We start from the raw sequence: 72,089 nt of genomic DNA, 5'->3' as shown, positions 1-72,089 counted from the left end.
ATGATAATGGACTGAACCTCTGAACCTGTAAGCCAGCCCCAATTAAATGTTGTTTTTTATAAGACTTGCCTTCGTCATGGAGTCTGTTCACAGTAGTAAAACCCTAACTAAGACAGAATTTGGTACTGGGAGTGGGGGATAGGCCTGACCACGCTTTTATTTGAAAGGATGTGGACTTTGGATTTGGAAAGCAGTGGAATGCTTTAAATGGTATTTAATGGGTCATCCTAGTAGGAATATGGAAGACTTTGTTGCTGGGAGTGATTTGAACTGTGTTGACCTGGCCCAAGAGATTTCAAAGGAGAAGAATTTCAGAATGTGGCATAAAGACTGGTTTTGTGGTATTTTGGTGAAGAATGTGGCTACTTTTTGCCCCTGTCTGAAAAGTTTGCCTGAGGCTAAGGTGAAGAGACTTGGATTAGTTGCATTGACAAAAGAAGTTTCAAAAAAGCCCAGCAGAGACTTTGTTCTGTGGTTAAGTCTTATGAAGAGAAGTTTGAATAAGCATAGCAAGCTTAGAAAGGAAAAATATAAAATACATGGTTCAACTATTAAAGGGGTACCAGGAAGTGAAATGGAGCAAAATCTTGTGTTCTAGGAGATAAAAGATTAAGGGAGTACGACCTTGGGGCAGAATCCTACCCAGCTAAATTTAGATCCTGGTATGGTGATATGCACCTTTAATCCCAGGAGACAGGCATGCTGATCTCCGAGTTCAAGGCCAATCTGCAAAGAAAGATCCAGGAGAGCTAAGCTTAGGCAGTGAAGGAGTTGGAAAACAGAAAGGAAGTGACAATGTAATAGTACAAGGGGGTCACGCAAGCAGCAGAACTCAGCTGCTTCAGCCATGTGGTTCTGGAGTTAAGAATGGAAGGAACTACTGGGAAAATTAATGCTGGTTAGGTAGATCTAAGGAATTAGCAGTGATTAAGAAAAGACCATCATCACTGAGGTGAAATCTTCTGGAAATTGTTTTCTGGGAGCACAAAGAAGCTGTGTTCCAGAGATATCCAAGGTTGTACCTCATGCTATGGCTGTACTTGGTAATGTGTAAGAGTCACTCAAGTGGTACTGCTTGTGAAGGAATGAAGGGATCATGGAGAGAAGCTGAGGCTTAGCACTGTGAGAGGCCAGGGAAGGCCATTGGAGAAGGTGAAGCCTCAGCTGTAGTTGATGGCCCAGGACTGAAGGGGTCATGCAAAGGACTTGAGGCCTGAAACCCTGAAGAGAGCCTATGAGAGGCTATTGGTGAAGCCTAGTTGGAGTGGAACACCCCAGTGTATTGGAGATGTCAGTACCATGGGATGATCACCAAGAACTGCAGTCGTAGTGGAGTGGATCAACCTGAGCTTAGAGTGCTACAGAGGACAGAACTGAAAAAGTGATGACAGCCCTTAGGAGGAGTCTAAAAGATCAAGAGGAATCCCAGACACTGAAACAAGAAGCTGTAACATTGAAATTGCCTTGGAGACTCAAAGATGTTAAAGATGCCAGAGCCATGGTATACATGCTGAGGAAAGCTGCTAAAAGGGAGTGGAACCAGCCCAGGAGAAAGCAGTTTGTTGCAGCCAACAAAGATGAAAAAGGAGTGGAGATCTGAAGACCACTTTGAGATCAGCCATGGAGATGCAGAGTTTGAGTTTGCCCAGTTGGTTTCCTGCCTTGCTTTGGGGGTTACAGTTAATTAACTTGAATAAATCTCAAAAGAGACCTTGAACTTTGGACTTTTTTTTTTCTTTCTTTCTTTCATTTTTTATTACGTATTTTCCTCAATTACATTTCCAATGCTATCCCAAAAGTCACGCATTACCCCCCCCCCACTTCCCTACCCACCCATTCCCATTCTTTTGGCCCTGGCATTCCCCTGTATTGGGGCATATAAAGTTTGCAAGTCCAATGGGCCTCTCTTTCCAATGATAGCCGACTAGGCCATCTTTCAATATATATGCACCTAGAGACAAGAGCTCTGGGGTACTGGTTAGACCATCATGTTGTTCCCCCTATAGGGTTGCAGATCCCTTTAACTCCTTGGGTATTTTCTCTAGCTTCTCCATTGGGAGCCCTGTGATCCATCCACTAGCTGACTGTGAGCATCCACTTCTGGGTTTGCTAGGCCCCAGCATAGTCTCACATGAGACAGCTATATCGGGGTCCTTTCAGCAAAATCTTGCTAGTGTATGCAATGGTGTCAGCGTTTGGAAGCTGATTATGGGATGGATCCCTGGATATGGCAGTCTCTAGATCGTCCATCCTTTTATCACAGCTCCAAACTTTGTCTCTGTAACTCCGTCGATGGGTGTTTTGTTCCCAATTCTAAGAAGGGGCATAGTGTCCACACTTTGGTCTTCATTCTTCTTGAGTTTCATGTGTTTAGCAAATTGTATCTTATCTCTTGGGTATCCTAAGTTTTGGGCTAATATCCACTTATCAGTGAATACATATTGTGTGAGTTCCTTTGTGATTGTGTAACCTCACTCAAGATGATGCCCTCCAGGTCCACCCATTTGGCTAGGAATTTCATAAATTCATTCTTTTTAAAGGCTGAGTAGTACTCCATTGTGTAAATGTACCATAATTTCTGTATCCATTCCTCTGTTGAGGGGCATCTGGGTTCTTTCCAGCGTCTGGCTATTATAAATAAGGCTGCTATGAACATAGTGGAGCATGTGTCCTTCTTACCTGTTGGGACATCATCTGGATATATGCCCAGGAGAGGTATTGCTGGATCCTCCAGTAGTACTATGTTCAATTTTCTGAGGAACTGCCAGACTGATTTCCAGAGTGGTTGTACAAGCTTGCAATCCCACCAACAATGGAGGAGTGTTCCTCTTTCTCCACATCCTCGCCAGCATCTGCTGTCACCTGAATTTTTGATCTTAGCCATTCTGACTGGTGTGAGGTAGAATCTCAGGGTTGTTTTGATTTGCATTTCCCTGATGATTAAGGATGTTGAACATTTTTTCAGGTGCTTCTCTGCCATTCGATATTCATCAGGTGAGAATTCTTTATTTAGTACTGAGCCCCATTTTTTAATGGGGTTATTTGATTTTCTGGAGTCCACCTTCTTGAGTTCTTTATATATATTGGATATTAGTCCCTTATCTGATTTAGGATAGGTAAAGATCCTTTCCCAAACTGTTGGGGTTTTTTTTTTTGTCTTATTGATGGTTTCTTTTGCCTTGCAGAAGCTTTGCAGTTTCATGAGGTCCCACATGTCAATTCTCGATCTTACAGCACAAGTCATTGCTGTTGTATACAAGAATTTTTCCCCTGTGCCCATATCTTCAAGGCTTTTCCCCACTTTCTCCTCTATAAGTTTCAGTGTCTCTGGTTTTATGTGAAGTTTCTTGATCCATTTAGACTTGACCTTAGTACAAGGAGATAGGAATGGATCGATTCGCATTCTTCTACATGATAACAACCAGTTGTGCCAGCACCATTTGTTGAAAATGCTGTCTTTCTTCCACTGGATGGTTTTAGTTCCCTTGTCGAAGATCAAGTGACCATAGGTGTGTGGGTTCATTTCTGGGTCTTCAATTCTATTCCATTGGTATACTTGTCTGTCACTATACCAGTACCACGCAGTTTTTATCACAATTGCTCTGTAATAAAGCTTTAGGTCCAGCATGTTGATTCCAACAGAGGTTCTTTTATCCTTGAGAAGAGTATTTGCTATCCTAGGTTTTTTGTTATTCCAGATGAATTTGCAGATTGCACTTTCTAATTCGTTGAAGAATGGAGTTGGAATTTTGATGGGGATTGCATTGAATCTGTAGATTGCTTTTGGCAAGATAGCCATCTTTACAATGTTGATCCTGCCAATCCATGAGCATGGGATATCTTTCCATCTTCCGAGATCTTATTTAATTTCTTTCTTCAGAGACTTGAAGTTCTTATCATACAGATCTTTCACTTCCTTTGTTAGAGTCACGCCAAGGTATTTTATATTATTTGTGACTATTGAGAAGGGTGTTGTTTCCCTAATTTCTTTCTCAGCCTGTTTATTCTTTGTGTAGAGAAAGGCCATTGATTTGTTTGAGTTAATATTATATCCAGCTACTTCATTGAAGCTGTTTATCAGGTTTAGGAGTTCTCTGGTGGAATTTTTAGGGTCACTTACATATACTGTCATATCATCTGCAAAAAGTGATATTTTGACTTCATCTTTTCCAATTTGTATCCCTTTGATCTCCTTTTGTTGTCGAATTGCTCTGGCTAGAACTTCAAGTACTATGTTGAATAGGTATGGAGTAAATGGACAGCCTTGTCTAGTCCCTGATTTTAGAGGGATTGCTTCAAGCTTCTCACCATTTACTTTGATGTTGGCTACTGGTTTGCTGTAGATTGCTTTTATCATGTTTAGGTATGGGCCTTGAATTCCTGATCTTTCCAAGACTTTTATCATGAATGGGTGTTGGATCTTGTCAAATGCTTTTTCCGCATCTAACGAGATGACCATGTGCTTTTTGTCTTTGAGTTTGTTTATATACTGGATTACGTTGATGGATTTCCGTATATTGAACCATCCCTGCATCCCTGGGATGAAACCTACTTGGTCAGGATGGATGATTGTTTTGATGTGTTCTTGGATTCGGTTAGCAAGAACTTTATTGAGGATTTTTGCATCAATATTCATAAGGGATATTGGTCTGAAGTTTTCTATCTTTGTTGGGTCTTTTTGTGGTTTAGGTATCAGAGTAATTGTGGCTTCATAGAATGAGTTGGATAGAGTACCTTCTGTTTCTATTTTGTGGAATAGTTTGTGAAGAACTGTGATTAGATCTTCTTTGAAGGTCTGATAGAACTCTGCACTAAACCCATCTGGTCCTGGGCTTTTTTTAGTTGGGAGACTATTAATGACTGCTTCTATTTCTTTGGGGGATATAGGGCTGTTTAGATCATTAACCTGATCTTGATTCAACTTTGGTACCTGGTATCTGTCTAGGAACTTCTCCATTTCATCCAGGTTCTCCAGTTTTGTTGAGTATAGCCTTTGGTAGAAGGATCTAATGGTGTTTTGGATGTCTTCAGGATCTGTTGTTATGTCTCCTTATTCATTTCTGATTTTGTTAATTAGGGTGCTTTCCCTGTGCCTTCTAGTGAGTCTGGCTAAGGGTTTATCTATCTTGTTTATTTTCTCAAAGAACCAGCTCCTTGGTTGGTTGATTCTTTGAATAGTTCTTCTTGTTTCCACTTGGTTGATTTCACCCCTGAGTTTGATTATTTCCTGCTGTCTACTCCTCTTGGGTGAATTTGCTTCCTTTTGTTCTAGTGCTTTTAGGTATGTTGTCAAGCTGCTAATGTGTGCTTTCTCTAGTTTCCTTTTGGAGGCACTCAGAGCTATGAGTTTTCCTCTTAGAAATGCTTTCATTGCATCCAATAAGTTTGGGTATTTTGTGGCTTCATTTTCATTGAACTCCTTAATTTCTTTCTTTATTCCTTCCTTGACCAAGGTATCATTGAGAAGAGTGTTGTTCATTTTCAACGTGAATGGTGGCTTTCTATTAGTTATTTTGTTATTGAAGATCAGCCTTAGTCCATGGTGATCTGATAGGATGCATGGGACAATTTCAATATTTTTGTATCTGTTGAGGCCTGTTTTGTGACCAATTATGTGGTCAATTTTGGAGAAGGTACCATGAGGTGCTGAGAAGAAGGTATATCCTTTTGTTTTAGGATAGAATGTTCTGTAGATATCTGCCAGATCCATTTGATTCAGAATTTCTGTTAGTTTCACTGTGTCCCTCCTTAGTTTATGTTTCCATGATCTGTCCATTGGTGAAAGTGGTGTGTTGAAGTCTCCTACTATTATTGTATGAGGTGCAATGTGTGCTTTGAGATTTACTAAGGTTTCTTTAATGAATGTGGCTGCCTTTGTATTTGGAGCATAGTTATTCAGGATTGATAGTTCCTCTTGGAGTATTTTACCTTTGATGAGTATGAAGTGTCCCTCCCTGTCTTTTTTAATGACTTTGGGTTGGAAGTCAATCTTATCAGATATTAGAATGGCTACTCCAGCTTGTTTCTTCATACCATTTGCTTGGAAAATTGTTTTCCAGCCTTTCATTCTGAGGTAGTGTCTATCTTTTTCTCTGAGATGAGTTTCCTGTAAGCAGCAAAATGTTGGGTCTTGTTTGTGTAGCCAGTTTGTTAGTCTATGTCTTTTTATCAGGGAGTTGAGTCCATTGATATTAAGAGATATTAAGGAAAAGTAATTGTTGTTTCCTGTTGTTTTTGTTGTTAAAGTTGGCATTCTGTTCTTGTGGCTGTCTTCTTTTAGGTTTGTTGAGGGATTACCTTCGTGTTGTTTCTAGGGTGTGGTTCCCGTCCTTGTATTGGTTTTTTTCTGTTATTATCCTTTGAAGGGCTGGATTCGTGGAGAGATAATGTGTGAATTTGGTTTTGTCGTGGAATACTTTGGTTTCTCCATCTATGGTAATTGAGAGTTTGGCTGGGTATAGTAACCTGGGCTGGAGTTTGTGTTCTTTTAGTGTCTGTATAACATCCGTCCAGGATCTTCTGGCTTTCATAGTCTCTGGTGAAAAATCTGGTGTAATTCTGATAGGCTTGCCTTTATATGTTACTTGGCCTTTTTCTCTTACTGCTTTTAGTATTCTATCTTTATTTAGAGCATTTGTTGTTCTGATTATTATGTGTCGGGAGGTATTTCTTTTCTGGTCCAGTCTATTTGGAGTTCTGTAGGCTTCTTGTATGTTCATGGGCATCTCTTTCTTTAGATTTGGGAAGTTTTCTTCTATAATTTTGTTGAAGATGTTTGCTGGTCCTTTGAGTTGAAAATCTTCATTCTCATCCACTCCTATTATCCGTAGGTTTGGTCTTCTCATTCTGTCCTGTATTTCTTGGATGTTTTGAGTTAGGATCTTTTTGCAATTTACATTTTCCTTGATTGTTGTGCCGATGTTCTCTATGGAATCTTCTGCACCTGAGATTCTCTCTTCCATCTCTTGTATTCTGTTGCTGATGCTGGTATCTATGGTTCCAGATTTCTTTCCTAAGGTTTCTATCTCCAGTGTTGCCTCATTTTGGGTTTTCTTTATTGTGTCTACTTCCCATTTTAGGTCTAGTATGGTTTTGTTCATTTCCATCATCTGTTTGGATGTGTTTTCCTGTTTTTCTGTAAGGACTTCTACCTCTTTGATTATGTTATCCTGTTTTTCTTTAAGGATTTGTAACTCTTTAGCAGTGTTCTCCTGCAATTCTTTAAGAGATTTTTATGCTTCCTCTTTATGGTCTTCTACCTGTTTACCAGTGTTCCTTTGTATTTCTTTAAGTGTGTTATTAAAGTCCTTCTTGAAGTCCTCTACCATCTTCATGAGATATGCTTTTAGATCCGTGTCTAGCTTTTCCGGTGTGTTGGGGTGCCCTGGACTGGGCGAAGTGGGAGTGCTGGGTTCTGATGATGGTGAGTGGTCTTGGTTTCTGTTTGTAAGATTATTACGTTTTCCTTTCAACATCTGGTAATCTCTGGGGTTAGTTGTTGTCGTCACTGTTTAAAGATTGGAGCAGAAGCTGTGTTCCACTCACCAGCAGTCTCAAAATCCTGTGGCGGGGGTCATGGGTAGCTGGTGGTACCCTGCTGCTGGTCCGGCCGGAAGAGGCCTGTGGTCCTACTCAGGCTGGTTTTCTGCTTCCCTAACTAATGCAGTCTCAGGTCCTGCGCACAATTGGATTGGAGCAGAAGTTGTGTTCCACTCACCAGAAGTCTTAAGATCCTGTGGTGGGTGTTGTGGGTAGCTGGCGAGTGTCAGCCGACCCTGCGCCCTAGATACCCCGGTGCTTTTCTGACCGGAAGAGGCTTGTGGCCCTACTCAGGCCGGATTTCTGCCTCCCCAACCAAAGCAGTCTCAGGTCCCCCATGATTGGACTGGAGCAGAACCTGTGTTCCACTCACCAGCAGTCTCAAAATCCTGTGGCGGGGGTCGTGGGTAGCTGGCGGTGTCAGCCACCATGTGCTCTAGCTACCCCGTGCTGGTCCCGCGGGAAGAGCATGGCTTCATTTTCATTGAACTCTAAAAAGTCCTTAATTTCTTTCTTTATTCCTTCCTTGACCAAGGTATCATTGAGAAGAGTGTTGTTCAGTTTCCATGTGAATGTTGGCTTTCTATTATTTATTTTGTTATTGAAGATCAGCCTTAGTCCATGGTGATCTGATAGGATGTATGGGACAATTTCAATATTTTTGTATACGTGGAGGCCTGTTTTGTGACCAATTATGTGGTCAATTTTGGAGAAGGTACCATGAGGTACTGAGAAGAAGGTATATCCTTTTGTTTTAGGATAGAATGTTCGGTAGATATTTGCCAGATCCATTTGATTCATAACTTCTGTTAGTTTCACTGTGTCCCTGTTTAGTTTCTGTTTCCATGATCTGTCCATTGGTGAAAGTGGTGTGTTGAAGTCTCCCACTATTATTGTGTGAGGTGCAATGTGTGCTTTGAGCTTTACTAATGTTTCTTTAATGAATGTGGCTGCCTTTGTATTTGGAGCATAGATATTCAGAAATGATAATTCCTCTTGGAGGATTTTACCTTTGATGAGAATAAAGTGCCCTTCTTTGTCTTTTTTGATGACTTTGGGTTGGAAGTCAATCTTATCAGATATTAGAATGGCTACTCCAGCTTGTTTCTTCATACCATTTGCTTGGAAAATTGTTTTCCAGCCTTTCATTCTGAGGTAGTGTCTATCTTTTTCTCTGAGATGAGTTTCCTGTAAGCAGCAAAATGTTGGGTCTTGTTTGTGTAGCCAGTTTGTTAGTCTATGTCTTTTTATTGGTGAGTTGAGTCCATTGATATTAAGAGATATTAAGGAAAAGTGATTGTTGCTTCCTGTTATTTTTGTTGTTAAAATTGGCATTCTGTTCTTGTGCTGTCTTCTTTTAGGTTTATTGAGGGATTACCTTCTTGTTTTTTCTAGGGCGTGGTTCCCATCCTTGTATTGATTTTTTTCTGTTATTATCCTTTGAAGGGCTGGATTCGTGGAAAGATAATGTGTGAATTTGGTTTTGTTGTGGAATACTTTGGTTTCTCCATCTATGGTAATTGAGAGTTTGGCTGGGTTTAGTAGCTTGGGCTGGAATTTGTGTTCTTTTAGTGTCTTTATAACATCTGTCCAGGATCTTCTGGCTTTCATAGTCTCTGGTGAAAAATCTGGTGTAATTCTGATAGGCTTGCCTTTATATGTTACTTGGCCTTTTTCTCTTACTGCTTTTAGTATTCTATCTTTATTTAGTGCATTTGTTGTTCTGATTATTATGTGTTGGGAGGTATTTCTTTTCTGGTCCAGTCTATTTGGAGTTCTGTAGGCTTCTTGTATGTTCATGGGCATCTCTTTCTTTAGATTTGGGAAGTTTTCTTCTATAATTTTGTTGAAGATGTTTGCTGGTCCTTTGAGTTGAAAATCTTCACTCTCTTCCACTCCTATTATCCGTAGGTTTGGTCTTCTCATTGTGTCCTGGATTTCCTGGATGTTTTGAGTTAGGATCTTTTTGCACTTTCCATTTTTTTTGATTGTTGTGCCGATGTTCTCTATGGAATCTTCTGCACCTGAGATTCTCTCTTCCATCTCTTGTATTCTGTTGCTGATACTCGCATCTATCGTTCCAGATTTCTTTCCTAGGGTTTCTATCTCCAGTGTTGCCTTATTTTGGGTTTTCTTTATTTTGTCTACTTCCCTTTTTAGGTCTAGTATGGTTTTGTTCATTTCCATCATCTGTTTGGATGTGTTTTCCTGTTTTTCTTTAAGGACTTCTACCTGTTTGGTGGTCTTTTCCTGTTTTTCTTTAAGGACTTCTACCTGTTTCATTGTGTTATCCTGTTTTTCTTTAAGGACTTGTAACTCTTTAGCAATGTTCTCCTGTAATTCTTTAAGTGAGTTATTAAATTCCTTCTTGATGTCCTCTATCATCATGAGATATGCTTTTAAATCCAGGTCTAGCTTTTCGGGTGTGTTGGGGTGCCCTGGACTGGGCGAAGTGGGAGTGCTGGGTTCTGATGATGGTGAGTGGTCTTGGTTTCTGTTAGTAAGATTCTTACGTTTACCTTTCGCCATCTGGTAATCTCTTGAGTTAGTTGTTATAGTTGTCTCTGTTTAGAGATTGTTCTTCTGGTGATTCTGATTATTGTCTATCAGCAGACCTGGGTGACAGTCTCTCTCCTCTGAGTTTCAGTGGTTAGAGCACTCTCTGCTGGCAAGCTCTCCTCTTACAAGGAAGGTGCACAGATATCTGGTGTTTGGACCTCCTCCTGGCCGAAGAAGAAGGCCCAAAACAGGACCTTTCCCAGATGCTGTGTTTCTTTGGCAGGTCACAGAAGCTGTCAGCTTCTGTGGTGCACACTCTCAACTGTGCAGACTAAGTTCCTAAGTTCGGTGGAGTCCTGGAACCAAGATGGCGCTCCCTGCTCCTGAGGCAGAGGGCTCCCGTGCAGGGCGGACCACTGACCTCCGGCTGGGAGGGTGCCGGATGTCTGCAGCCCCAAAAGGGTGCTGCCTCAGTGGCTCTGTGGCTCCCGCCTGTCCCAGAAGATGTCCGCCTCTGTGGTGCACATTCTCACCTGTGCAGACTAAGTTCCTAAGTTCGGCGGAGTCCTGGAACCAAGATGGCGCTCCCTGCTCCTGAGGCCAAACTTTGGACTTTTAACATTGTTTCGACTGCTATAGACTATGAGGACTTTGAAAGTTGGACTAAATGCATTTTGCATTATGCTATGTTTAAGTATGGCCCCCATAGATCCATGTTTTTGAGCAAGTCTATGGGGACCAGAGAGTGGAATGTGATGGTTTGTATATCCTTGGACCAGGGAGTGGCACCATCTGGAGGTGTGGCCTTGTTGAAATAGGTGTGACCTGGTTGGAATGGGTGTGTCACTGTGGGTGTGGGCATAAGATCCTCACCCTAGTTGCCTGGAAGTCAGTCTTCCACTAGCAGCCTTTGGATGAAGACATAGAACTCTCAGCTGCTCCTGCACCATGCCTGCCTGGATACTGCCATGCTTCCACCTTGATGATAATAGACTGAATCTCTGAACCTGTAAGCCAGCCCCAATTAAATGTTGTTTTTATAAGACTTGCCTTGGTCATGGTGTCTGTTCACAGCAGTAAAACCCTGACTAAGACAGTCACTAAATAAGACAATTAAGTAAAAGTAGTATGTGATCCTTATGAGATACAAAGTTTACCATAGGTGAGTGAGTGTGTGTGTGTGTGTGTGTGTGTGTGTGTGTGTGTGTGTGTGTGTTAGTATGATGTTCCTAAGGGATCATTACAGTAGAGCCACAGGTTTCATAGATTTCAAAATCTATGAAAAATAAAAATAGTTAAAACACACCCCCAGCAATGAGCATTGAGACACCTTGTTGTTGGTTGTGTCCTTATTTGTGTCCGTGGCAGAGCAGATGACAGTCCTTTGTTCATCCTAGTGTGATGACGAGCTAGATGGATAAGCTGTCTTATGTCTAGGATTCATAAAAATCAAATCAAAATAAATTCATCAAATCAAATCTAGGTAGCACATCACAGGAGGAGGAAAATAGAAAGAGACCTGTGGACAACCTTGTTACCCACAGACCTGCCCTCAATCACACGGCACAGGTAGGCCAGAGACTCTCACTTGCCACTTTGCTGCACAGAATAAATGGAGGATGTTGCCCAGGGATCCATTAGCCATGTGGCCAGCAGGCAGCAGGATATTGTGGTCAGATGGAAGAGAAAGAGAAGATGAGTAGCTTGAGCATTGTGAAGAAAGATGGAAAAAGAACTTGAGGGTGGAGAGGAGTGGCTTGCTATGAGTGACCAGGCCCACCCTTTGGGGCTAAGGTGAGGTCCCAGACTGTGTTGTCACTGTGTCAGTTCCTGGCTATGCAGCAGCAGGGAGGTCAGTGTCAATGTCCATGGCCCACATTACCACTAGAGAATATGGGGATGTCCTTGTTTGGGGAAGCCACCAGGGATCATGGGAATGTCCAGGGGCTGAGAATAACTGAACTTGCCCCTCACTGTATGCTGCAGCCTTGAGGAGAGTGGGTATTGCACCTCACCTGGGCAATACAGAGGAGCTGGTCCTGATGGTGAAGGCAGGAGTGAGCCAGTCCTGAGTGTATTACATGGAGATACCTGGCCTAAACCCTCACAGGCTGTGGCACTGCAGAGAATAGGCCCCAAACTTTGACTGGCAAACACAGGGACACCAGCTCTGGAGGCTTGAGGGCAGGTAAGCTGGATGTGAGGGCATGAGAGCAAGAGAGCATACCCTGCCTCCTACCAATGGCAGCATTGGGTGGCCTAGGTGGTGCAGTGCTGGAGAACTTACCCTGGAAGTGCAGATAATGGAGAGATAGCAGGCTCTTCACCCAGCTCAGGTACTACCCAGACCCATACCAGGACTCTGAGTTAGCCCAACCCAAAATATATATCATCTGCTCAAAAATGGTTAGGACATGTGAAGTGGCAAGTCTTGCTGTTTCAAAACCATTACACCAGGCAAAAACAGCATAAAATGGGAGGAGTCCCAGTGAGGATCCAATACTGATGATGTCACAGAAGCCAGAGACCTTGAGCCATACCAATAACTCGTTGCAATGAATATTTGCAAGTGAAGATGTGTAGACAGAGGGATAATCTATGGGACACAGTGTGACATACTAGAGCTTCCATGATGAGATTTTTCTATGCTTTCTTTTTACTTATTTGCTTGCTTGCTTGCTTGCAAGGAGGCTACAAGGGTGAAGGCTGTTTTGCTGAAGCAGACATGTGAGAGGATGTTTTGAGAACAGGAATGCTATATTTTACTGGATGGTTTCTGGTTAAAGGGCAGTTGATGTTTTGCTGCAGCAGATACTTGAGAGCAAACATGATATTTGGAAAGAGTATAAGTATAACCCAACAGACAGTGGACTATAGTTTCGTGAATGGGTGCTTTACTGGTCTTCGTTGACAAAGCTCTGGCCTTGCTTTTTTGCTGAACTTCTCTTGTGACTACATAGAGAGAATTGCACCAAAGAAATTCTTGTGCTGTTCTGGCTGCTTCTTGCTGCCTCTGGACACCTGCCAACTGGTAGAATCTTGTGGTTTCTTCTGGATTGAGCTGCTGCTGCTGATTTGTATTTGGCACTTTGCTAGTGTACTACACTGCTAACAAGAAAGATTAGAATCACCCCAAAGAAATACTTCTAAAGAGGTCCATGTCACCCTTGTCCTATTAGCCATCATTTTTCTTTACCTCTGGTGAGTAGTGGGATAGAAGGGAGGTTGAAGTGTTAAGAACCCTTATTAAATTAGGTTTTAAACAATTTAAGCCTACAGACCATACTTTTTTTTTTTTCTAAAAAGGGCTTATGGAATCCCATGTAAACATGATCAGATCAAATGAAAAAATACAAAGAGAATTTTTAAGTATCTAAGGTAAATATACCAACTCCATAATAATGATATTGTTATAAGACTAATAACAGATTTCTCTTCAGAGATACAATAAACCAAAAGGAAATATTAAATGTATTCCAAATCCTGAAATATAGTAAGTACCAATAAAGATTACTATAATATCAAGGGTATAGTTTAGAAACAAACAAACAAACAAAAAGATGTTCTATATTAAGAAAAGATTAAGAAATTCATAAATAGCAAATCATTATTCAAAACATGAATAAAATGAGTGAGAATAAGCCTGTGAGGGCTCAATCTTTTAGAAAGAAAACCAGGCAGCTAAGGGTGTTCTGAAATATCGGGGAAAAAGTCTCACATCAACTGATTGTCCAATACCAAATCGTTAGCTCTGAAAACATACATAAAAGTAACATTGCATAGACAAAGCAAGTTACACTTAGGAATATACTTGTTTGTGTGTGCACACGCATGCAAGCACGTGTGTGTGTGTGTGTGTGTGTGTATGTATGTGTGTGTGTGTGTGTGTGTTCAATAACAAAAAAGAGACCATAACTTTAAAAGAGAGTGGAAATTTTGAGACTAGAAAAGGGAAGGGGAAATGAAAAAATTATATTAATCTCAAGAAAGAGTAAAAGGAAATACAAAAGTAACTATCACCACAAAAAGATGAACCCTATTAAATGTGTAGGTACTTAAGAGAGAAGAAAAAAAAATAATTGTAACGAACCATCAAGCCACAAACTTGAATAACTGTAGAAATGCGGTAATAATCTCTACTTAGAGAAACTAGGAGAAAAAACTATAGATGTCAATAATATTAATAATTTCCTTGACTGTAAACAGAGTGACTTCTTGAACTAAAGACCAGATCTCCCTTCTAGTCTACACCTGTATGGGGCAGATTGCTCTCTCTCTCTCTCTCTCTCTCTCTCTCTCTCTCTCTCTCTCTCTCTCCCTCCCTCCCTCCCTCCCTCTCTCTCTCTCTCAATACTGTACAGTCTGCAGGTCTCCTAGGATGTCTGCTACAGACAGAGTAACAGGGAAGATACCTGCTCAGATAAATGCAGCAGCTGAAACACCCAAGGTACCCAGTGGCCACAAGATCCCTCCACTCTGTGCAAATGCCATATCCCTTCCAGTTTGAAACTCTGCCCAAGCAGATCAACATGTCTGTCACTCTCAGCACCACAGTCTCCCAGCACAGCAAGTCCTTGATACCTCAATACACCTGAAATGTATGATACTGACCTAAAATTCCATCTCATGAAGATAATAGAGACCTTTAAGGAACTAAAATAAATAAATAAATAAATAAATAATAACAAAAAGAAATACAAGAAACACAATCAAAGAGGGAAGGAATTGAACAAAGTGGTTTGAGACCCAAAAATGGAAATAGAAACAATAAAGAAATCACAAATAGAGGCAACACTGGAAATGAAAAACCCTAGGAAAGAGGTCAGGAGCTACAGATGGAAGCATCAACAACAGAATTCAAGAGATAGAAGAGAGAATCTCAGGCATAAAAGATACCATAGAAGATATTGACACACAATAGTCAAAGAAATTTCAAAGCCCAAAAAATTCCTAGTTCAAAACATCCAGGAAATCCAGAACACAATGAAAAGACCAAATCAAAGAATAATAGGAATAGAAGACAGCAAAGATTCCCAGCTCAACGGGCCAGAAAATATATTCAACAAAATCATAGAAGAAAACTTCCCCAATCTAAAGAAAGAGATTGCCATAAAAGTACAAGAAGCTTACAGAAAATCAAAATAGATTAGAACAGAAAAATAAATGCTCTTGTTACATAATAATCAAAACACTAAATGCACAGAAGAAAGAAAAAATATGAGCCTGGACAGATGTCATGTAGACCCTAAGAGAACACAAACGACAGCCCAGGCTACTATACTCATCAAACCTCTAAGGCATCATTATCTTAGGGTTTTACTGCTGTGAACAGGCACCATGACCAAGACAAGTCTTATAAAAAAAAAAAAAACAACTTTAATTGGGACTAGCTTACAGGTTAAGAGGTTCAGTCCATTATCATCAAGTTGGGAGCATGGCAGTATCAAGGCAGGCATGGCACAGGCAGAGCTGAGAGTTCTACATCTTCATCCAAAGGCTGCTAGTGGAAGACTGACTTCCAGGCAACTAGGGTGAGGTTCTTTAAGCCCACACCCAAAGTGACACACCTACTCCAACCAGGTCACACCTATTCCAACAAGACCACACCTCCAAATGGTGCCACTCCCTGGTCTAAGAATATACAAACTATCACAATCATAGATGGAAAAATCAAAATATTCCATGACAAAACCAAATTTAAACAATATATATCTACTAATCTAGCCCTACAGAGGATTCTAGGAGGAAAACTCCAACACAAGGAGAGATTCTATATCAAAGAATAAACAAGATATTACTCATGTCACAACAAACCTGAAAGGAGAGAATCACACACACACACAATACCACTTTCAACAACAAACAACAGGAGCTAACAATCACCTGTCTTTAGAGTAGAATTTTACCAGAACTTCAAAGAAGAGCTAATACCAACACTCCTCAAACTATTCCATACAATAGAAAGAGAAGAAAGACTACCTAATCATTCTATGAAGCCACAGTTACTCTGATATCTAAACCACACACTCAACAAAGAAAGAGAACTTCAGACCAATTTTGCTTATGAATATTGATGCAAAAGCACTTAGAACATTTTAGCAAACCGAATCAAAACCATCATTCATCAGACCATGTAGCCTTCATCCCAGAAATGCAGGGGTGGTTCAATATACAAATATTTATTAACATAATCCACAATATAAACAAACTCAAAGAAAAAACTCATATGATCATCCATTAGAGGCTTTCAAAGCATTTGACAACACACACTACCCCCTCATGTTAAAAGTATTGGAAAGCCTCTTCCTCAGGTCTGAGCCTCTTGACCTCACAGTGTTGCCAAAATGTGACTTTCTAATGAACTGATTTTAGACAAGCTGGGCATGAAGTGGAAGCAGGTTATGATGAAGGTGGACTTTAATGTTCCTATGAAGAACAACCAGATAACAAATAACTAAAGGATCAAGGTTCTATTCCAAGCATCAAATTCTGCTTGGACAACGGAGCCAACTCAGTTGTTCTTATGAGCCAGACAGGCTGGCTTGATGGTTTTCCATGCCTGATAAGTACTCCTTAGAGTCAGTTGCTGCAGAACTCAAATCTCTGCTTGGAAAGAATGTTCTGTTCTTGAAGGATTATGTGAGCCCAGAAGTAGAGAATGCTTGTGCCAACCCAGTGGCTGGGATTGTCATCCTGCTAGAGAGCCTCCACTTTAACGTAGAGGAAGAAGAGAAGGAAAAAGATGCTTCTGGGAACAATGTTAAAGCTGAGTCAGTGAAAACTGATGCTTTCTGAGTCTCACTGTCAAAACTGAGAGATGTCTATGACAATGGTGCTTTTGGGACTGTACACCAAGTCCACAACTCCATGGGGTGTGTGAGTCTGCTACAGAAGGCTGGTGGAGTTTTGATGAAGAATGAATGGATAGCCTTCCTGGCTATATTAGGAGGAGCTAAAGTTGCAGTCAAGATCCAGCTGATCAATAATATGCTAGACAAGGTCAATGAGATGATCATTGGTGGTTGAATAGCTTTTACCTTCCTTATGGTGCTCAAATACTTGGAGATTGGCACATCTCTGTATGATGAAGACAGAGCCAAGATTGTCAAAGATCTCATGTCTAAAGCTAAGAAAAATGATGTGAAGATTACATTGCCTGTTGATTTGTCACTGCTGACAAATTTGAGAAGAATGCCAAGACTGGCTGAGCTACTGTGAACTCCTGTATACCTGCTGGATGGATGAACTTGGGCTGTAATACTGAGAGCAGCAAGAAATATGTTGAGGCTGTGGCCTGAACTAAGCAGATTGTTTGGAGTGGTCCTGTTGGGGTATTTGAATGGAAAGCCTTTGCCAGGGGAACCAAGTCACTCATGTATGAGGTGATGAAAGCCAGTTCTAAGGGTTGCATCAATATTAGGTGTGGAGACACTGCCACTTGTTGTGCCAAATAGAACACAGAGAATAAAATCAACCATGTGAGCACTGGGGGTGGTGCCAGTCTAGAGCTCCTGGAAGGTAAAGTCCTTCCTGGGGTGGATGTTCTCAGCAAAATTTAGTGTTTTCCTGCCTTTGGTTCCTGTGCACAGCCCCCAAATCAACCTAGTATTTTTCCCATCTCATTTGGTGTTAGAGCAAGAGTCAGCTAGTAGCCGAGATGCAGCACCAGGAATTCTTACACAGTTGCACAGCATGTCAACTTGTCTTTACTGCATCAGGATTTGTCTACATTCTTCAAGATCCCATTTAAATTCCTTAGTGACTAAAATCATTGTGAATTGTAGAGAGCATTTACATTCTGCCTGTGAAAGGAACTGAACTGTAAAAGCTTAGCTCCCTTTGATGTATATAGCTTCTGGTTAGCTTTGTCTCTGTTCATGACTCAACATGGAAATACAATGAAATTCCAGTTGTGGATTCAGAGAAGTTGATGATCTATTAAACAATAAAGATGTCCACTGGGGGTGCAGAGAGGGGGAGTATTGGAGAGATCAGGAGTTCAAGGATGTTACCTAAACATAATTAAAAAAAACAATATACAGCAAACCATCAGCCAATATCAAATAAATGGAGAGATACTTGAAGCAATCCCACTAAAACCAGGGACAAGACAAGGGTGCCCACTCCCTTGGTATCTATTCAATATAGTACACGAAGTTCTAGCTAGAGCAATAAGACAATAAAAGGAGATGAAGGGAATACAATTCAGAAAAGAGGAAGTCAGGTATCATTATTTGCAGATAATATGAAAGAATAGATAAGCGACTCAAAAATTCTACTGGAGAACTTCTACATCTGATAAACAACTTCAGTAAAGTGGTTGGATATAAAATTAACTCAAACAAATCAATAGCCTTCCTTTATACAAGTGATAAAGCAGTTGAGAAAGAAATTAGGGAAATAACACTCTTCACAATAGTCACAAATAGTATAAAATATCTTGCTGTAACTCTTACCAAGCAAGTGAAAGATTTATATGACAAGAACTTCAAATCCCTGAAAAAAGAAATTGAAGAAGACCTCAGAAGGTGGAAAGGTGGATTGGTAGGATAAACATAGTAAAATTGGCCATCTTAGCAAAAACAACATATATATTTAATGAAGTCCCCCTCAAAATTCCAACCCAATTCTTCACAGACATAGAAAGAAGAATCCTCAATTTCATATGGAAAAACAAAAACATCCAGGACAGACAAAACTATTCTCAACAATAAAAGTACTTCTAGAGGAATCACCATCCCTGACCTCAATGTACTAAAGAGCATCAGTAGTAATATTTTTTTAAAGCATGGTATACAGGAACAAAAAAAGTTGAACAATGGAATAGAACTTAAGACCCAGAAATAAGCCCACAGACTAATGGACACTCGATCTTTGACAAAGAAGCCAAAACATACAATGGAGAAAAAGAAAACATCTTCAAGAAATGATGCTAGTGTAACTGACAGTCTGTATGTAGAAAAATGAAAATAGATTCATATTTATTACTTTTCACAAAGCTCAAGACCAAGTGTACCAAGGACTTCAACATAAAACCAGATACACTGAATCTAATAGAAGAGAAAGTAGGAAAGAGCCTTGAACTCATTGGCACAGGGGGAAATTTCCTAATCAGAATTCTAATGGCTCTAAGACCAACAGTTGAGAAATTGGTAACCTACAGATTGAAGAAAAAAACTTCACTAACCCCATCTCTGATAGAGGGTTAATATCCAAAATATATCAAGAACTCAAAAAACTAACCTCCATAAAAGCAGATAACCCAATTTAAAAATGGGGTACAGAGCTAAATAGAGATTTCACAACAGAGAAATCTCAAATAGCCAAAAGAACTTAAAGAAGTGTTCAAAGTCCTTAGTCATCCAGGAAATGGGAATTAAAATGACCCTGAAACTCCACCTTAGACCAATCAGAATGGCTAAGATCAAAAACACAGGTGACAGCACATGTTGGCGAGGGTATGGAGAAAGAACAATCCTCCATTGCTGGTGGGATTGAAAACTGGTATAACCACTCTGGAAATCAACCTGGCAGTTCCTCAGAAAATTGGAAATAGAACTACCTGAACCTCTAGCTATGCCACTCTTGGGCATATACCCAAAAGCTGCCTTACCATACCACAGGGACATTTGTTCCACTATGTTCATAGCAGCTTTATTTGTGCCACACCCACTCCAATGAAGACTGCGTGCTACACCCAAAAGCTTGGACACAGTCCCAAGGCAAAAATTTCATGGAAACTTAGCCTCCTGGAGCCTTGGCATCCCATAGCACGAATGCTCCAAACTTGTCCTTGCATTAGTCAGTGAATTGATCTGTGTGCTTTCTTTCAGTATCATTTTATTATAGGTGCCTCTAAGGAATGATTTTACAAATACCTAAATTAGGTTGAACTTTACTTCCTGGCGTTCACCAATGTCCTAGGCAGTCCTGCAGCTGACCTTGGACTTGGAAATTCATAAGAATGTTACTTGTTCAGACAAAATGTCCCAGTATTGACAGTTAGTAATCAGACATCTCACAGTTTGCCAGATAGGAGCTAGTAATCTCAGGACTAGTTCAAAATAGTAAACTTAGAATTCTCATTACAGACATGAATGGCAGCCTACATTACATAATAGTAGAAGGAAGGTGGGTTGTGGTCTAAGAAGGAACTAGAGTATTGTATTGTTCTTGTAATGGTTAGTAGAATGAAACTTCTCTGGTGCATGTTTTTCTCTAGGTCCAGGGGAGTAGCATAATTAAGTATTTACTAAGGAACCCATGGTAGTGGGTCAAATAATAGACTAGTATTACCCCTGGGCATTTTAGACTTTTCACCTGGCTCCTGTGAATTGCTGATTTTAGATAGGGCTGATCTTATCTCATTTGTAAACACTGCCTGGTTCCTTCCAGTCTTTATGTATGCATTTTTCTCTGGTTTTTGTAAAGAACCATTATGCATCTCAATGTACCTTGGCTGATGTATCATCTAGCTTTTTTTGTTTGTCTCTGTATTATAAGTCTGATGCTCGCTTTGAGAAATTACATTCAGATCAACACTCCCTTGTATTTGTGTCTGTTTGTCACCCTGGCTAACTACTTGCCTACCTGAATACAGGGACCCTGATTCCCCATGGTTTGAGGGACCCACTGAGTCCAGTCCATGGCATATTTGTAGTAGCCAGAAGCTGGAAAACACCCAGATGTCCCTCAGACAAAGAATGGATATAGAAAATGTGTTTCATTTTCACAGTGAGATACTATTCAGATATTAAAATTGAAGACATCATGAGTTTTGCAGGTAAATGGATGGAACTAGAAAATATCATCCTGAGTGAAGTACCCAGACCCAAAAGGACATACATGGTATGTGTTCACTAATAAGTGGATGTTAGCCAAAAACAGAAGACCTAGGATACAACCCACAGACCATAAGAAGTTTAATAATCAGAAGGACCAAGTGAGGATGCTTCAGTCCCATTTATAAGGGGAAAGAACATAATCATGGGAGGCAGAAGGAGGGAGGGAATTACGTGAGAGAGGGGAGGGGGAAGTGGAAAGAGGAACTGGATCAGGTATGGCAGGGAGGAGAGAAGCCCAGAGGATCAACAGAATGAGTAGAAACATGCATCCTTGGTCATAGGAGGGGGGTAACCCTCTAGAAAGTACCAGAGACCCCAGGAAGTATGAGACTCTCAAGACTCAATGGGATTGACCTTGAATGAAATGCCTAACAGTTGAGAGAGGAAACTCAAAGAGTATACCTCCAGTAGAAACACAGGGCCTCAAAGGGAGGGCTAAGATTACCAACACGCATTCAAAATTTCTGACCCAAAGTGTTCCTGAAAGGCAGGGACAAAAATGGAGAAGAGACTAAGCGAAAGGTAGTCCAACTGGGGATCTATCTCATGGGGAAACACCAAGGCTTGACACTATTACTGATGATATGATGTGCTTACAGACAGGTGCCTAGCATGGCTGTTCTCTGAGAGGCCCTGACACAGAGCAGATACAGATACTTACACCCAACCACAGAACTGAAGTCAAGGACCCCTATGTTTGAATTAGGGGAACAATAGAAGAAGTAGAAGAGGAGGGCAACCCTATAAGAAGACCAGCAATCTCATCTATCCTGGATCCCTAGGAGCTCCCAGACACTGAGCCACCAACCAGGCAGCATATACGACCTGGTCTAAGGCCCTCAACACATTTATAGCAGAGTACTGCCCGGTCTGGCCTCAGTGGGAGAAGATGTTCCTAATCCTCGAGAGACGTGAAGCCCCAGGAAGAGGGAAAGTCCGGTGGTGTGGGAGCATCCTCTCAGAGACAGGGGCCAGAACAAATGGGGTGAGTAACTGTGGGAGGGGGGCAATGGCTGGATTTTAAATAAAATCAATAATAATATAATAATAATAATTAATAATAATAAAATAAAGTTCAGCTTAACAGATTAGAGTAGTACATATGCTGCCTATAAAAACTCATTTCTCAACTAAAGCCTTCCTAGACTGAGAGAGAAAGCATAGAATATGCCATTCTAAGCCATGGTCAGTGGTGCAAGCCTATAAATCCATATATGCAAGAGACTGAGACAGAAGGATCACAAGTTCAAGGTTAGTGTGACCTACAAAACCAGTTCAAAGTCAACATGGGTAACTTAGTAAGACCCTATCTTAAAAGAAAAAAAAAATCTGGAAATATAGCTTGATAATAGAGTCCTTGCCTACAGTGTGTAAAGTCCTAAGATCCCCACTATTGCCTTAACCTAAAGAAAAAAAATGTCATTTGAATACATTGAAATCTAGTATATTGTATATTTGTGTCAACTAGTTAGGACCTAGGATTACTGGGAGAAAACATCTCTTGGAATAGCTATGAAAACCTACATAACCTCTAGACCTAATTTAAAAAGGACATAAGATTCTCCCCCCCCCTCCTTGCTATACATGGATACATCATGACCAGCTGCCCCCAGGATAGGTGATATACTCAAAGTGGGACTCAAATTAAGTCCTTCCTTGTATAAATTGTTACTTTCAAGTATTTTGTTCACAACAACAAAACAAGTAAGTAGTACAAGTCATAATATAATAAATATATCACAAAGAGACTAAGCTTAAAACAAGTATGAGACAGAGGCCACTACATCATGACCAAGTAATTAACTTAAAAGATATTATAACCTCTCTGTTCTCCCAGACCCAATCATCAGGGTCACCTCTACCACTACAACAGACCACCAGCTACAGCTTCTTCTGATCCCTGTCAATACCTTCTGTGGATCTCACAGACCAGTCCCTGATACTCACCTCCCTTTTTCCCAGCCTCCAACACCAACAAGTATTTCCCCCATGCACACACCTGCCAAGCAGGCCATTAAAACAAGCAACACATAGCCAACACACTGTGAAAATCCAGAGAAAACAGAAATCAAAGGACCAAACACCCACCTAACAATGACAAACCCAGAAGTAAGTACCTAGTCTTATAATTATCCCAAACCAAACTGCCTATAAACTAGCATAAACACAGGTCAATAACTTTGAGGGGCACATATCTCCACCAGAACCAAGCTGTCTCACCACAGCAGGCCTTGGATATTCCAAAATAGCTGAAGCACAAGAAAAATGACCTGAAAACTACCTATGTGAAGATTATAGAGATCCTGATAGATAAAATCAAGGAATCCCTTAAAGAAATTTAGAAAAATGCAAACAATTGGGGGAAATTACTAAATCCTTCAAAGAAAGCCAAGAAAGAACAAACAGTTGAATACAATAATGAAACCATTCAAGACCTTAAAATGGAACTAGAAGCAATAAAGAAAACATATACTGAAGGAATTCTGGAAATGAAATATTTATGAGTATGTACAGAAACTACAGCAGCTTCACTAACAGAATGCAAGACATGGGAGAAAAATATCTCAGGCATTGAAGATATGATTGAAGAAATGGAAGGATACATTAATCAAAAAAATATTAAATCTAAAATATACCTGATACAAAACATCCAGGAATGTGAAACTCTACGAAAAGACCCAAACCTAAGAATAATAGGAATAGAGGAAAGAAAAGAATCCCACCTCAAAGGCCCAGAAAATATCTTCACCAACATCGTAGAATAAAAGTTTTTGTAACCTAAAGAAAGTGCCTAGTACAAGAAGCATAGAGAACAACAAATAGATTAGATCTGAAAATAAAGTCCCCTTGCCACATAATAATCAAGACACTAAACATACAGAATAAAGAAAAATATTAACAGCTGATAATTATCTGTTAAGTAATTAACAGATAATCTGATATTATCTGTTAAGTAAATGATAATCAACCTACAGTCCATAGACCCAGAGAAGTCAAGCAGAGGGCTCAAAGGGGAATGTGTGGATCTTCCTGGGAAAAAGAAATAAAATAGATACTGTGGGTAGACTAGGGATGGGTGGGGATGGTGCCAGGAAGAATCAGGTAAGGGTGATAAAGTACAGGGAAAGACATCTGGAATGGGGGGAGGGTTGCAATGCACTATGAAAATATAATGGAGTGAAAACATTCTGGAATCTATGAATGTGACCCTAGTGAAGACTCCTAGTAATGGATGATATAGTCTGAACTGGCCATATTTGGTAGCTATGCAGAGCTTCTAGTGGTGGGACATGTTTTCACTGAGGTGAGTTGTTGGCTGAGATGGGGGTCCTTTGGAAATCCCCGAACATCCTAAGCCAATGCTAAGATGGAGGGTCCTTCTTCAAAAACTGACAGCAAGACAACATCCACACAGCTTATTTAACATTCAGAGGTCAAGCTGGTGTAGGCTTGGTGCCCTCACTTCTATGTTCTATCTTTTGCATAAAAAGGTACTCTGACAACCATGGAAAGAGAACCCTGTACACTAACCCAACCACAAAATCTTCCACCTACAATCTATCCTGCCTGCACAAAATGCTGGGGCAATGGTGGCAAAAAACTTGTAGTAGTAGTGGCTAACCAATGTCTGGTTTAAGTTGAAGCCCACTCCACAAGAGAGCCCATGCCTGACACTGCCAGGATAGCCAGGAACCAGAAACTGGGTAGTCCAGAGAGCTAGGTGAAACTAAACAAAACTGACCAAACTAAATAGACAGATAGACAGAGTAAAATTATTCCTAATGATATTCTTTTATACTCATAGACTGATGCCAACATAGAAAATTTGTCTCACAAAGAAAAGAATTGGAGAAAAGAAGGGCAGAAAGGCACTTACTCTAAGTTTAAGACCAGTATGGGTTGCTGAGAGAGATTATGTCTACAGAAAACGAAAAAGAAAGAAAGAGAGAGATTGGATAAAAATGAAGATGGAAGGGAGAGGGGAGAAGAAACAAAATTAAATGGAAGAATTAAAAGAAGAGAAATAACTCTTGTTTATATAATTATTAAATCTCTTAAGTAAAAATCATAAAAATGATTTTATTTACAGTAAGGAAAAGCAATAGAGCAACTTAATCAAGGAAACAAAATTTTCTACAAAGAAATTTACAAGAGTGTTAAAAAAAATTAAAGAAGGCACAAAATGCCATAGTTAAATTTGCTGTTGCTTTAAAGAAACACCATGACCAAAAACAATTGAGGGAGGAACAGTTCTATTTTGTTTATACTTTGATATTATATCTCACCATCAAAAACTCAAGTAGGGCAAGAACATGAGGGTAGGAGCTGCTGTAAAGGCCATGGAAGAATGGATGCTGCACATTTGCTTGTTTCTCATGGTTTCCTTAGCCTGCCTTCTTATAGTGCCCAGTTCCACCAGCCAAGAAGTGAGTGGCACCACTCCCAATGAGCTAGGATTTCATACATCAATTGTTCATTTTTAAAAATGCCCTACAAGACACAGGCCTCTTCCTTTCTGACCAGCACCCGGGTGGCTGGGGCACAGGGTCGGCTGACACCCGCCAGCTACCCAAAACACCCGCCACAGGATCTTGAGACTTCTGGTGAGTGGAACACAGCTTCTGCTCCAGTCCAATCGCACGGGACCTGAGACTGCTTTGGTTAGGGAGGCAGAAAATCGGCCTGAGTAGGGCCACAAGCCTCTTCAGGTCTGACCAGCACCAGGGTAGCTAGGGCGCAGGGTCAGCTGATACCCGCCAGCTACCCACGACACCCGCCACAGGATCTTAAGACTTCTAGTGAGTGGAACACAGCATCTGCTCCAATCTTTAAACAGTGACAACGATAATAACTAACCCCAGAGATTACCAGATGGCGAAAGGTAAATGTAATAATCTTACTAACAGAAACCAAGACCACTCACCATCATCAGAACCCAGCACTCCCACTTCGCCCAGTCCAGGGCACCCCAACACACCGGAGAAGCTAGACCTGGATCTAAAAGAATATCTCATGATGATGGTAGAGGACATCAAGAAGGACTTTAATAACACACTTAAAGAAATACAGGAGAACACTGCTAAACAGGTAGAAGACATTAAAGAGAAAGCACAAAAATCCCTTAAAGAATTACAGGAGAACACTGCTAAACAGGTAGAAGACATTAAAGAGGAAGCACAAAAATCCCTTAAAGAATTGCAGGAAAACCAGACCAAACAGGTGATGGAATTGAATAAAACCATCCAAGACCTAAAAAGGGAAGTAGAGACAATGAAGAAAACCCAAATTGAGGCAACGCTGGAGATAGAAACCCTAGGAAAGAAATCTGGAACCATAGATGCAAGCATCAGCAACAGAATATAAGAGATGGAAGAGAGAATCTCAGGTGCAGAAGACTCCATAGAGAACATCGACACAACAATCAAAGAAAATACAAAATCCAAAAAGATCCTAACTCAAAACATCCAGGAAATCCAGGACAAAATGAGAAAACCAAACCTACGGATAATAGGAGTAGAGGAGAATGAAGATTTTCAACTCAAAGGACCAGCAAATATCTTCAACAAAATTATAGAAGAAAACTTCCCAAACCTAAAGAAAGAGATGCCCATGAACATACAAGAAGCTTACAGAACTCCAAATAGACTGGACCAGAAAAGAAATTCCTTCCGACACATAATAATCAGAACAACAAATGCACTAAATAAAGATAGAATACTAAAAGCACTAAGGGGAAAAGGTCAAGTAACATATAAAGGCAAGCCTATCAGAATTACACTGGATTTTTCACCAGAGACTATGAAAGCCAGAAGGGCCTGGACAGATGTTATACAGAAACTAAGAGAACACAATTTCCAGCCCAGGCTACTATACCCAGCCAAACTCTCAATTACCATAGATGGAGAAACCAAAGTATTCCACGACAAAATCAAATTCACACATTATCTTTCCACAAATCCAGCCCTTCAAAGGATAATAACAGAAAAAAACCAATACAAGGACAGAAACCACGTCCTAGAAAAAGCAAGAAGGTAATCCCTCAACAAACCTAAAAGAAGACAGCCACAAGAACAGAACACCAACTCTAACAACAAAAATAAAGGGAAGCAACAATTACTTCTCCCTAATATCTCTTAATATCAATGGACTCAACTCCCTAATAAAAAGACATAGACTAACAGACTGGCTACAGAAACAGGATCCAACATTTTGCTGCTTACAGGAAAGTCATCTCAGAGAAAAAGATAGACACTACCTCAGAATGAAAGGCTGGAAAACAATTTTCCAAGCAAATGGTAGTAAGAAAAAAGCTGGAGTAGCCATTATAAATTCTGATAAGATTGACTTCCAACCCAAAGTCATCAAAAAAGACAAGGAAGGGCACTTCATTCTCATCAAAGGTAAAATCCTCCAAAAGGAACTATCAATTCTGAATATCTATGCTCCAAATACAAGGGCAGCCACATTCATTAAAGATACTTTAGTAAAGCTCAAACCACACATTGCACCTCACACAATAATAGTGGGAGACTTCAACACACCACTTTCACCAATGGACAGATCATGGAAGCAGAAACTTAACAGGGACACAGTGAAACTAACAGAGGGTATGAAACAAATGGATCTGACAGATATCTACAGAACATTTTATCCTAAAACAAAAGGATATACATTCTTCTCAGCAACTCACAGTACCCTCTCCAAAATTGACCACATAATTGGTCACAAAACAAGCCTCAACATATACAAAAATATTGAAATTGTCCCATGCATCTTATCAGATCACCATGGACTAAGACTGATCTTCAATAACAAAATAAATAATAGAAAACCAACACACACGTGGAAACTAAACAACACTCTTCTCAATGATACCTTCGTCAAGGAAGGAATAAAGAAAGAAATTAAGGACTTTCTGGAGTTTAATGAAAATGAAGCCACAACATACCCAAACTTATGGGACACATTGAAAGCATTTCTAAGAGGAAAACTCATAGCTCTGAGTGCCTCCAAAAAGAAACTAGAGAGAGCACACATTAGCAGCTTGACAACACACCTAAAAGCTCTAGAATGAAAGGAAGCAAATTCACCCAAGAGGAGTAGACGGCAAGAAATAATCAAACTCAGGGGTGAAATCAACCAAGTGGAAACAAGAAGAACAATTCAAAAAATCCACCAATTGAGGAGCTGGTTCTTTGAGAAAATCAACAAGATAGATAATCCCTTAGCCAGACTCACTAGAGGGCATAGGGAAAGTATTCTAATTAACAAAATCAGAAATGAAAAGGGAGACATAACAACAGACCCTGAAGAAATCCAAAACCCCATCAGATCATTTTACAAAAGGCTATACTCAACAAAACTGGAGAACCTGGATGAAATGGACAAGTTTCTAGACAGATACCAGGTACCAAAGTTAAATCAAGATCAGGTTAATGATCTAAACAGTCCCATATCCCCTAAAGAAATAGAAGCAGTCATTAATAGTCTCCCAACCATAAAAAGCCCAGGACCAGATGGGTTTAGTGCAGAGTTCTATCAAACCTTCAAAGAAGATCTAATCCCAGTTCTTCACAAACTATTCCACAAAATAGAATCAGAAGGTACTCTACCCAACTCATTCTATGAAGCCACAATTACTCTGATACATAAACCACATAAAGATCCAACAAAGATAGAGAACTTCAGACCAATTTCCCTTATGAATATTGATGCAAAAATCCTCAATAAAGTTCTCGCTAAACGAATTCAAGAACACATCAAAACAATCATCCATCCTGACTAAGTAGGTTTCATCCCAGGGATGCAAGGATGGTTCAATATACGAAAATCCATCAATGTAATCCATTATATAAACAAACTCAAAGACAAAAACCACATGATCATCTCGTTAGATGCTGAAAAAGCATTTGACAAAATCCAACACCCATTCATGATAAAAGTTTTGGAAAGAACAGGAATTCAAGGCCCATACATAACCATGATAAAAGCAATATACAGCAAACAAGTAGCCAACATCAAAGTAAATGGTGAGAAGCTGGAAGCAATCCCACTAAAATCAGGGACTAGACAAGGCTGTCCACTCTCTCCTTACCTATTCAACATTGTACTTGAAGTCCTAGCCAGAGCAATTAGACAACAAAAGGAGATCAAGGGGATACAAATCAGAAAAGAAGAAGTCAAAATATCGCTTTTAGCAGATGATATGATAGTATACATAAGTGACCCTAAAAATTCCACCAGAGAACTCCTAAGCCTGATAAATAGCTTCGGTGAAGTAGCTGGATATAAAATTAACTCAAGCAAGTCAATGGCCTTTCTGTACACAAAGGATAAACAGGCTGAGAAAGAAATAAGGGAAACAACACCTTTCTCAATAGTCACAAACAATATAAAATACCTTGGCATGACTCTAACTAAGGAAGTGAAAGACCTGTATGACAAGAACTTCAAGTCCCTGAAGAAAGAAATTAAAGAAGATCTCAGAAGATGGAAAGACCTCCCATGCTCATGGATTGGCAGGATCAACATTGAAAAAATGGCTATCTTACCAAAAGCAATCTACAGATTCAATGCAATCCCCATCAAAATTCCAACTCAATTCTTCAACGAATTAGAAAGGGCAATCTGCAAATTCATCTGGAACAACAAATAACCTAGGATAGCAAAAACTCTTCTCAAGGATAAAAGAACCTCTGGTGGAATCACCATGCCTGACCTAAAGCTGTACTACAGAGCAATTGTGATAAAAACTGCATGGTACTGGTATAATGACAGACAAGTAGACCAATGGAACAGAATTGAAGACCCTGAGATCAACCCACATACCTATGGTCACTTGATCTTTGACAAGGGAGCAAAAACCATCCAGTGGGAAAAAGACAGCATTTTCAACAAATGGTGCTGGCACAACTGGCGGTTATCATGTAGAAGAATGCGAATTGATCCATTCCTATCTTCTTGTACTAAGGTGAAATCTAAGTGGATTAAGGAACTCCACATAAAACCAGAGACACTGAAACTTATAGAGGAGAAAGTAGGGAAAAGCCTCGAAGATATGGGTACAGGGGAAAAATTCCTGAATAGAACAGCAAAGGCTTGTGCTGTAAGATCGAAAATCGATAAATGGGACCTCATAAAGTTGCAAAGCTTCTGTAAGGCAAAAGACACCGTCAATAAGACAAAAAGACCACCAACAGATTGGGAAAGGATCTTTACCTATCCCAAATCAGATAGGGGACTAATATCCAATATATATAAAGAACTCAAGAAGGTGGACTCCAGAAAATCAAATAACCCCATGAAAAAATGGGGCTCAGAACTGAACAAAGAATTCTCACCTGAGGAATACCGAATGGCTGAGAAGCACCTGAAAAAATGTTCAACATCCTTAATCATCAGGGAAATGCAAATCAAAACAACCCTGAGATTCTACCTACACCAGTCAGAATGGCTAAGATCAAAAATTCAGGTGACAGCAGATGCTGGCGAGGATGTGGAAAAAGAGGAACAGTCCTTCATTGTTGGTGGGATTGCAAGCTGGTACAACCACTCTGGAAATCAGTTTGGCGGTTCCTCAGAAAATTGGAGATAATACTACCAGAGGATCCAGCAATACCTCTCCTGGGTATATATCCAGAAGATGTTCCAACCGGTAAGAAGGACACATGCTCCACTATGTTCATAGCAGCCTTGTTTATAATAGCTAGAAGCTGGAAAGAACCCAGATGCCCCTCAACAGAGGAATGGATACAGAAAATGTGGTACATTTACACAATGGAGTACTACTCAGCTATTAAAAGGAATGAATTTATGAAATTCCTAGGCAAATGGATGGATCTGGAGGGCATCATCCTGAGTGAGGTGACATATTCACAAAGGAACTCACACAATATGTACTCACTGATAAGTGGATATTAGCCCAAAAACTTAGGATACCCAAGATATAAGATACAATTTGTTAAACGCATGAAACTCAAGAAGAACGAAGACCAAAGTGTGGACACTGTGCCCCTTCTTGGAATTGGGAACAAAACACCCATGGAAAGAGTTACAGAGATAAAGTTTGGAGCTGTGAAGAAAGGATGGACCATCTAAAGACTGCCATATCCAGGGATCCATCCCATAATCAGCTTCCAAACGCTGACACCATTGCATACACTAGCAAGATTTTGCTGAAAGGACCCAGATATAGCTGTCTCTTGTGAGACAATGCCGGGGCCTAGCAAACACAGAAGTGGATGCTCACAGTCAGGTATTGGATGGATCACAGGGCCCCCAATGGAGGAGCTAGAGAAAGTACCCAAGGAGCTAAAGGGAACTGCTACCCCATAGGTGGAACATTATTATGAACTAACCAGTACCCCAGAGCTCTTGACTCTAGCTGCATTTGTATCAAAAGATGGCCTAGTCGGCCATCACTGGAAAGAGAGGCCCATTGGACTTGCCAGCTTTATATGCCCCAGTACAGGGGAATGCCAGGGCTAAGGGGTGGGGGTGGGTGGGTCGGGGACTGGGGGGGGGAGTGTATTGGGGACTTTTTGGATAGCATTGGAAATGTAATTGAGGAAAATACCTAATTAAAAACAAAACAAAACAAAACAAAACAAAACTGCCTGTGTCCCAATCTTCTGTTTTTCCATTTTTATTTGATCTTTATTGATACTTTTTCATATATTTAACTAAAACTATAGAACTGAGAACAATATCAAGAAATCTTTCAGGTGCGTCATGGAAGAGTCCTCACTAAACCATAAAAGTGTTGTTAGTCATGAAACTGGCACAGCTTAGGAGGATAATACAAGTGGGTGATAGAAAGATTCACTATCAAATCTTTAAGTTAACTACATTCCTATCTTTATTTCTACTTTAAAAATACCACTGGTTTTTGGTGAACACCAGTGAATCTGAAAATAGTATGGATACTCCCTAGAATTCTCACCATCCCATAGTTCTTATCTAGGAATGACTTATAATCGAGTCAGAATCTATCTGCTACCAAATAAGGAAATGTCCCAATCTTATATAGGCACTTTTTAATTGTTTCTTCCTCTCAGATGGATCTAACCTGTGTTAATTTAGCACATAACTAGCCAGTACATACAGAAAAGCAAAGACCCTCTAACATAGCATCTATTGTCAACTTGACACAGTTGAGAAGAGAGATCCTCAAATGAAGAACTGCCTCCATTGGATTGGCCTATGAGCACTTCTGTGGAGCACTTTCTCTATTGATAACTGATATAGGAGGGCATAGCCTATTATGGGTGATGCCATCTCTGGACTGGTGATCCTGGATTTTACAGAAAAGCTAGACATGCAAGCCATAGAAAGCAAGTGTTCCTCTGTGTTCTCTGTTTCAGTTTCTTCCTTGACTTCCATTAAGGATGAACCTCAACCTATAACAAAAATAAGCCCTTTCTTATACAAGTTGTTTCTGGTTCTGATTTTACCCCAACAACAAAAACCTACATGGAAACCTGTAGCAGAATTTTCCCCCAATTAATTTAAATTTTAATACATCAAGAAGCCTGTGGTTGGACAGGGAAAAGGGAGACAGAGCTAAGAGTTTCAGAGACAGTGACAGGAAGAGAGAAGAAGAAGGAAGAGATGAAAGAAGATGGATGGAGTAGAGGATAAACCTTATACACGTGGCTTTATATATACACAGGTTGCTATGAATATCGTAAGTATAGAATAATTGGGATAACTTGTCTCTAGGTGGACAGCTTGTATCATTATCAACTGGCTCTGGAACTCTGAGCTCTGTCTTCTGTTTCCCTGTCCAATAACAGGTTTCTTGTTGTATTAATATTTAAATTAATTGGGGAAAATTCTGCTACTTTTCACACTTTCTGTGCAAATAAAAAAATCTCTCAAATAAAAACTGAATACAACTATTACGATTTTTTAAATTATAAAGTATAAGATACATGTAACATCCAGTCCATCAATTTTGTCAATTAAATAGAACACTGTTCTCTATCCTAACTTAAGCAAGGCTTATAAATCCCTCTTATAATCTGATTTAGCTTGTATACAATCTGAAAACTATCTTCTCAAATATATTTTCTCAATGTTAAATAGTCTGGAATGGCTATGGAACTATATAACTTGTCTTTCAAATCCTTCAGAAATCCAAGAATGACCAATATTATCTAAAAATATAGGAAGCCTAACAGCTTCCATAACTGAGGCAAGTTGTAGAGACAGCTGCCTACCTATGCAGCTCCTGTACATCAGGAAGTTGAAACTTCAGTCTTCAGCCTTCTAGTCCATGATCATTTGAAAGATCATTGTAGTGCAGAATTTTGAAGGACTGATTACCCTGACTTGGCAAAGATTATCAGTCGACTATTCCAAATAGTGTGTCCTTTTTCTCACACACTATCTGAACAGTATTTTGTCTGTAGATAAATAGGCAATTTCTGCCCAGGAGCTACCTAGCCTCAATGTACTACTTCACCTGGAGGTAGATACATTCAATTTCTTCTTTGAATCCACATAAGGGGAGCTACTAGGAGCATATATGTCTCAACAACAGAAGAATAAATAACATTAAATGTCACATTCTGTGGATTTCTGATGTTTGTGAAAACCAACTATCTATGTAAAGTAATCTGAACTGTTGTCTGTTAACTACTCTCAGCTATTTCTAATTAAATTATCTGAAAACACCCTAACAATAAACTCAGAACCATGAATTTGCCATCTGGCCCTTAACTCACAGGCTTAAACATCTCAGATCAGTTTGTAATGACAGTTATAGAAGGACTGGGTCTAAGTCTTGTACTTTAAAATTTTTCATGTCAAAAGAAGAAAATTATACCAGTGGAAACCTTGATTCTGCATAAAAATAAATTATGTACCAAAATAAGAAATTATGAATTCAGTTTAGTAACTTTTGTAAAGATTTCTACCAAATGAGATTATGGCTACACAATCAATTCTAGCTATTTACTCCTTGTTCCAATTATGACCATTTCAAAATTTCCCAGAAAGACAACTAGAATAACCACCTCTATGCCCACAAGTCCAGGGAACTGGGGCAATGACTCTTCATAATTTCTTCAAGCTGAATATGGGCGTTGAGATATCTTTAAAGTGGGGAAGGATAGGGAAAAGTGGGGGAGTTAGTCGGCCTTAAGAATGCATATTCATGCATGTTATTATGTCTATACTTCTAAAAGTGATCTACAGATTCAATGCAAACCCTTTCCAAAATACTAACCAATAACATTCTTAACACAGAATAGAAAAACAATCTTAAAATTTCTGAATAATCACTAAAGGCCCTGACTATCCAGTGCAATCTTGATCGAAAATAACAATGCACCACAACTGCTGGTTTGAAGGCATAATATACAGCTGGATATGGCGGTTTGTTTCTGTAAGACCAACACTTGAGATCTCAGTGAGTTCCAGGCCATGCTTGTGTGAGACCCTGTCTTAAACAAATAAAAGGAGACCTTTTCCAGACCATATCAGTCCAAATAGAGATCAATATGGCAGAAGAAACACCCCAGAGATAAACCTACAGATTTACAGACACCTAACTCTTGATACAAGTGCCAAAATATACATTCTCAAAGGACAATCACTTTGATAACCACACTGGGAAAACTGGCTATCCATAAAATTCAAAGTTGACAACTATTGCTCATCCTATACAAAAATAAACTCAAAACCCATCCCAGACCTGAATGACAAACTTGAAATTCTGAAACTACTAGAAGAAAGCACTAGGCAAACACTTGATATACTGGTACTACAGTGATTATTTTGGGGTGGGGGGGTAGAATTTTCAAAAAAAAATGTAAAACAAAATCAAAAGTTGACAAACACAATGGCATCAAATATAAAAGCAGCTGTATATCAAGAATACAGTTGGTGGAGAGGGGATATACTCACAGTCACAGAAGGTGGGAAAATACTTGACAACTATTCATCTGAAAAAGACTGATACCCAGACTATCAAAGGCACTCAAAGCAGTGCAAGCAACCAATTAAACACAGTGGGCAAAGACCTGAACAGACACTTCTTAAAATGAGAAACATAAATGAGGGTACCTTTAAATAGGATTAATCCTTGGTATCTTTAGCCATTGGGCCAATGCAAATCAGAACTACAGTGATATTTTATCTTACTCCAGTCAGAATAACTATTATCAAGAAGCAAAAGAATGGGATTTAAAGCTGTCAAAGGGCACAAAGCAAAAAAAAATTCATTGCTGTCAAGAATATGAATTATTATAGCTATGATAGAAAAGAATAAAAGTTATTTTAAAAGCTACAAGTAGATCTCACGTGTGATCAAGGAAGCCTACTTTATGTTATAATATACAGCCAAGAGGATAAAATCAGCACAACAAAGAGATACCCACATACCCATATCTACAGAAGCACAGCAGCTGGAGATGTCCAATAAAGGGATGAATATACAAAGAAAACTGGGCATTCGTACACACATGTATCTTATATCTTGGATATCCTAAGTTTTGGGCTAATTTTTCTTAAAAGTAAAAGGAATTTTAAAAATGTTTCATTCAACATGTGTAAGTTGCACCTGCATTGTGTTCTGTATTTATCATGTGTGCAACCATTTTATGAAAGTCTATGAACTTCTGAATCCAAAGTAGAATAGAAAACTCCATGGTTGATTTTCTCATAATAGACACTTCCTAAAAAGGGCATCAGAAGGTATGTCACAGACTAACCTCTATTGCGTCTCCGATCTGAAGCGAACGGGTTTCTGGTTGCAGGTGAGCAAGGGTCGGTGAAAATGGGGTGAGAGACAGGACACGAGGGAGTGTGGATCTGAATGTAATGTCAAACTGAGCATCAAACTTTTTAAAAAGAAGAAACTAGGGAAGTTAGGTGACACATCGGCAAGGTACAATGAGGTTACCGGTTGCTTAATGACTCAAAACAGAGGAATGCAAACACAAAGACTAGCAGGAACTGGGCAATAAAACAAGTGAGACAAAGTCAGCTCTATCTAACATCAGCTATATTCTTAGAAGCCAGGTGTGAGGTCTTTACACTCCTGGGGCAAGGGCTTTCATGCCTAAGCCATGGTTCTAATTAGGGAGTTCTGCTCTAGCTAACCCTCTCATGAAAAATGCAATACTTTAAAACCACAGCCCGATCTACTTCCTAAACCATTGTAAATTTCTGTATATGGGAGCAACTTGGCTTTTATTCTAAGTGAAAGTGTGGGGGGACTTTCTACTAATAAGTAATGTAGTCTGCCATACATAACTATAATAAGAATTCTAAACTTACTTTGCTAAGCTTGCCCTGAGATTTCTAACTCTATGTAATATAGTAATGCCTGATTTCTTTCACTATCTCTCTTACAATACTAGAGGCAATTCTGAATGTCACTGAATAGGCAACATTCTTACTGAATTCTAAGCCCAGGGTTGGCTCAAGGACTACCTAGGGCATTGGTGAAGGCCAGGAAGCAAAGTTCAATTTTGCTTAGGCATTTGGCAAGTCATTGCTTGGAGGCACCTATAATAAAACAATACTGAAAGAAAGCACACAGATCCATTCACAAGGACAAGTTTGGAGCATATGTGCTATGGGATGCCACAGTTCCAGGAGACTAAGTTTCCATGAACTTTTTGCCTCGGGACTGCATCCAGGCTTTTGGCCTGTCATGTGTGTCACTACTGCAGTGGATGTAGCAAAGGTATTTCTTTCTTATACAACTTCAAAGTGCTTACACAAATACAGAGGGCAGAACTTACTCAGAACATGGTTCTCTCCTCCTACAAGCATAGCAAACAAAACAGCACAGACAATAACACAATAGGCAGCTATATAGTCAAGATTATGCCTGAAAAAGTCATAATAAATCATAGCATTAACTGATTACCTCAAAGACAGCCTTGGTCTATGTGTAGAAACACATTTACAGTTTATGTGATTTTTTTTTTTTTGTCATCTAGTTAACAGTGTTCCACCAAAGACCACTAAAGACCCAAACACTAGGCATGAGCAGCCCTCTTTTGAGTTGTTAATCAGGGTTGTCCAAGAGACTTCACAAACACACAGCCTTTTGTTATTGCCCTTGCTTGCCCACCAAAGGTGGAAAGTAAGTCTGTTGATAAAGACATTGTGTCCTTTAGACATGGGACCCAGGGGACCCCGAACTGTAACTGACCTAAATACCTTCTCCTTGAAGTTTAACTTTCATTTTATAAGAATGTACATGCGAACTTCCAAAAGAGGAAGCAACCAACAGTCTTACACCTATGACACCTATGAACCACAGCAATTACCAGCATCGTAGCATGCTAACATGAAAGCTGCAGTAGTGGCAGATATACCTTGACAGTAACCAGAGGCTCCCTAATTGGACTTAAAACCTGCTCAATAAAGAGAAACTATGCCTAATACTGAACACCTAGCCAACTACCAAGTGCTAGTGAAGTCACAGATCTTGAAGAACCTACAAACACCATTGTATTAAACAATCTTTAACTACACTAGAAATGTTTGTTTTTATACCAAGAAGTGTAGTACTAAGCCCTCATCAAGAAAACTTCTCTCTGCAACAGACAGAGAAACTATTACATAAAGCCATAACCAATCAAAATGCAGAGTTGTGGAGACCAGTTCCTAAGGCTACACCTAAAAAAAAAAAAAAATCTCCCTCAGCTAAAGCTCATGGTACACTGTGGGAAAAGGAATATAATCATTGGAAGATCAAGAATATCATGGCGTTTGTTGGGGGATTGTGTCTCCTAGTAATGTCACAAACTCCTGTCATAAAGTCTTACCAGACATGGCAGCCTAAGTATGAGCTAAGGCCAATAGACATACTGACATGAACAGGGAAAGGCCCATGAAGTTTCAGCCATAAACGAAGAACTATAAGCAACTAAGGCAGTGATTCTAAACCTGGGGATCACAACCCCTTTAGAGTCACCTAAGACAATCAGAAAACGCAGATATTTCCACTAGGATTCACTCCCATGCTCATGGATTGGCAGGATCAACATTGTAAAAATGGCTATCTTGCCAAAAGCAATCTACAGATTCAATGCAATCCCCATCAAAATCCCAAATCAATTCTTCAACGAATTAGAAAGTGCAATCTGCAAATTCATCTGGAATAACAAAAAACCTAGGATAGCAAAAACTCTCCTCAAGGATAAAAGAACCTCTGGTGGAATCACCATGCCGGACCTAAAGCTCTACTACAGAGCAATTGTGATAAAAACTGCATGGTACTGGTATAGTGACAGACAAATAGACCAATGGAATAGAATTGAAGACCCAGAAATGAATCCACACACCTATGGTCACTTGATCTTCGACAAGGGAGCTAAAAACATCCAGTGGAAGAAAGACAGCATTTTCAACAAATGGTGCTGGCACAACTGGTTGTTAACATGTAGAAGAATGCGAATCGATCCATTCCTATCTCCTTGTACTAAGGTCAAGTCTAAGTGGATCAAGGAACTTCACATAAAACCAGAGACACTGAAACTTATAGAGGAGAAAGTGGGGAAAAGCCTTGAAGATATGGGCACAGGGGAAAAATTCCTGAATAGAACAGTAATGGCTTGTGCTGTAAGATCGAGAATTGACAAGTGGGACCTCATGAAACTACAAAGCTTCTACAAGGCTAAAGACACCATCAATAAGACAAAAAAACCACCAACAGATTGGGAAAGGATCTTCACCTATCCTAAATCAGATAAGGGACTAATATCCAATATATATAAAGAACTCAAGAAGGTGGACTCCAGAAAGTCAAATAACCCCATTAAAAAATGGGGCTCAGAACTGAACAAAGAATTCTCACCTGAGGAATACCGAATGGCAGAGAAGCACCTGAAAAAATGTTCAACATCCTTAATCATCAGGGAAATGCAAATCAAAACAACCCTGAGATTCCACCTCACACCAGTCAGAATGGCTAAGATCAAAAATTCAGGTGACAGCAGTTGCTGGCGAGGATGTGGAGAAAGTGGAACACTCCTCCATTGTTGGTGGGATTGCAAGCTTGTACAACCACTCTGGAAATCAGTCTGGCGGTTCCTCAGAAAATTGGACATAGTACTACCGGAGGATCCAGCAATACCTCTCCTGGGCATATATCCAGAAGATGTCCCAACCGGTAAAAAGGACACATGCTCCACTATGTTCATAGCAGCCCTATTTATAATAGCCAGAAGCTGGAAAGAACCCAGATGTCCCTCAACAGAGGAATGGATACAGAAATTATGGTACATTTACACAATGGAGTACTACTCAGCTATTAAAAAGAATGAATTTATGAAATTCCTAGCCAAATGGATGGATCTGGAGGGCATCATCTTGAGTGAAGTAACACAATCACAAAAGATCTCACACAATATGTATTCATTGATAAGTGGATATTAGCCCAAAACTTAGGATACCCAAGATATAAGATACAATTTGATAAACGCATGAAACTCAAGAAGAATGAAGACCAAAGTGTGGACATTGTGCACCTTCTTAGAATTGGGAACAAAACACCCAGGGAAGGAGTTACAGAGACAAAGTTCGTAGCTGTGATGAAAGGATGGACCATTTAGAGACTGCTGTATCCAGGGATCCATCCCATAATCAGCTTCTAAACGCTGGCACCATTGCATACACTAGTAAGATCTTGCTGAAAGGACCCAAATATAGCTGTCTCTTGTGAGACGATGCCGGGGCCTAGCAAACACAGGAGTGGATGTTCACAGTCAGCTATTGGATGTATCACAGGGCTCCCAATGGAGAAGCTAGAGAAAGTACCCAAGGAGCTAAAGGGATCTGCAACCCTATTGTTGGAACAACATGATGTACTAACCAGAACCCTGGAGCTCTTGTCTCTAGCTGCATATGTATCGAAAGATGGCCTAGTCGGCCATCAATGGAAAGAGAGGCCCATTGGACTTGCAAACTTTATATGCCCCAATATAGGGGAATGCCAGGGCCAAAAGAATGGGAATGGGTGGGTAGGGAAGTGGGGGGCGCTATGGGGGACTTTTGGGATAGTATTGGAAATGTAATTGAGGAAAATATGTAATAAAAATATTAAAAAAAAAAAAAAAAAAAAACAATGGCAAAATGTTATGAAGTAGCAATGAAAATAGTTTCGTGATTGGGGGTAAGCACAACATGCCAAACTGTATTAAAAGGTCTCAGCATTAGGAAGACTGAGAACCAATGAGCTAAGGAATTCTGAGAGTAGGAGAAATAATCTTCTCCAGGAAGAACACAATATCCAAGAACACAAATTGGATATTCAATGCCAATTGGCCATCCCTAAAAACATGAACACATGTAAATTATACAAACTGACCAGGTTATATTTAGGGTATATGTATATATACATATACACATGGTGATGGTTTATATATGCTTGGCCCATGGACTTGCACTATTAGGAGGTGTGGCCTTATTGGAGTAGGAGTGTCACTGTGGATGTGAGCTTTAAGACCCTCATCATAGCTGCCTGGAAGCTAGTATTCTAACAGCCTTCAGATGAAGATGGAAAGGACACTGCCATGCTCCCACCTTGATGACAGTGGATTGAACCTCTGAACCTGTAAGCCAGCCCCAATTAAATGTGGCCCTTATAAACATTGCCTTGGTCATGGTATCTGTTCATAGCAGTAACACCCTAACTAAAACATATCACACACACACACACACACACACACACACACACAATTTTTTAAAAGACCAAAGATGAATATATAAGAGGGTTTGGAGAGAGTAATGAGAAGGGAGAAATAGTATAATTATATTATAGTTTCAAAAATAAAAAGAAAAGCAGCATGGAAATGGGAGATACATGTCTAATATATACATAAAATATATTTAAATAAACTTCTAAAATAAATAGGCAGAAGAGATATACTCTAAATCAGAAATAAAGAATATGTGGTTGGTTGCCAGGCGTGGTGGTACACACTTTGAATATCAGTGCCTGAATGGCAGAGGCAGGATATGGTGAATATCTGTGAATTTAAGTCCAGCCTGCTCTACAAAGTTAGTTCTAGGCCACTCATTGCAACAAAGTGAGTTTCAGTCTAAAACTAAAAATACAATATGGTAAATTTACATAAATCTATGTATAAAACATAGCACAGCTAATTATCAACAGTTATGTGTGATAGGGAGGTTTACTTCTCTGTCATCTCAAATATGTGAGGATGTGAATATGGGCCAATGGGTCATAACCACTTTAGCTCCACTGTAAAGTCTTTTAGGAGTATCATTGTATGTGTAATCCATTGCTGAGCAAAAATATCCTATGAGATGCAAACTTATGTATCAATACTTAGATAGAAACAAGTGGCTTCATGATAATCAGTGAAATTATGCTTCAAAAATACTTTGCCTACTTCGTGGCTCTAAATGACCCCAGAGATGCTAAATTTTATTCCCAGGAATAAGTAACACTGTTTTGGAATTATGAGCCTTTTAAATCAAGAAGCATTAGACAACAATGAGATGTTCAGTAAGATACTCAGTAGAAATTAAAATTATATAGTATAATATTGTACACCATTAATGATAAAACAAAAATTAATTCCTTCACAACAGCATAAATATATAAAATTATTTACAAAGCAACTTAACATAAATTAAGAATCATACAGCAGAAATAGTTCATGCTATGTTGCGTGTGTTTGTGTGTGTGTTCAATAAAATGATTAGTTACAATTATAGACATTCTTGCTTCCCAAATTAGTTTATAGGTTTTATGTAATTTGAAGTGTTCACTTTTTCCAAATCTTATCACATAAAAATCCTTGTCAAAGGAACAATCAGCAAACTTTTCCTTCGTGAGAAAAGTTATAGAATAAATATCCCTCACTCAATAATACTCACACAATTATACTCAGCAACATCAACAAAAAACATTTGTTGTGATAAACTATTGGTCATCACCTGCAATAAGGCAGCCGCATTTATTTCAGGATGACTCCATACTGAGCAGAGGAGAGCACAGAGAAGATAAAGAGACTTTCAAAGGGCCTCATCTATGGAAGCCCAGGACACACAGCTGTTGAATAGCTGGTGCATAAATGTATCTCCTAACTTTGAAAGTCAGGGTTTTGATCTTGCTTGTTCCCAGATGTTTGTGTTGATTAAGCAGCTTTACAGCCAGTGCTCATGGTTAACACTTGCTGAAAAATAATCAACCTATTCCTCCTTTGTCAAAAATTAAATACATTTTTCATCTAATCCAATAGAGTCAATGCTGCAGGAGACAATATCCGGCCTGGCCTGCATCACCACCGCAGGTGACTGTTCTTGTACATAAGACCATGATCATAGACATCTAATTTTTAAATTCAGAGGTGGTTTATTCTCCTTTTTCTCCAATCATTTGTAGAGTTATCTGTCAGAAGAGTAACTACTGAGAAGCATTTAAAAGTCTGAAAAACAGCCATTAAACAATAATGAAGCAGATAGTAGAAGATTTATATTTTATGAGGAGAGCAAGACTCCACAACCCCCAGTGTCTATTTAAAAGAGACAGATTGACTTCTTTGGCTCAACAATAGATTGTTTTCCTTGCAAATAGTTATTATTCTAGTAGCAATGGTGTATTTTCTTCCCATAGGCAACCAAAAGAAACCTGTGGAAGTTTTATTATCCACAATACTTGTTTTTTTTTTTTTTGTTTGTTTGTTTGTTTTCTGAGACAGGGGTTCTTTCTCTGTGTAACCCTGACTGTCCTGGACCTCACTCTGTAGTTCAGGCTGGGCTCTAACTAACAGATTTCCACCTGCAACTGCCTCCCTAGTGCTGAAATTAAAGGTGTATCCATGCTTTAGTTAGTGGATTTAAATTAGTCTATAAGAACATCAGATTAATGGAGTGTACTATTAACTATGTCAGACAATATGAAGAAACAAAGGTTTGATCTCTTCCTTGGTTTGGTAAATTTGTATAGATGGCATAATTATCATTAAGTGAATTTTTAAAAAATATTAAAAAAAAGAGAAGAGTGCAGGGAAGGGGAGGGAGTGGGTAGGGGCGGGGAGGGGAAAGGGAAGGGAAGGAGATATGAGAGAAGAAAAGAGAGGGGGGAGAAAAAGAGAGGAGAGGAGAGGGGAGAGAAGGGGAGGGAGGGGAGGGAAGAAAAGGAAGGGGGAAGGGAGAAACATAAGACTTTCCCTTTAGACTAGGAGAGATGCAGTTCATTAAGAATAGTATGCAGCTATTTCTTTAGAATGTATTAACTCTGGGCTCAGTGACTGTGACCTCCACATGAAATGCAGGTCACAAACTAAGAATGGTCCTTTGATTTTTTTCAAAATATGACGACTGATGCTGTCACAGAAAGAAGAATGATGGAGATATGAAAATTTAAAGTCTCAATAGTTTCCCATCTTATCTTTACAGGAAATGTTTGCCAACTTCTGGCCTACATAGCAGCTATATACTCAAAATCATGTTATTAGTAAAGGGAACATGGCAGACTGAGTTGAGGGTACAGTGATTTTAAACCCATTTTTTAAAGTATGGTCCAAACTAAAGAGCACATAGGTAGAAGCAGCTTATTCCTGCCATCTTGGGCAGACATTCCTACTCAGTAAGATCACGTTACTCCCAGGTTTTCATCTGCAGTAAACCCATGTCACCTATTTTGAAGACCTTTTGGAAAACTTATAGGGTTTGTAATAGCCTTAAAGTTTTTTTAGATTTTTAAAAGCCAAATCTCTTTTACATTTATTTTTACAAAGTATTGCAAGGGAGAACAGAGAGTTGTGAATGAAGAGAGCAAAGCCTTGCATAATAATGCATAGAAACTAAAATAAGTCCAGTTTGCCCCATCTAACAGGAGCCATGATTTGCAATGTCTTAGGGAGGAAGCATGGCAGCATTTTAGCAATTGTGGTGGTTGTGGCTTTTCAAAAGGAAAATGGTTAAATGCTTTCAGAAAAACAAAACTACCATTTAGATTTACATATTATGACCCATAAAAGAAGATGCATAAAGGTCAAATTGGAGGCCCTCTCAAGTCCTTTAGATGTGGAATCAATCAGAGTTCTCCCTCTATAGCATTTGCAGATTGACTTAGCCACAGCAGGAGATGAGTGAGTGTGCCCAAATTTCTCTACAAAATATACGGTCACAACTTAGGATGAGGCAAGTTTGTCACTGTCATGCTTTGATTTATGGAATTTTTTCCCATGTAAATGCTTGAGGTCATTTAGTGCTATCAGCTGTCTAGTCATGTTTTGCTAGACTCTACTGACACAACCTCATATTAACTAGTTTCCTGTCAGAAGCAACCAGGCTGTGTGATGATGTTATCATGGAATTCTTGAACTTTGAGGACAATGTTTTTCCTCTTTGAGAACTTTGCGCATATATACAGTGTGTTTTGATCATTTCAGCCCTGCATCCCTGTTCCAACTCCTCTCAGACACCCTGCTGTATTCTTCTTCCAACTTCATGTCATCCTTTCATGTCCTCTGAGTCTAATAAGTGCTGTTCTCAAGTTCATGTGCCTGGGCATAGGACCCTCTGAAGCATTGGGCATTCTAACAGAGACCACTTCCTTCTAAGTAACTGACTCACCACAGTACTCTAGCCCTTCAAGTGGCAAATATCCTAATCTAAGCATGGAGCCCCTTTACCACCTGTGCTGGAATTTTGACTGGCTCTACCTTGTGTAGATCTTGTGCAGGCAAGAACAGCTCATGTGAGTTCATGAGCACAACAGAGAAATGGAGTTTTATTCTTAAGTTATATAAAACCTTATTATAGGGATATCACTTAGAACAGCCTATTCAGTATGACAAAGCATTATATAATTTAATATTTATTTGAATTTTAAGTTTTCTTTAGTATTTATAATTCCAATAGTATATTCAATGTATTTTGTAAGTTTATAGAATATACAATTCATGATACCTTTGTTGACTGTTTTAGAAAAAGAGATTGATTAAGGTTTAATCACAATTTACATACTTTAAATGTAAAATTCAAGAATTCAAGAGAAAGTGGAATTAAGTATCTTCCATCTACCTATAATCTGTAGCTACTGGCCTTGCTCTAGACCAAAGACTTTCAGCCTATGGCTCAGAACATTGTATATCAGATTTTTATACTTCCATTTATAGCAGTAGCAAAATTACAGTTATGATGTTGCAACAAAAATGATTTTATGGTTGGATGGTCACAAAAACATGAAGGACTATATTAAAGGGTCACAGCATTAGGACATTTGAGCATCACTGCTCTAGACTGTCCATTGTATGTCCCTATGTCTCCCTAACAAAGCCTTTTCTCTATATTAAATAGCATAGAAAACATGGTGATAGACAAGGATGGATAACTCTTTGTGGAAATGTTTTACTGAGTTTTTAAAGGGTGCTGTGGAGAGTGGAAGAAGTCCTGAATATTTGAAGCCCTGAGATAATGTGTGTTGTCAATACAAGCTGGTCCATGTCAAGAACCATAGCCTCAGATACAAAGAAAAATAGCAAGCCTTCCCCCAACCCACGGCCCTGGGAGTCTCCAAAGGATGGAAAAGCCTTCTCTGGTTCATGGGATGTTGTTGATAATGTGTGTAGAAAGTCCTCACTGTAGCTTTTTCGTGCTTTTCTCCTTGACACCCAGAATATCCTCAGCTGGAAATCTGCTCCCTTACAGAGATTGCTCCTACTGAGATACAGTTCCAGAAGCTGTGTTCCAGAAATGCCGTTTCTGTGTGCTTGTATTTTTGTTCATTCCCACACAGCCCAGGCCAGGCGTGTAGATGGAGCCTGGTTGAATATAGCCAGGGATTAGTTACTTTATTGACCCAGAGGAGTGAATGGTGTTGCAATCATACACTACCAAGTCATATCTGTCAAACATTGATTTTTTTATGGGACATCCAAGTAAGATTGGTTAGATTGTTCCCTTAAAGTCAGGTCAAATTTAAACAGGCTGAGTCGTCTACACTGTAGAATAAAAGCTTAAGTACATAGTCTTAAATGATTTTAAGGTGTATTATTAACCTGGCTTTTAGGTCCAGCAAAAGTTCGATCTCTTTGAATAAAAAGAGATATTTTTATAAAATTGTTTCATTATATTTTTCTTTAGCATTTTAAATAACATAATTACCTTGAAATACTAGCTATTAGTTTTGTATGGATTCTTTAATTTTAGTTATTTCAAGTGCCATAAGGAAGATCACTTAGATGAGGCATTTGAAAAATTGAACTAAGTTTTACACGAAAAAAAAAAACTCCACTTCCAGTGAATCTAGTGCCTCGTCTGACCTCTTTGGGTACCAGGCACACATGTAGGGCACGTATATATAGACAGAAAAACTATTCATACACATAAAGTAAAATAACTACATTTTAAATTCCTAGGAAATATTCAGCAAATAGCTAGGAATTCTAAACTGCAGCTTCATGTGTACATTTATTTCTTAAATTGCCTAATTTAAGTAACAAATTATAAAATCAGGGAACAACATTCCCTTTTCATACTTAAGTCTACAAAAAATATAGCTATAATATATTCTTAAACCTGTGTTTTACTTTTTATTTTAATGTGAATTTAATCTATTAAGGCTGAATGATTTCTTGTTTTTTAATGTTTTTCACATATTTTGGTTTTGTATTGTTTTTAATTTTTTTCAATTTTTATTAGATAGATTAGATTTCATTTACATTTCAAATGCTATTCCTAAAGTCCTCCTATACCTTCCCCCACCCTGCTCCCCTACCCACCCACTTTCACTTCTTGGCCCTGGCATTTCCCTGTACTGGGGCATATAAAGTTCACAAGACCAAGGGGCCTCTCTTCACAATGATGGCCAACTAGGCCATCTTCTGCTACATATGCAGGTAGAGACACGAGCTCTGGGGGTACTGGTTAGTTCATATTGTTGTTCCACCTATAGGGTTGCAGACCCCTTCAGCTCCTTGGGTACTTTCTCTAGCTCCTCCATTGGGGGCCCTGTATTCCATCCAATAGATGACTGTGAGCATCCAATTCTGTATTTGCCAGGCACTGACATAGCCTCACAAGAGACAGCTATATCAGGGTCCTTTCAGCAAACATTTGCTGGCACATGCAATAGTATCTGTGTTTGGTGGCTGATTATGGGATGGATCCCTGGGTGAGACAGTCTCTGGATGGTACATCCTTTCCTCTCAGCTCCAAATTTTGTCTCTGTAATTCCTTCCATGGGTATTTTGTTCCCTATTCTAAGGAGAAATGAAGTATCCACGTTTTTTTTCTTGATTTTCTTGTGTTTTGCAAATTGTATCTTGGGTATTCTAAGTTTATGGGCTAATATCCAATTATCAGTGAATGCATATCAAGTGAGTTCTTTTGTGATTGGGTTACCTCCCTCACGATGATAACCTCCAGATACATCCATTTGCCTAAGAATTTCATAAATTCTTTGTTTTTAATAGCTGAGTAGTACTCCATTGTGTAAATGTACCACATTTTCTGTATCCATTCCTCTGTTGGGGGACATCTGGGTTCTTTCCAGCTCTGGCTATTATAAACAAGGCTGCTATAAACATAGTGGAGCATGTGTCCTTATTATCAGTTGGAACATCTTCTGGGTACATGCCCAGGAGAGGTATTGCTGGATCTTCCCGTAGTACTATGTCCAATTTTCTGAGCAACCACCAGACTGATTTCCAGAGTGGATGTGCAAGCTTCCAATCCCACCAGCAATGGAGGAGTGTTCCTCTTTCTCTACATCCTCGCCAGCATCTGCTCTCACCTGAATTTTTTATCTTAGCCATTCTGACTGGTGTAAGGTGGAATCTCAGGGTTGTTTTGATTTGCATTTCCCTGATGATCAAGGATGTTGAGCATTTTTTCAAGTGCTTCTCAGCCCTTCAGTATTCCTCAGTTGAGAATTATTTGTTTAGCTCTGTACCCCATTTTTAATGTGGTTATTTGAATTTCTGGAGTTTAGTTTCTTGAGCTCTTTGTATATATTGGATCACTATCAGATTTAGGATTGATAAAAATCCTTTCCCAATCTCTTGGGGGCCTTTTTGTCTTATTGACAGTATCTTTTGCCTTACAGAAGCTTTGCAATTTTATGAGGTCCCATTTGTTGATTCTTGATCTTACAGCACAAGTCATTGCTGTTCTGTTCAGGAATTTTTCCCCTGTGCCCATATCTTTGAGGCTTTCCCCCCACTTTCTCCTCTATAAATTTCAGTGTCTCTGGTTTTATGTGGAGTTCTTTCATCAACTTAGACTTGGGCCTTGTACAAAGAGATAAGAATGAATCAATTCGAATTCTTCTACATGATAACCATCAGTTGTGCCAGTCCGTTTATTGAAAATGCTGTCTTTTTTCCCTTGGATGGTTTTAGCTCCCTTGTCAAAGATCAAGTGACCGTAGGTGTGTGGGTTCATTTCTGGGTCTTCAATTCTATTCCATTGTTCTACCTGTCTGTCACTGTTCCAGTACCATGCAGTTTTTATCACAATTGCTCTGTAGTACAGCTTGAGGTCCGGCATGGTGATTCCACCAGAGGTTCTTTTATCCTTGAGAAGAGTTTTTGCTATCCTAGGTTTTTTGTTATTCCAGATGAATTTGAAAATTGCCCTTTCTAATTCAGTGAAGAATTGAGTTGGAATTTTGATGGGGATTGCATTGAATCTGTAGATTTCTTTTGGCATGATAGCCATTTTGACTATATTAATCCTACCAATCCATGAGCATAGGAGATGTTTCCATCTTCTGAGATATTCTTCAATTTCTTTCTTCAGAGACTTGAAGTTCTTATCATACAGATCTTTCATTTCCTTAGTTAGAGTCACACCAAGGTATTTTATATTATTTGTGACTATTGAGAAGGGTGTTGTCTCCCAAATTCTTTCTCAGCCTGTTTATCATTTGGGTAGAGAAAGGCCACTGATTTGTTTGAGTTAATTTTATATCCAGCTACTGCACTGAAGCTGTTTATCAGGTTTAGGAGTTGTCTGATGGAATTTTTAGGGTCACTTATATATACAATCATATCATCTGCAAATAGTGATATTTTGAATTCTTCCTTTCCAATTTGTATCCCCTTGACCTCCTTTTGTTATCTAATTGCTCTGGCTAGAACTTCGAGTACTATATTGAATAGGTATGGAGAAAGTAGGCAGGTATCCTTGTCTAGTCCCTGATTTTAATGGGATTGCTTCCAGCTTCTCTCCATTTGCTTTGATGTTGGCGACTGGCTTGCTGTATATTGCTTTTATTATGTTTAGATATGGGCCTTGAATTCCTGATCTTTCCATGACTTTTATCATGAATGGGTGTTGGATTTTGTCAAATGCTTTCTCAGAATCTAATAAGATGATCATGTGGTTTTTTTCTTTGAGTATGTTTATATAGTAGATTAAGTTGATGGATTTCCATATATTACATTATCCTTGCATCCCTGGGATGAAGCCTACTTGGTCATGGTCATGATTATTCTTTAAATCTCATGTCTACCCTTAAACACTTATTGCCATTTGAAAGAGCAAAAATGATCTTCAATTCAGAATATCTATTAAAGTCCTGAATTCAACAAAAATGCATCAATGTATGCTAACAAGTACAGCAATGAGTACTAATATCTTGCTTCTGTAATGTAGTGGTTAGGAATCTGTAATCTGTAGAGTAAACAGTCTCTATCAGGGATTCCATTGATCAGTACTTTCACTGGTGTGAGTTAGCTTGTGTTGACTGTGTGTTTAATAGAGTTGTGCTTCCTATACACTGCTATTCTAAGACATAACAATAACAAAAATGTGTGATGTCTTAGGTTACATTTAAGATAAAGAAATTACCAAAAACTAATGGGAATGGACAGAATTCTCAACAAATGGTAGTATATAAAGGAACTGGATCTTTAAATCAAAATTAGAAAAAATTTTCTTTCATAACTATGGGACATTTTAATTTGAACTAATTCCTTCCACTGAGGACCATAAAAAAAAAATGGGAAAAATTGAAGAAAAGTTCTTGAGGATAACAGGGTTTTTTGTTTTGTTTTGTTTTGTTTTGTTTATTTATTTTACACTCCACATTTTATCCCCTCCCCCAATCCACCCTCCAACTGTTCCACAACCCATACCTTCTCCCCACCCCCTGTCTCCATGTAGATGTTCCCACCCCCACCCCACCTGACTTCTAAACTTCCTGGGGCCTCCAATCTCTTTGAGGGCTAGGTGCATCATCTCTGAATGAACACAGACCTGGAAGTCCTCTTCTGTATGTATGTTGGGGGCCTTATATCAGCTGCTGTTTGCTGTCTGTTTGGTGGTCCAGTGTTTGAGAGATCTTGGGGGTTCCAGATCAATTGAGACTGCTGGTCCTTTTACAGGATGGCCCTTCTACTCAGCTTCTTTTAGCCTTTCCTAATTCAACAACAGGGGTCAGCTGCTTCTGTCCATTGGCTGGGTGCAAATATCTGCATCTCACTCTTTCAGCTGCTTGTTGGGTCTTCTGGAGTGCAATCGTGCTAGGTCCCTTTTTGTGAGTGCCCCATAGGCTCAGTAATAGTGTCAGGCCTTGGGACCTCCCCTTGAGCTGGATCCCACTTTGGGCCTGTCACTGGACCTTCTTTTCCTTGGGCTCCTCTCCATTTCCATCCCTGTAATTCTTTCAGACAGGAACAATTATGGGTCAGATTTGTCACTGTGGGATGGCAACCTCATCCCAGGAATCTGTAGGTTCCCTAGTTGTCTTATTGACTATGTCCTTTGCCTTATAGGAGCTTTCCAGTTTCATGACGTCCCATTTATCAATTCTTGATCTTAGAGCATGAGCCATTGGAGTTCTGTTTAGGAAATTTCCCCCTGTCTGAGTTAAAGGCTCTTTCCCACTTTCTCTTCTCCTAGATTCAATGTATCTGGTTTTATGTTGAGGTCCTTGATCCACTTGGACTTAAGCTTTGTACAAGGTGACAAATATGGGTCTATTTTCATTTTTCATCATATAGACAGCCAGTTAGGCCAGCACCATTTATTGAAGATGCTTTCTCTTTTCCATGGTATATTTTTTGCTTCTTTGTTAAAAATCAAGTGTCCATAAGTGTGTGATTTTATTTCTGGGTCTTCAGTTCTATTCCATTGATCAACATATCTGTCTCTATAGCAATACCATCACTATTGTTCCATACTTAAGCTTGAGGGCAGGGATGGTGATTTCCCCAGCTGTTCTTTTATTGTTAGGAGTTGTTTTTGCTATTCTGGGTTTTTGCCTTTCCAGATGAATTTGAGAATTGCTCTTTCCATGTCTTTGAAGAATTTTGTTGGGTTTTTGATGGGAATTGCCTTTGGTAGGATGGCCAATTTTACTTTCACAGCTTTTAAAATACTGGCAAGCGACTAGGCTAAGATCCAGGTTAAGACTGAAATGGAAAACTGCACAATATAATACCCAAAGACATGTTTCCCTGGGGCCATTGCTGACATATAGATACAAATAAAAGTAAGTTGATACTTTAGAGAACCCTGTAGGCCAGATGGGCAGAAGCCTGGGGATTTGCCATCTAGTTTGTTGAAACCCAAAAGTCTAGGTAAGATGAACCACGAATATCTTGGCCTCCTATGAGCTTCCTACTCTCTGTGATTTCCATAATTGGATTACTGTGATCCTTCCTACTTGTTTCCTCTGCACCTGGAACCAACAAATGGAAATGCTCTCTGGAGAATTCCAGTGTCACTTAGCTATCAAATCACCACTTTTCAAATAAGAAGACCAAACTTAACAACATCAAAGAACTCCAGGACAAAAGATAAAGTAAGCATTACATTCTTTAGTATGCATTGAATATTTGATTAACTTGCAAGAATAAAAGGTGAAGAAAAGAACTGAAAATATAAGACAACTTTGCATACAAAAAATAAATTTTAAAGGGAAAAATGAAATCAAGAAATCAATAAAAGGAATATTAAATATCACTAGAGGTATACAGCAAAAGACATTAAGGAGAACAGAGACAAAGATACAAAAATGCAGAATACAGAGAAAGGGGCAAATAGAATACAGAGAGGAGCTCAACACCAATGTGATTAAATTCCAGAAGAAGAGAAAGACCTAGTTGCCAAGATCTCAAAAACTATGAATGGTCTCAACCCAGGACCATTAAAAGATCCATCAAATGCAGAGCCACATAAGCAATGAACAGGATAGTTGAAAACATTTTATTAGGTTCCAAAGCAACTGAGAAGTATGTCAAAGATCACAGACATGTAGATTTTAATAAACAAAGATGAGATAGAAAACTGGCTTCTCAATAAAAGTCAAAAAATATAATAAATTATATAACTTCAAGTCCTTTATCAACAAAATAGCTTCTGTCAATGAAAATTTGTTACATAGGTAGCTGATAAATGGCTAATATCAAACATAAAGGAAATCCTTCAGCATTGATAAAAATACATCAAAATCAATTTAAAATGATACTTTACAAAAATCCAAATAATCATAATAATGTAGTAGTCATAAAATGCAAGAAAAATAGATGAGCTAAACATATAGTATATACAAACTGAACATCCCTAATCTAAAATCTCTAAAGGCTCTAAAATCTTGACTTTTCTGAGCACCAACTTGCTACAGTGGGAAAACCCGACCTCATGGTACAGATTCACAGAAGTATCACAGAAGATTACTATGGTGGTTTGAGTATGTTTGGCACTATTTGGAGGTGAGGCCTTGGTGAAGGAAGTGTTACCACTGTATAGGCAGCCTTTGAAGGCTTCAAGTGCTCAATCTCTGACGAGTGAAAAGAGGGAGTCTTCTCCTGGCTGCCTTCAGATCAAAATGTAGAACTCTTGACTCCTCCAGCACAAAGACCACCATGCTTTCTGCCAAGATGATAATAAACTAAACCTCTGAAACTGTAAGCCAGCCTCGATTAAATGCCTTCAATTATAAGAGTTACCTTGGTCATATCGTCTTTTCATGGCAATGAAACATTAAGACAATTACCTTCAGGATCTAGGAATATGGTGTATAGGGTACAATTTTGTTGTTGCTGGTTTTGTTTAGAGTAGACATCACCAAGATATATCAGTATCAAAGATTCTAAACTAAAAAAAAAAAAAAGTCCACCATCCTGGTCCCCAGTGTTTCATATGAAGGCCACTTAATCTGAGTTATACATCTATCACACATACATATGTGTCCTAAACATATAGCCACAGAAAAGTGTGTAACAGCCAAATGCTGACTGAAGCACAGAACAAATGGAGCTTCTTTCTGGCTGGAAAACACTAATGTGGGTGCTCTGATGAATTGAAACTAATTAGCCCAAACTGAAGCTACACCTAACCATGATCTGGTGGTTTCGTATGCTAAGGAGGAGGGTACATCTGCCAGTTGTCACAGCAGTTGACTTAAATAAAGAAAAATTGGAAACTTCTTATTCAATAAGCTTCAATTCCTGAAGAATAAGTTGAGATCTCCTTAGAAAAGAGGGTATCAGTCTATGAGCTCACTATACCCTATGTCTGAGAGCTCAACCCAGCTCCTGACATGGCCTGCCCCTGACACACAGATCTTGCACTCGTCTAACTAGAGCCCACAATTATTAAGGCCATATCTGTGAAATAGGTCTCTTAATGCTGAATTTTATATTGACTATTTCAATTAAATGTATTTTTTAGTACATGTGAACAAATAGCTCAATAAAAGTTACTTTATTTTTTATTTTTATAATATATTGCTTAAGTATGATATTTGGTAAATTAAAATGTTTTGTGAGGTTTTAATTAAAAAACAGATTGTGTATTTAAATGCCATAATAAAGCCTATTATTCTGTCTGTTATGTAAAAATGAAATAAATAATTTTAAGTTGCAAGAAAATTACTAAAACTTAAAATTAGGCCCTAAAAGAGAGTCTGTGCCCAGGTTTCTGCTTAAAACCTATTTCATATAAAAACATTAGTAAAAATATTCAAAATAGCCATATGAAAGCAGAACGAACAAGCAAATGAAAAAACAATAATGAACGGCAGGTTCAGCTAGGGAGAGATATTTTTAATTACAAAGAAGAAGAAAGACCACAGACCCAAGTCACCATGACCAAATTAATTAAAGCAAATTTTTTACTTGTGCACTTGGGTTGCACAAGGCAGGTTCAAGAGGTCAGCGTTTGTCATGATGAAGACAAGGTTTTTATAGCTCAGGGATAGAGGGTTTTGAAATGGGGCAAAAATAGACAGGGTTAGAGAAGCAGAACATAAGCATGATACGTTGAACATAACAACGTTTGAAACAAAGACATGACCGCAAGGTAGTTGTTACAAGGCAGCCATAGCAAATATAGTCATAACAACAAGTAGTTATAATAACATTTTGAAACAAAGGTAGGATTGCAAGATGATCATCACAGTTTTTTTAAACAGAACATGATTGCTGTTTCCTGAAACAGGCAGCACAGAACCATTTGTAGTTAAGGTTTCAGAATGGACATAATCCAACCCTTGAGAAAGAGAGGTTTAGTCATAAACAGGAATGAGCCAAGTCTGCCTTTAATATAAGGTAGCTAAGATGCACAAAAGCTGGTTTATCACTGTAAGCAGTGTATTGTGGCAGAGAGTTTTGTAAATCACCCTATATTGTAAAAATTGCCAAAATTAAACAGATCATAACATTTAGTAAACTGGAATTTCTCTCTGTTTTTCTTGAAATAGTGATTTTAGTAATAGTTACCAAATGCCTTGGAAATGGGGTGGACAAGATCTTTTACAAACAACTCTGTGGAGGGAATGGCACTTCAATTTCTTGAGACTTACTGTACTGGCTCAAGACCTGAGTCACAGATCAGGAAAGTTTGCAAGCACTCATCTGTTCAGCCATTGGGTTCTCTGATTCACAGCCAGTGAGCAGGATAGACCATGAGAAAAACTAACTGCTGAAAATTGACCCAGGCATCAGGTAAGACATATTTTAATGGTGGTGCATGGTGCATGAATGACTTTTTTTTTTTAATTTAATTTTTATTAGGTATTTTCCTAGTTTACATTTTCAATGCTATCCTAAAGTCCCCCATACCCACCCCCCCCAAAACCCTACCCACCCACTCCCCCTTTTTGGCCCTGGGGTTCCCCTGTACTGGGGCATATAAAGTTTGCAAGTCCAATGGGCCTCTCTTTGCAGTGATGGCCGACTAGACCATCTTTTGATGCATATGCAGCTAGAGACAAGAGCTCTGGGGTATTGGTTAGTTCATATTATTGTTCCACCTATAGGGTTGCAGTTCCCTTTAGCTCCTTGGGTAATTTCTCTAGCTCCTCCATTGGGGGCCGTGTGATCCATCCAATAGCTGACTATGATCATCCACTTCTGTGTTTGCTAGGCCCCGGCCTAGTCTCACAAGAGACAGCTATTTCTGGGTCGTTTCAGCAAAATCTTGCTAGTATATGCAATGGTGTCAGCCTTGGAAGCTGATTATGGGATGGATCCCTGCATATGGCAATCACTAGATGGTCCATCCTTTCGTCACAGCTCCAAATTTTGTCTCTGTAACTCCTTCCATGGGTGTTTTGTTCCCATTTCTAGGAAGGGGCAAAGTGTCCACACTTTGCACTTCATTCTTCTTGAGTTTCATGCGTTTAACAAATTGTATCTTATATCTTGGGTATCCTAAGTTTTGGGCTAATATCCACTTATCAGTGAGTACATATTGTGCGAGTTCCTTTGTTATTAGGTTACCTCACTCAGGTTGATGCCCTCCAGGTCCATCCACTTGCCTAGGAATTTCATAAATTCATTTTTTTTAATAGCTGAGTAGTACTCCATTGTGTAAATGTACCACATTTTCTGTATCCATTCCTCTGTTGTGGGGCATCTGGGTTCTTTCCAGCTTCTGGCTATTATAAATAGGGCTGCTATGAACATAGTGGAGCATGTGTCCTACTTACCGGTTGGGACATCTTCTGGATATATGCCCAGGAGAGGTATTGCTGGATCCTCCGGTAGTACTATGTCCAATTTTCTGAGGAACCGCCAGACTGATTTCCAGAGTGGTTGTACAAGCTTGCAATCCTACCAACAATGGAGGAGTGTACCTCTTTCTCCACATCCTCCCCAGCATCTGCTGTCACCTGAATTTTTGATCTTAGCCATTCTGACTGGGGTGAAGTGGAATCTCAGGGTTGTTTTGATTTGCATTTCCCTGATGGTTAAGGATGTTGAACATTTTTTCAGGTGCTTCTCAGCCATTCGGTATTCCTCTGGTGAGAATTCTTTGTTCAGTTCTGAGCCCCATTTTTTAATGGGGATATTTGATTTTCTGGAGTCCACCTTCTTGAGTTCTTTATATATATTGGATATCAGTCCCCTATCTGATTTAGGATAGGTAAAGATCCTTTCCCAATCTGTTGATGGTCTTTTTGTCTTATTGACGGTGTCTGTTGCTTTGCAGAAGCTTTGCAGTTTCATGAGGTCCCATTTGTCAATTCTTGGTCTTACAGCACAAGCCATTGGTGTTCTATTCAGGAATTTTTCCCCTGTGCCCATATCTTCAGGCTTCTCCCGACTTTCTCCTCTATAAGTTTCAGTGTCTCTGGTTTTATGTGAAGTTCCTTGATCCGCTTAGATTTGACCTTAGTACAAGGAGATAGGAATGGATCGATTTGCATTCTTCTCCATGATAACAACCACTTGTGCCAGCACCATTTGTTGAAAATGCTGTCTTTCTTCCACTGGATGGTTTTAGCTCCCTTGTCGAAGATCAAGTGACCATAGGTGTGTGGGTTCATTTCTGGGTCTTCAATTCTATTCCATTGGTCTACTTGTCTGTCAGAATACCAGTACCATGCAGTTTTTATCACAATTGCTCTGTAGTACAACTTTAGGTCTGGCATGATGATTCCTCCAGAGGTTCTTTTATCCTTGAGAAGAGTTTTTGCTATCCTAGGTTTTTCTATTTCCAGATGAATCTGCTGATTGCCCTTTCTAATTCGTTGAAGAATTGAGTTGGAATTTTGATGGGGATTGCATTGAATCTGTAGAGTGCTTTTGGCAAGATAGCCATTTTTACAATGTAGATCCTGCCAATCCATGAGCATGGGAGATCTTTCCATCTTCTGAGATCTTCTTTAATTTCTTTCTTCAGAGACTTGAAGTTCTTATCATACAGATCTTTCACTTCCTTAGTTAGAGTCACGCCAAGGAATTTTATATTATTTGTGACTATTGAGAAGGGTGTTGTTTCCCTAATTTCTTTCTCAGCCTGTTTATCCTTTGTGTACAGAAAGGCCATTGACTTGTTTGAGTTAATTTTATATCCAGCTACTTCATTGAAGCTGTTTATCAGGCTTAGGACTTCTCTGGTGGAATTTTTAGGGTCACTTATATATACTATCATATCATCTGCAAAAAGTGATATTTTGACTTCTTCCTTTCCAATTTGTATCCCTTTGATCTCCCTTTGTTGTCTAATTGCTCTGGCTAGGACTTCAAGTACAATGTTGAATAGGTAGGGCGAGAGTGGACAGCCTTGTTTAGTCCCTGATTTTAGTGGGATTGCTTCCAGCTTCTCACCATTTACTTTGATGTTGGCTACTGGTTTGGTGTAGATTGCTTTTATCATGTTTAGGTATGGGCCTTGAATTCCTGATCTTTCCAAGACTTTTCTTATGAATGGGTGTTGGATTTTGTCAAATGCTTTCTCAGCATCTAACAAGACGATCATGTAGTTTTTATCAGTGAGTTTGTTTATATACTGGATTACGTTGATGGATTTCCATATATTGAACCATCCTTGCATCCCTGGGATGAAACCTACTTGGTCAGGATGGATCATTGTTTTGATGTGTTCTTGGATTCTGTTAGCAAGAACTTTATGGAGGATTTTTGCATCGATATTCATAAGGGAAATTGGTGTGAAGTTCTCTATCTTTGTTGAGTCTTTTTGTGGTTTAGGTATCAGAGTAATTGTGGCTTCATAGAATGAGTTGGACAGAGTACCTTCGGCTTCTATTTTGTGGAATAGTTTGTGAAGAACTGGAATTAGGTCTTCTTTGAAGGTCTGATAGAACTCTGCACTAAACCCATCTGGTCCTGGGCTTCTTTTTGGTTGGGAGACTATTAATGACTGCTTCTATTTCTTTAGGGGATATAGGGCTGTTTAGATCATTAACCTGATCTTGATTTAGCTTTGGTACCTGGTATCTGTCTAGAAACTTGTCCATTTCATCCAGGTTTTCCAGTTTTGTTGAGTATAGCCTTTTGTAGAAGGATCTGATGGTGTTTTGGATTTCTTCAGGATCTGTTGTTATGTTTGCCTTTTCATTTCTGATTTTGTTAATTAGGATGCTTTCCCTATGCCCTCTAGTGAGTCTGGCTAAGGGTTTATCTATCTTGTTGATTTTCTCAAAGAACCAGCTCCTTGATTGGTTGATTCTTTGAATAGTTCTTCTTGTTTCCACTTGGTTGATTTCACCCCTGAGTTTGATTATTTCCTGCCGTCTACTCCTCTTGGGTGAATTTGCTTCCTTTTGTTCTAGAGCTTTTAGGTGTGTTGTCAAGCTGCTAATTTGTGTTCTCTCTAGTTTCTTTTTGGAGGCGCTCAGAGCTATGAGTTTTCCTCTTAGGAATGCTTTCATTGTGTCCCATAAGTTTGGGTATGTTGTGGCTTCATTTTCATTAAACTCCAGAAAATCCTTAATTTCTTTCTTTATTCCTTCCTTGACCAAGTTATCATTGAGGAGAGTGTTGTTCAGTTTCCACGTGAATGTTGGCTTTCTATTAGTTATTTTGTTATTGAAGATCATCCTTAGTCCATGGTGATCTGATAGGATGCATGGGACAATTTCAATATTTTTGTAAATGTTGAGGCTTGTTTTGTGACCAATTATGTGGTCAATTTTGGAGAAGATACCATGGGGTGCTGAGAAGAAGGTATATCCTTTTGTTTTAGGATAAAATTTTCTGTAGATATCTGTTAAGTCCATTTGTTTCATCACTTCTGTTAGTTTCACTGTGTCCCTGTTTAGTTTCTGTTTCCATGATCTGTCCATTGGTGAAAGTGGTGTGTTGAAGTCTCCCACTATTATTGTGTGAGGTGCAATGTGTGCTTTGAGCTTCACTAAAGTTTCTTTAATGAATGTGGCTGCCCTTGTATTTGGAGCATATATATTCAAAATTGAGTGTTCCTCTTGGAGAATTTTACCTTTGATGAATATGAAGTGCCCCTCTTTGTCTTTTTTGATTATTTTGGGTTGGAAGTCGATTTTGTTAGATATTAAAATGGCTACTCCAGCTTGTTTCTTCATACCATTTGCTTGGAAAATTGTTTTCCAGCCTTTCATTCTGAGGTAGTGTCTATCATTTTCTCTGAGATGAGTTTCCTGTAAACAGCAAAATGTTGGGTCTTGTTTGTGTAGCCAGTTTGTTAGTTTATGTCTTTTTATTGGGGACTTGAGTCCATTGATATTAAGAGATATTAAGGAAAAGTAATTGTTGCTTCCTCTTATTTTTGTTGTTAAAGTTGTGATTCTGTTCTTGAGGCTGTCTTCTTTTAGGTTTGTTGAGGGATTACCTTCTTGTTTTTTCTAGGGCGTGGTTCCCGTCCTTGTATTGGTTTTTTTCTGTTATTATCCTTTGATGGTCTGGATTTGTGGAGAGATAATGGGTGAATTTGGTTTTGTCGTGGAATACTTTGGTTTCTCCATCTATGGTAATTGAGAGTTTGGCTGGGTATAGTAGCCTGGGCTGGAATTTGTGTTCTCTTAGTGTCTGTATAACATCTGTCCAGGCTCTTCTGGCTTTCATAGTCTCTGGTGAAAAATCTGGTGTAATTCTGATAGGCTTGCCTTTATATGTTACTTGACCTTTTTCCCTTACTGCTTTTAGTATTCTATCTTTATTTAGTGCATTTGTTGTTCTGATTATTATGTGTCGAGAGGAATTTCTTTCCTGGTCCAGTCTATTTGGAGTTCTGTAGGCTTCTTGTATGTTCATGGGCATCTCTTTCTTTAGATTTGGGAAGTTTTCTTCAATAATTTTGTTGAAGATATTTGCTGGTCCTTTGAGTTGAAAATCTTCATTCTCATCTATACCTATTATCCGTAGGTTTGGTCTTCTCATTGTGTCCTGGATTTCCTGGATGTTTTGAGTTAGGATCTTTTTGCATTTTACATTTTCTTTGCCGATGTTCTCTATGGAATCTTCTGCACCTGAGATTCTCTCTTCCATCTCTTGTGTTCTGTTGCTGATGCTCGCATATATCATTCCAGATTTCTTTCCTAGGGTTTCTATCTCCAGCGTTGCCTCACTTTGGGTTTTCTTTATTGTGTCTACTTCCCTTTTTAGGTCTTGGATGGTTTTATTCAATTCCATCACCTGTTTGGTTGTGTTTTCCTGAAATTCTTTAAGGGATTTTTGTGTTTCCTCTTTAATGTCTTCTACCTGTTTGGTTATGTTTTTCTGCAATTCTTTAAGGGATTTTCGTGTTTCCTCTTTAATGTCTTCTACTTGTTTAGCAGTGTTCTCCTGTATTTCTTTAAGTGAGTTATTTAAGCCTTTCTTGATGTTCTCTACTATCATCATGAGATATGCTTTTAAATCCAGGTCTAGCTTTTCAGGTGTGTTGGGGTGCCCTGGACTGGGCGAAGTGGGAGTGCTGGGTTCTGATGATGGTGAGTGGTCCTGGTTTCTGTTAGTAAGATTCTTACGTTTACCTTTGCCATCTGGTAATCTCTGAGGTTAGTTGTTATAGTTGTTTCTGTTTAGAGATTGTTCCTCTCGTGATTTTGTTACCCTCTATGAGCAGACCTGGGAGACTAGCTCTCTCCTCTGAGTTTCAGTGGTCAGGTCAGTCTCTGCAGGCAAGGTCTCCTCTTTCAGGGACCGTGCACAGTTATCTGGTGTTTGGACCTCCTCCTGGCCGAAGATAAAGGCCCAAAACAGGATCTTTCCCAGAAGCTGTGTTGCTTTGGCCTGTCACAGAAGCCGTTGTTTCAGTAGTCCACACTCTCACCTGTGTAGACTACTTTCCGTGGAGTCCCAGAACCAATGTGGCTCCTGCAGAACCTGAGGCAGAAGCCTCTCAGGCTGGGTGGACACCTGTGCTCTGACCAGGAAGGTGGCCGGTTGTCTGGAGCCAAAAATGGTGCCGCCACTTAGGTCATGAATGACTTTTTAACAAGAAGAAAGTGACAAGGAAAACAAAAGACTGGAAAGAGAAAATAAAGCAGCAAAAGAAATGTTTTGAACTCATAAGATCACTCTGAGAGGTGCTGATGGCATCAACAGATCTGTATCTCAGAGAATAACAAAACAGAAATGGATGACAGTGGAAGAAACCAAGGTTATTCAAGACCTACCAACTACTTCCTCTGGGAAAGTGTCACCAATCATTAAGATAACCTCAGTAGTGTGACCTACAACGCAATAGGAGACAGATTGATGGATCAGAATGATGGATCGGAATTCAGGAAGAAAGCAGTTACATCCACCCAAATTACACAAGATCCTGAAAGTTGATGGAGAAAAAGTTAAAAAAATTACCTTGAACTTAGAGGACTGTGAAATATCCCTCTAAATGTGACAGACTTAGCAGCTCCTATTTTCAGAGCAACTGTGAAGTATTTCCATTTGGGTGGCAGGAGGGTGGCTCTGCACAGCCACAGAACAAGGTCTCCTGTCTTTACCAGGAGGGTCTGCTGAAGTCTGGAACGTATAAAAGTTGCTGCAGATTCTTTGAAAGTACTCACCCATGAAAAGGTGAGTAGTCTTTGGAGCCAGAGGTTAGGCAAACTGACTAAACTTCTCTGAACCTTAGTTTCCCCAGATGTGAAATGGGAGTTAGAATGCTCACACATGCTGCAGGAATGGCAGCTAGGACAGTGCAGAGAAAGTATTTAGCACAACACTTCCTACAAACCACCACTGAGAAGCCAAAAATATCAGTACTTCAAATGCTTCAAAAGAAAAAAGGAAAAGTGCAAAGTAACAATAACCATTGTTAAAACAGTAGGTTAACTTGGCTTTATTTACAAGATTGCAATGTAACGTTTCAGTAAAATGTAAAACAGATGTTAGTGTACTTTACTTTCAAGGGAGCATTAAACTTAAGATACTGAAGTTACCTTCCAAAAAGCAGGTGTATTAATTCAGAGCAGTGAGAATAATGATCACAGTGATAGAGGAATGAGTTAGGAGAAGTGATTAAAGATAAAGAGGATGTCTGGGGTTGAAAAATAATGATTGGGAGGGCTAATAACTGACTGCAAAAATCTGACAGGAGAAATACTAAGTAGGCAGGAAGAATTATTTAATTAGATTTAGCACAGAATAACTAATAGAGTATTTTTTTAAAAAAGAAAGAATGAAAAGAAAATTTCACCCCAAATGAGAGAGAAAATTTTCTGACAGTAAAAATTATTGTACACGAAAATCTTCCAAGGAAAGTGATGAAAGCCCATCCCTGGGGATATTTAAAATAAGGCTGGATAGAAACCAAGAAAGTATATATGACAGAGAGCCACAGTGCTTGGATTCAGCGCTCGCTTCCATCTCCATTTTATAGCAGCCTTGAAAAAATATAGGTCATTCAGCCATGGTGGGTGACTAAAAAGAGGCTAGAGCAACCAAAGATCTGTGACATCTTGAGGTGCCCTGATTCCATGCTGGACAAAATAAATCCAAGCCAATGACTATACCTGTAGCATCACATGTTTCGTGTTACTAGGAAATCACATTCTAGGAGCACTGTCCTAGCTCCTGCACATGTGATGGTGGAAGGGTAGGATTAGGCTGTCAGGAAACCGCTTCTAAACAAAAGTCAACCAGAGAACACCATAGTTCAAAGGGAACTATCCTAGCCTCACCACTTGCTTTAAAGGATATAATAATCTTTACTTATATTAGCTGTGCATGTACCAATCATTGTATTAAATGATTGACCAATGTAATCTCCTCAGATTCTCATGATAGCCTTGGGAAGTAGCTACTGTGTGACTTCTCCTTGGACCTTGTGAACAATATATATTCAACACAGCTAGGAAACCAACAACAGGCCAAAGAAGCCATTCTAGCTTTGAGAGCCAATGAATGTATTAGTGCCACTTATAGGAGTGTGGGTGACATTTACTTATGGCATCACTGAAAAGCCTCCTTCAGTATGAATAAGTCATAAAAATGAACAAAACACTAAGTTCCCTGCCTGACTTGCAAACACCAAAGTGCCATTTTCCCACAGCAATAAAATATTTCATCTGTAACTTCAGAATCCTGTGATCTTGAATTTGTAGGTTTCATGCGCTTCCTGAATTTTACAAGCATCCTACCTTCTTCTAGGAAGGATTATTTCCATTCAGATAAAATAGCTACCTACTAGCCCAAAGCCTTTTCTAACTCTTAAATTAGTTCTGTTCTCTTTTCGCTGTGTTTCCTGAGTCTTGGAGGGGATGATACAAATATCTGATTATTTTCTTCATTTCTAAATGCCAAAACAAAAGTCACTTAACCTCAATCACTAGAACAGTTATGAATTTCTACAGTAAAGCTTTTGCAGAAGAGATGTTTTCTATAAGTGAGATTGTCAGCACTACTATTCTGCATAAATAAACATAAATATTTAAAAGGTGATTTGACAGGCAGATCATATCCATTTAATAAAATAATAGCAACAGCTTGTCCCTGTGATGTGCTACCATAGGTCTTCAACCTCACTTTAGTGACTTGGGGGAAATTATATACTATACATTTATTAAGTTTAGCTTATACAAAACATCTTAAACTGTTTTTTTTTATATTTTTTTTCTTTTTTTTTAATTTTTAATATTTTTATTACATATTTTCCTCAATTACATTTCCAATGCTATCCCAAAAGTTCCCCATAGCGCCCCCCACTTCCCTACCCACCCATTCCCATTCTTTTGGCCCTGGCATTCCCCTATATTGGGGCATTTAAAGTTTGCAAGTCCAATGGGCCTCTCTTTCCATTGATGGCCAACTAGGTAATTTTTCGATACATATGCAGCTAGAGACAAGAGCTCCAGGGTTCTGGTTAGTACATCATGTTGTTCCAACAATAGGGTTGCAGATCCCTTTAGCTCCTTGGGTACTTTCTCTAGCTTCTCCATTGGGAGCCCTGTGATACATCCAATAGCTGACTGTGAACATCCACTCCTGTGTTTGCTAGGCCCCGGCATCATCTCACAAGAGACAGCTATATTTGGGTCCTTTCAGCAAAATCTTGCTAGTGTATGCAATGGTGTCAGCGTTTAGAAGCTGATTATGGGATGGATCATTGGATACAGCAGTCTCTAAATGGTCCATCCTTTCATCACAGCTACAAACTTTGTCTCTGTAACTCCTTCCCTGGGTGTTTTGTTCCCAATTCTAAGAAGGTGCACAGTGTCCACACTTTGGTCTTCATTCTACTTGAGTTTCATGCGTTTAGCAAATTGTATCTTATATCTTGGGTATCCTAAGTTTTGGGCTAATATCCACTTATCAGTGAATACATATTGTGTGAGTTCTTTTGTGATTGTGTTACTTCACTCAAGATGATGCCCTCCAGGTCCATCCATTTGGCTAGGAATTTCATAAATTCATTCTTTTTAATAGCTGAGTAGTACTCCATTGTGTAAATGTACCATAATTTCTGTATCCATTCCTCTGTTGAGGGACATCTGGGTTATTTCCAGCTTCTGGCTATTATAAATAGGGCTGCTATGAACATAGTGGAGCATGTGTCCTTCTTACCGGTTGGGACATCTTCTGGATATATGCCCAGGAGAGGTATTGCTGGATCCTCCGATAGTATTATGTCCAATTTTCTGAGGAACCGCCAGACTGATTTCCAGAGTGGTTGTACAAGCTTGCAATCCCACCAACAATGGGGGAGTGTTCCTCTTTCTCCACATCCTCGCCAGCATCTGCTGTCACCTGAATTTTTGATCTTAGCCATTCTGACTGGTGTGAGGTGGAATCTCAGGGTTGTTTTGATTTGCATTTCCCCAATGATTAAGGATGTTGAACATTTTTTCAGGTGCTTCTCTGCCATTCGGTATTCCTCAGGTGAGAATTCTTTGTTCAGTTCTGAGCCCCATTTTTTAATGGGATTATTTGACTTTCTGTAGTCCACCTTCTTGAGTTCTTTATATATATTGGATATTAGTCCCTTATCTGATTTAGGATAGGTGAAGATCCTTTCCCAATCTGTTGGTGGTTTTTTTGTCTTATTGATGGTGTCTTTAGCCTTGCAGAAGCTTTGTAGTTTCATGAGGTCCCACTTGTCAATTCTCGATCTTAAAGCACAAGCCATTACTGTTCTATTCAGGAATTTTTCCCCTGTGCCCATATCTTCAAGGCTTTTCCCCACTTTCTCCTCTATAAGTTTCAGTGTCTCTGGTTTTATGTGAAGTTCCTTGATCCACTTAGACTTGACCTTAGTACAAGGAGATAGGAATGGATCGATTCGCATTCTTCTACATGTTAACAACCAGTTGTACCAGCACCATTTGTTGAAAATGCTGTCTTTATTCCACTGGATGGTTTAGCTCCCTTGTCGAAGATCAAGTGACCGTAGGTGTGTGGGTTCATTTCTGTGTCTTCAATTCTATTCCACTGGTCTATTTGTCTGTCACTATACCAGTACCATGCAGTTTTTATCACAATTGCTCTGTAGTAAAGCTTTAGGTCCGGCATGGTGATTCCACCAGAGGTTCTTTTATCCTTGAGAAGAGTTTTTGCTATCCTAGGTTTTTTGTTATTCCAGATGAATTTGCAGATTGCACTTTCTAATTCGTTGAAGAATTGAGTTGGAATTTTGATGGGGATTGCATTGAATCTGTAGATTGCTTTTGGCAAGATAGCCATTTTTACAATGTTGATCCTGCCAATCAATGAGCATGGGAGATCTTTCCATCTTCTGAGATCTTCTATAATTTCTTTCTTCAGAGACTTGAAGTTTTTATTATACAGATCTTTCACTTCCTTAGTTAGAGTCACGCCAAGATATTTTATATTATTTGTGACTATTGAGAAGGGTGTTGTTTCCCTAATTTCTTTCTCAGCCTGTTTATTCTTTGTGTAGAGAAAGGCCATTGATTTGATTGAGTTAATTTTATATCCAGCTACTTCACCGAAGCTGTTTATCAGGCTTAGGAGTTCTCTGGTGGAATTTTTAGGGTCACTTATATATACTATCATATCATCTGCAAAGTGTGATATTTTGACTTCATCTTTTCCAATTTGTATCCCTTTGATCTCCTTTTGTTGTCGAATTGCTCTGGCTAGGACTTCAAGTACAATGTTGAATAGGTATGGAGAAAGTGGACAGCCTTGTCTAGACCCTGATTTTAGAGGGATTGCTTCAAGCTTCTCACCATTTACTTTGATGTTGGCTACTGGTTTGCTGTAGATTGCTTTTATCATGTTTAGGTATGGGCCTTGAATTCCTGATCTTTCCAAGACTTTTATCATGAATGGGTGTTGGATCTTGTCAAATGCTTTTTCCGCATCAAAAGTGATGATCATGTGGTTTTTGTCTTTGAGTTTGTTTATATACTGGATTATGTTGATGGATTTCTGTATATTGAACCATCCCTGCATCCCTGGGATGAAACCTACTTGGTCAGGATGGATGATTGTTTTGATGTGTTCTTGGATTCTGTTAGCAAGAACTTTATTGAGGATTTTTGCATCAATATTCATAAGGGATATTGGTCTGAAGTTTTCTATCTTTGTTGGGTCTTTTTGTGGTTTAGGTATCAGAGTAATTGTGGCTTCATAGAATGAGTTGGGTAGAGTACCTTCTGTTTCTATTTTGTGGAATAGTTTGTGAAGAACTGGGATTAGATCTTCTTTGAAGGTCTGATAGAACTCTGCACTAAACCCATCTGGTCCTGGGCTTTTTTTAGTTGGGAGACTATTAATGACTGCTTCTATTTCTTTGGGGGATATAGGGCTGTTTAGATCATTAACCTGATCTTGATTCAACTTTGGTACCTGGTATCTGTCTAGGAACTTCTCCATTTCATCCAGGTTCTCCAGTTTTGTTGAGTATAGCCTTTGGTAGAAGGATCTGATGGTGTTTTGGATGTCTTCAGGATCTGTTGTTATGTCTCCTTTTTCATTTCTGATTTTGTTAATTAGGATGCTTTCCCTGTGCCCTCTAGTGAGTCTGGCTAAGGGTTTATCTATCTTGTTGATTTTCTCAAAGAACCAGCTCCTTGATTGGTTGATTCTTTGAATAGTTTTTCTTGTTTCCACTTGGTTGATTTCGCCCCTGAGTTTGATTATTTCCTGCCATCTACTCCTCTTGGGTGAATTTGCTTCCTTTTGTTCTAGTGCTTTTAGTTATGTTGTCAAGCTGCTAATGTGTGCTCTCTCTAGTTTCCTTTTGGAGGCACTCAGAGCTATGAATTTTCCTCTTGCGTCCCATAAGTTTGGGTATGTTGTGGCTTCATTTTCATTGAACTCTAAAAAGTCCTTAATTTCTTTCTTTATTCCTTCCTTGACCAAGGTATCATTGAGAAGAGTGTTGTTCAGTTTCCACGTGAAGGTTGGCTTTCTATTATTTATTTTGTTTTTGAAGATCAGCCTTAGTCCATGGTGATCTGATAGGATGCATGGGACAATTTCAATATTTTTGTATCTGTTGAGGCCTGTTTTGTGACCAATTATGTGGTCAATTTTGGAGAAGGTACCATGAAGTGCGGAGAAGAAGGTATATCCTTTTGTTTTAGGATAGAATGTTCTGTAGATATCTGCCAGATCCATTTGATTCATAATTTCTCTTAGTTTCTCTGTGTCCCTGTTTAGTTTCTGTTTCCATGATCTGTCCATTGGTGAAAGTGGTGTGTTGAAGTCTCCCACTATTATTGTATGAGGTGCAATGTGTGCTTTGAGATTTACTAAAGTTTCTTTAATGAATGTGGCTGCCTTTGTATTTGGAGCATAGATATTCAGGATTGATAGTTCCTCTTGGAGTATTTTACCTTTGATGAGTATGAAGTGTCCCTCCCTGTTTTTTTTAATGACTTTGGGTTGGAAGTCAATCTTATCAGATATTAGAATGGCTACTCCAGCTTGTTTCTTCAGACCATTTGCTTGGAAAATTGTTTTCCAGCCTTTCATTCTGAGGTAGTGTCTATCTTTTTCTCTGAGATGAGTTTCCTGTAAGCAGCAAAATGTTGGGTCTTGTTTGTGTAGCCAGTTTGTTAGTCTATGTCTTTTTATCGGGGAGTTGAGTCCATTGATATTAAGAGATATTAAGGAAAAGTAATTGTTGTTTCATGTTATTTTTGTTGTTAAAGTTGGCATTCTGTTCTTGTGGCTGTCTTCTTTTAGGTTTGTTGAGGGATTACCTTCTTGTTGTTTCTAGGGCGTGGTTCCTGTCCTTGTATTGGTTTTTTTCTGTTATTATCCTTTGAAGGGCTGGATTCGTGGAGAGATAATGGGTGAATTTGGTTTTGTCGTGGAATACTATGGTTTCTCCATCTATGTTAATTGAGAGTTTGGCTGGGTATAGTAGCCTGGGCTGGAATTTGTGTTCTTTTAGTGTCTGTATAACATCCGTCCAGGATCTTCTGGCTTTCATAGTCTCTGGTGAAAAATCTGGTGTAATTCTGATAGGCTTGCCTTTATATGTTACTTGGCCTTTTTCTCTTACTGCTTTTAGTATTCTATCTTTATTTAGAGCATTTGTTGTTCTGATTATTATGTGTCGGGAGGTATTTCTTTTCTGGTCCAGTCTATTTGGAGTTCTGTAGGCTTCTTGTATGTTCATGGGCATCTCTTTCTTTAGATTTGGGAAGTTTTCTTCTATAATTTTGTTGAAGATGTTTGCTGGTCCTTTGAGTTGAAAATCTTCATTCTAATCCACTCCTATTATCCGTAGGTTTGGTCTTCTCATTGTGTCCTGGATTTCTTGGATGTTTTGAGTTAGGATCTTTTTGCATTTTACATTTTCCTTGATTGTTGTGCCGATGTTCTCTATGGAATCTTCTGCACCTGAGATTCTCTCTTCCATCTCTTGTATTCTGTTGCTGATGCTCGTATCTATGGTTCCAGATTTCTTTCCTAGGGTTTCTATCTCCAGTGTTGCCTCATTTTGGGTTTTCTTTATTGTGTCTACTTCCCTTTTTAGGTCTAGTATGGTTTTGTTCAATTCCATCATCTGTTTGGATGTGTTTTCCTGTTTTTCATTAAGGACTTCTACCTGTTTGATTAGGTTATCCTGTTTTTCTTTAAGGATTTGTAACCTTTAGCAGTGTTCTCCTGCAATTCTTTAAGGGATTTTTGTGCTTCCTCTTTATTGTCTTCTACCAGTTTACCACTGTTCCTTTGTATTTCTTTAAGTGTGTTATTAAAGTCCTTCTTGAAGTCCTCTACCATCATCAGGAGATATGCTTTTAGATCCGTGTCTAGCTTTTCCGGTGTGTTGGGGTGCCCTGGACTGGGCGAAGTGGGAGTACTGGGTTCTGATGATGGTGAGTGGTCTTGGTTTCTGTTAGTAAGATTATTACGTTTACCTTTCGCCATCTGGTAATCTCTGGGGTTAGTTGTTGTCGTTGTCACTGTTTAAAGATTGGAACAGAAGCTGTGTTCCACTCACCAGCAGTCTCAAAATCCTGTGGCAGGGGTCGTGGGTAGCTGGCAGTACCCCGGTACTGATCCGGCCGGATGAGGCCTGTGGCCCTACTCTGGCCGGTTTCTGTTTCCCTAACTAATGCAGTCTCAGGTCCCACACGCAATTGGATTGGAGCAGAAGCTGTGTTCCACTCTCCAGAAGTCTTAAGATCCTGTGGCGGGTGTTGTGGGTAGCTGGCGAGTGTCAGCCGACCCTGCGCCCTAGCTACCCCAGTGCTTTTCTGACCGGAAGAGGCTTGTGGCCCTATGTAGGCCGGATTTCTCTCTCCCCAACCAGAGCAGTCTCAGGTCCCGCATGATTGGACTGGAGCAGAAACTGTGTTCCACTCACCAGCAGTCTCAAAATCCTGTGGCGGGGGCCGTGGGTAGCTGGCGGGTGTCAGCCGACCCTGCGCTCTAGCTACCCTGGTGCTGATCCGGCTGGATGAGGCCTGTGGCCCTACTCTGGCTGGTTTCTGCTTCCCTAACTAATGCAGTCTCAGGTCCCGCGCACAATTGGATTGGAGCAGAAGCTGTGTTCCACTCACCAGAAGTCTTAAGATCCTGTGGCGGGTGTTGTGGGTGGCTGGCGAGTGTCAGCAGACCCTGCGCCCTAGCTACCCTGGTGCTTTTCTGACCGGAAATGGCTTGTCTTTTTTAATATTTTTATTACATATTTCCTCAATTACATTTCCAATGCTATCCCAAAAGTCCCCCATATCCTCCCCCCCCACTTCCTTACCCACCCATTCCCATTTTTATTTGGCCCTGGCTTTCCCCTGTACTGGGGCATATAAAGTTTGCAAGTCCAATGGGCCTCTCTTTCCAGTGATGGCCGACTAGGCCATCTTTTGATACATATGCAGCTAGAGTCAAGAGCTCCGGGGTACTGGTTAGTTCATAATGTTGTTCCAACTATAGGGTTGCAGATCCCTTTAGCTCCTTGGGTACTTTCTCTAGCTTCTCCATTGGGAGCCCTGTGATCCATTCACTAGCTGACTGTGAGCATCCACTTCCATGTTTGCTAGGCCCCGGCATAGTCTCACAAGAGACAGCTATATCTGGGTCCTTCCAGCAAAATCTTGCTAGTGTATGCAATGGTGTCAGCATTTAGAAGCTGATTATGGGGTGGATCCCTGGATATGGCAGTCTCTAGATGGTCCATCCTTTCGTCACAGCTCCAAACTTTGTCTCTGTAACTCCTTCCATGGGTGTTTTGTTCCCAATTCTAAGGAGGGGCATAGTGTCCACACTTCAGTCTTAATTCTTCTTGAGTTTCATGTGTTTAGCAGATTGTATCTTATATCTTGGGTATCCTAAGTTTTGGACTAATATCCACTTATCAGTGAGTACATATTGTGTGAGTTCCCTTGTGATTGTGTTACCTCACTCAGGATGATGACCTCCAGGTCCATCCATTTGCCTAGGAATTTCATAAATTCATTTTTTTAATACCTGAGTAGTACTCCATTGTGTAAATGTACCACATTTTCTATATCCATTCCTCTGTTGAGGGGCATCTGGGTTCTTTCCAGCTTCTGGCTATTATAAATAAGGCTGCTATGAACATAGTGGAGCATGTGTCCTTCTTACCGGTTGGGACATCTTCTGGATATATGCCCAGGAGAGGTATTGCTGGATCCTCCGGTAGTACTATCTCCAATTTTCTGAGGAACCACCAGACTGATTTCCAGAGTGGTTGTACAAGCTTGCAATCCCACCAACAATGGGGGAGTGTTCCTCTTTTTCCGCATCCTCGCCAGCATCTGCTGTCACCTGAATTTTTGATCTTAGCCATTCTGACTGGTGTGAGGTGGAATCTCAGGGTTGTTTTGATTTGCATTTCCCTGATGATTAAGGATGTTGAACATTTTTTCAGGTGCTTCTCAGCCATTCGGTATTCCTCAGGTGAGAATTCTTTGTTCAGTTCTGAGCCCCATTTTTTAATGGGGAAATTTGATTTTCTGGAGTCCACCTTCTTGAGTTCTTTATATATATTGGATATTAGTCCTCTATCTGATTTAGGATAGGTAAAGATCCTTTCCCAATCTGTTGGTGGTCTTTTTGTCTTATTGATGGTGTCTGTTGCCTTGCAGAAGCTTTGCAGTTTCATGAGGACCCATTTGTCAATTCTCGATCTTACAGCACAAGCCATTGGTGTTCTATTCAGGAATTTTTCCCCTGTGCCCATATCTTCAAGGCTTTTCCCAACTTTCTCCTCTATAAGTTTCAGTGTCTCTGGTTTTATGTGAAGTTCCTTGATCCGCTTATATTTTACCTTAGTATAAGGAGACAGGAATGGATCAATTTGCATTCTTCTACATGATAACAACCACTTGTGCCAGCACCATTTGTTGAAAATGCTGTCTTTCTTCCACTGGATGGTTTTAGCTCCCTTGTCGAAGATCAAGTGACCGGAGGTGTGTGGGTTCATTTCTGGGTCTTCAATTCTATTCCATTGGTCTACTTGTCTGTCAGTATACCAGTACCATGCAGTTTTTATCACAATTGCTCTGTAGTAAAGCTTTAGGTCAGGCATCATGATTCCACCAGAGGTTCTTTTATCCTTGAGAAGAGTTTTTGCTCTCCTAGGTTTTTTGTTATTCCAGATGAATTTGCAGATTGCTCTTTCTAATTCGTTGAAGAATTG

The 72,089-nt window shown here is 39.4% G+C and overlaps 1 pseudogene; it reads left to right on the top strand.

Moving 5' to 3' along the window:
* The first annotated feature begins 16,382 nt into the window (after positions 1-16,382).
* Positions 16,383-17,597, top strand: LOC110291638 (phosphoglycerate kinase 1-like; annotated as a pseudogene).
* The last annotated feature ends 54,492 nt before the right edge of the window (positions 17,598-72,089 follow it).

This window comes from Mus caroli, unplaced genomic scaffold (genome assembly GCF_978045245.1).
Source record: "Mus caroli unplaced genomic scaffold, Mus_caroli_1 scaffold_3, whole genome shotgun sequence".
Lineage (NCBI taxonomy): Eukaryota > Metazoa > Chordata > Mammalia > Rodentia > Muridae > Mus > Mus caroli.
This window is presented reverse-complemented; position numbering and strand designations above follow the sequence as displayed.